At 56.6% G+C, this 69,000-nt stretch overlaps 2 protein-coding genes across 5 annotated transcripts in view; one reads left to right on the top strand and one right to left on the bottom strand.

Moving 5' to 3' along the window:
- The window catches only part of RFT1 (RFT1 homolog), a 46,591-nt gene extending 43,831 nt beyond the window's left edge, over nucleotides 1–2,760 (bottom strand). Inside the window, exon 1 of the mRNA XM_032411468.1 lies at nucleotides 2,655–2,760. Coding sequence (XP_032267359.1) covers nucleotides 2,655–2,717 — 63 coding nt within the window. The 5' untranslated portion in view covers nucleotides 2,718–2,760. The remainder of the gene's footprint in view (nucleotides 1–2,654) is intronic.
- Nucleotides 2,761–31,329: 28,569 nt separating this feature from the next.
- PRKCD (protein kinase C delta) lies at nucleotides 31,330–59,994 on the top strand. 4 transcript variants are annotated; one of them, XM_032411470.1, is made up of 19 exons: nucleotides 31,330–31,410; nucleotides 34,685–34,793; nucleotides 46,919–47,052; nucleotides 48,115–48,314; nucleotides 49,987–50,047; nucleotides 50,218–50,380; nucleotides 50,471–50,502; nucleotides 51,580–51,665; nucleotides 51,919–52,048; nucleotides 52,759–52,859; nucleotides 53,289–53,376; nucleotides 53,597–53,694; nucleotides 53,854–54,027; nucleotides 54,229–54,320; nucleotides 54,891–54,953; nucleotides 55,983–56,121; nucleotides 56,278–56,466; nucleotides 57,071–57,199; nucleotides 59,278–59,994. In XM_032411470.1, exons 3-19 carry the CDS (start codon nucleotides 46,938–46,940, stop codon nucleotides 59,434–59,436), a joined length of 2,019 nt encoding a protein of 672 aa, XP_032267361.1. In that variant the 5' UTR covers nucleotides 31,330–31,410; nucleotides 34,685–34,793; nucleotides 46,919–46,937; the 3' UTR covers nucleotides 59,437–59,994. The 4 variants fall into 4 exon arrangements, with proteins under 4 accessions (XP_032267361.1, XP_032267363.1, XP_032267362.1 ...); XM_032411472.1 differs by lacking the exon at nucleotides 31,330–31,410 and adding an exon at nucleotides 31,542–31,603; XM_032411471.1 differs by lacking the exon at nucleotides 31,330–31,410 and adding an exon at nucleotides 32,124–32,189.
- The last annotated feature ends 9,006 nt before the right edge of the window (nucleotides 59,995–69,000 follow it).

Raw genomic sequence — 69,000 nt, forward strand, 5'->3', positions numbered from 1 at the left:
CCTGATGAAAGCTCTGTAGCTCTCCTTGGAAACATGCAGATACATACATACCAAATTCTTGACTCAATTTTAGACGTTTGAAGCCAATTCATGGAGCCCTGAATGGAAAAAGCGCTCAGCTGAGTCTCAAATCACCATTTAGCTGTTAAACCCATCATCTCCTAACTCCTATAAGCCTCAATTTCCTTCTGTCAAATGAGGCTACCTATCGCATAGGGTTGAGAACAAGGATCAAACAAGATTGTGAAGGTGAAAGCATTTTTGAAAAATACATACAAATGAAAGACCTTAATACTTTCACTATGGCCAGCTCAGAATTAAGACAGAGAATAAGCTTTCAAATTCTTGCAGAATACAATGTAATTGCAAACCTATCTTAAGTGTCTGCATTGTAATTTGAGAAGGCCTAGAAGATTAAACATACACGGATTAAAACACTCAGGAAGCCTAGATTATGGCTATATTTTTAAAACAATGTACACCTATTTATGCTAACTTGAAAGTCAAAGTTATCATTGTCTAAGAAAATGTCTCGGGCTATATCCCTATCTCCTAATTGGTTTGAAGAAAGGGTTGAGTTAATGATGCTCTGAAGTTGTTCATGCTACCCAGTATTTGCTCCATATAGTGGCCGTTATTAGCAACACAATCTTCATTTAACTTTGTAAAGGACTTTACGGTTTATTTTTTATATTAAAAATGAGGGATTTATTACATGCGTTGTATATATATTGTGGGTTTTTTTTTAAATTTTAGTTAACAGACAGTGCCCAATATTGGTTTCTGGAGTAGAATTCAGTGATTCATCCGGTACACACAACACCCAGTGCTCATCATAAGTGCCCTCTTTAATACCCATCACCCATCTAGCCCATCCCCCACCCACCTCCCTCAAGGGCTTTACAGTTTTAGAAACAGCTCTTTCACATCCGTTAATCATTTGATCCTTCAAAGCAACTGGGTAAACCCACAGGAAGCAAGACTCAGAGCAGTGATTTGCCCAATGTCACACAATAATCATATGACCCAGCTTCACTTTATAGGTAGGCCACCTGACTCCCAGTCCATTGTATTTTCTGCTAAGATGTGGTCTGTTTCTTTTTTTATGAATCTAATCTGGGTGGTAAGGTATCATCAAAGCCTTAACAATCAGCATTGTGGATAAAGCACTGAACTCAGTTATTTATGTTGTGGAATAGAAGAAAAAAGACTTGGTAAATTCATAGTTCACCTACTTTAGGGTTAGGTGAATGTTTATTAAACACGTATCTTGTGCAAGGAACTCTTCTACATGCTTTACGTGATTATTTAATTTCATCCCTATAATGACCATTTTAAAAATCCTTATTACCATAATAAAAACTAACATTTACGGGGCGCCTGGGTGGCTCAGTTGGTTAAGCGACTGCCTTCGGCTCAGGTCATGATCCTGGAGTCCCGGGATCGAGTCCCGCATCGGGCTCCCTGCTCAGCGGGGAGTCTGCTTCTCCCTCTGACCCTCCTCCCTCTCATGCTCTCTGTCTCTCATTCTCTCTCTCTCAAATAAATAAATAAAATCTTTAAAAAAAAAAAAAAAAAAAACTAACATTTACTAAGTACTTATAATGAGCTAGGCACTTAACAGTCATGCCATCTAATCTTGCTAATGACCCTAGGAGGTTGCATTATTGTTCTCATTTAAGATAAGGAAAACTGATGCTCAAAGTAAAGTGATTTTTCACAAGGGCAGGGATCTGCCAAGTAACAAGGACTAAATGAGCGCAAGTGTGCCGGGTTCTCGTAATATCCAATTGAAACACTGCCTCTAAAATAAGGGGGAGGGTGGATTCAGGACTTCTCTGAGTAAGGGCTGAATGGCTTAAGAGTGTAACACAGAAAAACTGAGCCACTCAGAATGACCAGCTCCTAGGGTTAATACAATCTTTAGAGACCATTTGGACCAATTGGCATGTACCTTATCTGAAAGATGATGAAAATTAAGGCCAAGAAGGGGAAGTAACTTATCCAAGGTCACACAGCCAGAAGGAAAATGCAGCCAATATTTACTAAGTGCATACTAAGAGTCAGGTACAGCATTAAGTACAATTATCTGAATGACTCCAGTCAAGCCTCATAGCAACTTTATGAGCTAGGAACTATTATGACCCCAATTTTCCGATGAGGAGCTGAGGCATAACAGAAGTCCTCTGTCCTGGGTCATGGAGCAAGCACAAGGTAGAACCAGGATTCCTACACCCAGATATCTTTTTCTTAGTTATGCCATACTGTCTCTCTAAACTCAGTGGGAGTCAGAAGGTTTGAAAAAGGTGTTTGAGGGTCAGCGATGGGGCATGGAGAAAGTGAACCCCTTCCCTTAAAAGCATGAGATTCTAGAGCACCAAAGGCAGCCCTGTCACCTGACCTGTCTCCTACTACCATATGGGAGATACAACGCTCAGAACCAAAGTGACTTGTTTGCAGTCTCCCAGCTAGGGCTCTGCGCTCCAGGCCCAGGCGCCCCTTCTCCGCCGCCACTGCCTCCTGTCCAACCCCTCTGTAAGTGGGGTCCACGCCGGGACTGGGTGTGCCCCGGGGCGCGCACTCAAGGGCCCCAGGGCCGCCTCCCCGCGCATCCCAGCTGCGGGTCAGGCTGGGGCCGGCCGGGCAGAGAGTACCTGCAGGAGCAGACCGGAGGAGGCCAGGCGGGCCGCTTGACCCAGCACCTCCCGGCTGCCCATAGCTTCGGTGCCCGGCTTCGCGCACCGGGAAACGCCACCACCAACCGGCCTCGTCGCAAGAGGATAGCGTCACGGAGCTCCTCGCTCTCTGATTGGTGATCTTGGGGCAGCGGAGGCGGAGCACGAGAGGTCCTGGTCCATTAAGCGGCGGCTTGAGTGACGTCAGTGTGCCTGCGCCGCATCGCTCCTCTCGTTTGGGTTGAGCTTGTGAGCTTTCTGTCCCTGTCCCTCCCCGTCCCAAGTAAGTTAAGAGAAGCTGTTAAAGTAGCCCAAATCCCTTCCCTGAGGCTCTCAGCCTACCAACCAAGAAACACTAACTTCTCCGGCCTCCTTCATAAGATTCTTGCCTTTTGGCCTGGGTTTACAAGGTTGCGCCACAGCCCCCAGAATTAGGACGGGAATTGTCAGCATTTTACACAGAAAGGACTGAAGGACCGGAAGTTAAATCCGCATTTTCACGTGTGTGGTTTTGTGTAATCCTTTCTAAAGAGCTGAGAATTGGACCCTGTTGTCAGACGAGTAAGATGAGATGTGGAGATGTGAGGTGACCTGTTCAAATCTAAACAACTTGTGCCTGAGTGGAGCCGACCCTGGGCTTCAGATCCTAAACTTTTGCTTACATGCTACCAGTTGTGAGGACACAGCAGAGGAATGGCCGGGAAATGCTTTATAAAACGTAAAGCACCCAACACACAGCATCAGCTGCTCTGCCATTGTTCTTATCTTCTATGCAGTCGTAGGAAGCCCGCTTGCCCAGTTTCTTTTAGGCCTTCCCTGATCTGACCCCAGTCTACCTTCTGAACCATCTTTCACACCACCACTGCCCTTTTCCAATGCTCGCCAGGCCTAGCCATTACGAACCCTTACCATTCCTCGAACAGCCCTATCTCCTTGGCCTTCATTCCCGGTTGCCCTCTGCCCAAAGTGCCTTCCCTGATGGCATCCCCCACCAACCACTCTCCCAGACCCCATTGTCCTGACTTTCCTGAGTACTACAGTCAGCACCTGCTATGGACTGAAGGTTGGTGTCCTCCCAAAATTTATGTTGAAGCCCTAATCCCCAGTGTGATGGTACTTGGGGGTGGGGCCTTTGGGAGGTAATGGGTCATGAGCGTGGTACCCTCATGAATGAGGCTAGTGCCCTTATAAGAAGAGACGAGAGAGGGGAATGCTCTCTCTCTGCCATATGAGGATACAGCAAGAAGGCAGCCATCTACAAACCAGCCAGGACTTTATCTTCGACTTTGCAGCTTCCAGAACTGCAATAAATAAATGCCTGTTATTTAAGCCACCTAGTCCTTGGTATGTTGTTATAGCAGCCTAAGCACCTGGAAAGCACTTTGTGACCTTTATAGCTTCTAGCCCAGTCTGCTTTGCAGTGAAGAGGCTAGAATATGTGTCTCTGCCTAAACAGCACATGAGCTTTAAGAAGGCAAGAGTGAAGCCCACCTGGCTTGGCCTCCTGCAGCAGTGCGGGAGAAGGCTCCTAGGAGTTCCATAAATGCTTCCTGCCGTGTGACAGCTGCTGTTGCTGTTGCAAACAGACCACAGGGCTCAAGGCCTATGCCCTCTCCTCCCCAACTCCATCTTGCCACAGTCATCAAACTGTGTCTAATGGTAGAGGTTCAGAATGTGTTTGACTATGAAACAGACCTGGCCCTGAATCCTCATTCCATTACTCACTACCCTGATAACCTCAGTATGCTCATATTATAGATAGATAGATATTATCTATCTGTTCTGTGAGGGTAATCATAAGAATGAAAGCAGACAAAAGTCTGGCCCTTCAGGAACCTAGAATCTAGTGGAAGGGAGACTGACTGAAACAGTCCTAATAATAACATTTCACATAGTGATAAGTGCCATGAAAAAAATGAAACCAGATAAGGTAAGAGAGGCTTTTGGAGGGGGAGGGGGCATGCTGTTCTGGAAGGCAGGGTAAATCAGGCAACCACCTGGGAGAGGCGTGTGCCTAGAGAGGAGGGCAAAGTGCTAGAGGGTCAGCCTAATGTATTTGGCCTAATGGCTGAGATGCCCAAGGGCTTGACCTGGGCAGCTTGCCCATCCCCATGGACCTTGAGCTGGCAGGCGAGGTAGGCTTCTGCACCCTTTATTCCCAGCCAAGCAGCCGCCTCCTCCATGGCTCGTCCCTGAAGCAGAACCAACCAAGAGCTCTTCATGTCCACATACTCCTAACCCTGGGCATCCTGGTGGGCTGGTCTAGGAGGGACGAGGAGATCATTTTGCTGGGGGCAAAGAAGCCAAAAGGGAAATGCTCCAAGCTAAGTCCAAAGAGCAAAGCCTCAGGGGAGTCCAGGATACAGACTCTGAGGGGTTCCTGGGCACAGAGTTGAGGGCCTTTTTCTCTTATTCTGGAGGTTAGGACTTAGTAAGGAGAGACTGAGCATGCACTTTGTGCTCAGAGCCATACTGGATGCTGGGGTGGGTGGGGAAAGGAGCCGCGCTAAGGGTCAATGAGCACGGACCACCAACTCCATGGTAGGCACTCGTGTGTGCATTGCACATGCATGTTTCAACTTCTTTATCCCCTTCAACAACTCTTGGGGTGGGTATTACAGATGAGGATAATGAAGCACAGAGATGTTAGTGACTCACCCAAGGTCATTCACCTAGGGAGCAGTCAAGCTGGTATTTGAACCCAGATGCTTTCTGACTCTAAATGCTTGAAGATGTTCCTGCCCTCAAAAAGCTTCAGGTCCCAAAGGAGACCTAAGAGTCCCCATATCTAAATCACAGAGAACATGTGTGGCATCAAGGGGATAGACTCTGGGAGGACTGCAGTGGTCGAGTGGCAGTGGGCTTGCGGCTTCCCTCACCTCCGTGCTGAGCCTCCCCAAAGGCCTTGTCTCTCCTAAGAGCACTGGCACCCACAGGGCGTGGCACAATCCACAGGTTTTGTGTAGAGGGCTAAGCTCAGGGCCGGTGAACTGTTGCCTGTTTTGTACAGCCTACAAACTAAGAACGGGTTTTACATTTTCAAATGGTTGTGGGAAAAATCAAAAGAAGAATATTTGATGACACATGAGAAGTATATGAAATTCAAATTCCAGTGTCCACAAGTAAAGTGGTATTGGAGCACAGCCACATCCACCCACTTGTCTGCATACTGTCTGCAGCTACTGTTGTGCTACAAGAGCAGAATAGTGTGTCCCCCAAAGCTGAAAACATTTACTGTCTGGCCTTTTACAGAAAACGTTTGTCGATCCTGGTGATGACTGTCGAGCCCCAGCGCCTGACATGCAGTAGACATTTGGATATTGAATGAATGAATGCATGGATAAATGAATGGTGAAGCACTAGGAAAAAAGGGAAGATGAGAAGGGTTCTTCCCCAGGGGTCACCTGGTTTGGAGAACCAGTGATCCCTGGAGAACACCAGACTATAATTGGTGGTCACTGAAGGAGCTGTTTCCCCAGGCTGCCCCCCTCCATCTTGCCCTCTGTGCCAGGTGGCCTCCCTGCCAAGGAAAGCTGACCCAAGCAGTCTATTTTATTACAAAGCTAGAGGGAGTGCCAGGGCTGACACCAAGCCAGCTAGGCTCCCCAGGCAGCAGGGCAGGGAGGGGGGACTGCCAGCGGGCAGCGCGGTAGCGGGGAAGCTAGGGCTAATTGTGCCTTGGGCCTCAGGGGAGTGGAGGAGGCTGAGCTGGGCTCCATCCCAGGCACCAGCCAGTAGGTGGCGGGCGTCTTGGGTGAGGGCCCTGCCCTCCCAAGGCTTCCTGCTGCCCCAAGAACCTCCCCCAGGGCCCCTCCCAGAAGGAGAACCTCAAGGCTCTGCCCCTCCCTCAGAAATCCCCAGGCGTGAGAACATGGCTGTATAACTACTAGTCCACATTTGCTGAGCCCATGTAGGCACGGTGTCAGGCACTTCGCTTTCATGATCTCATTTTACTCCCACAGCAGCCCCACAAGGTAGGCACCCTTATTATCCCCATTTTACAGACCAGGAAACTGAGGCTCAACGAGGTTAAGGGACTTGCCCAAGGGCTAGGAAATGGGGGTGCTGGAATTTGCCTCCGGCATTGTGGCTCTCAGACCCCAAACCAGGACTGAACCAGAGTGTTCATTGTTAATGCTGATTCCTGGGCTCCACCTCAGCAGTTCTAACTCAAGAGGCTGGGATGGGCCTGGGAATTTGCATTAACGAGCACCCTGGGTGGTTCTGATACAGTGGACCAGGCTCTGAGAAGTACTGCCTAAGGGCACTTCTTCAGGCACCCTGCAGAAGCTGCCTCCTTTTGGGCGCCTGGGTGGCTCAGTCCATTAAGCGTCTGCCTTGGGCTCAGGTCATGATCCCAAGGTCCGGGGATCAAGCCCCGCATCGGGCTCCCTGCTCACAGGGACCCTGCTTCTCCCTCTCCTCCCCGCTTATGCTTTCTCTCCCTACCTCTTTCTCTTTCAAATAAATAAATAAAATCTTAAAAAAAAAAAAAAAGAAAAGAAAAAACAGAAAACTGCCTCCTTTGATGAACTGAAAGAGTCTGTCTGCTTAAAGCTGGCAAAGCAAGTCCTGAGATCTGCCCCCAGGCTTGTCCAGCCTGCAAGGGGTCTTGCTGTCAGGACTGGGCTGTGGGTCAGTGGTCAGGGCAGCAGGGACTGGAGGAAGTGCCTGGGTGAGGGCCTTGGGGAAATTCCTTGCCAGGAAGGGTGTACGGTGCAGCCCTGGGGTCCCAGGGTCTGCCCATGCGTTAAGGGTGAGCAGCCATAGGCCCATGGTTCTGCTGGCTCCTCTGGGCATGGACTTGTGCGGAGACAGGAGAGTGACCTGTCATGCACGCAGTGTGGTGCAGTTCAATGCAGCCTCGATTTCGGAGCCACCACCCTGTGCTGTGCTTTGGGAGGGGGCACAAGGGTGAATGAGCCACAATCACTGCGCTCTCAGAGCCCGGGGTCCCTCTCCAGGAGAACGCAAGAGTGATACCAGGCAGGCTGAGGTGGAAAAAACGGGCCAGGAGAATTCAGGGGGAGGACTCAGATCTTTCCGGCTGGGGCATCAGTGAAGCTTTCCTGCAGAGGCTGTTTTTGAGCTGTGCCCGAACGGGCAGGAGGGCTTGGTCAAACAGAGGGCCATGCTGGGCCGAGAGAGCAGTAGCAGTGAGGGCTCATAGGAGGGAACTGGCCGAGCCCATTGGAAGACCCAGGCATTGGCTTCGACTGCCCTGGAGTTCGGAGCTCTGCGACTGGTCTGGGCCCTGGTGCTGGGCTGGTGGCTCCCAGAACAAGTTCACGGGTGTGGGCATGCATGTGTGAATGAATACAAATTCAGCTACATGTGTTCCTATGCATGGCGGGGAGGGGAGCGTGCATTTGCATGTGTGAGCTTGCCAGGGTCTGCCTTCAGATATATAAAGTCTGCATGAGGCTGTGTGTGCACGTGTGCACGAATGGACACACGTTTGTGAGCTCCTATGTGAGTGTAGACACGAGAGAGTGTGGTATGGTCACGTGCAGAGCATGCGACGTGTGAGGACATGAAGGTGTGGATGCGTGCAAGTATACAAATACGTGTGCTGCTCTGGGAGCCCGCCCTCGGGCTTTCTGATTCGGGGTCCATAGCCCCCATAAGTGTAATAATGGTTAATGTAGAGTCAGGCCCCCACTTGCCACCCAACACCTCAGTTCATCCTCTCCTCAGTCGTATGAGGTGGGCTTATACTAGTTATGTCATAATCTTATTTGTTATTACCCCCGTTTTACAGATGAAGAAACTGAGGCTCAGGAAAGTAAAGTGATTTGCTTAGGGTTACTCAGCCAGCAGGTAGCAGAGCCAAGACTAGGCCCAAGCTGCGGGACCTCAGGGCGCCCCTCTTACCATTTCCTACAAAAGCTGCTGCTAAGCGCTTCGTGAAGCTCCCGGTGAGGAGATGCCCTGGCATACGGCGGACCTGGGATTGGCACAGACACCCAGGGCTACTCATGGGCTAAGTGGGAAGGGACTGTCCCTGGGGCCTGGCTCTTGGGGCCCAGGGCTACACACGTAGAAAGGTCACACAGAGGTGAAATGGAGCAGCCCTTATTTCTCCAAAACCCCAAAGAATTTGGCCTGGAGCCAGCAGAGGCCCCTAGCCAGAGCAATGTTGTGTGTCCTGCTCTTTGGACCAGCAGCCCAGCATGGAGAGTTGCCCCAGACTCTACTATGCTGGTTTCTTGGAGGCTGCTTAGAAGCACCTGCCCCTGCAGAAGGGCCAGGATCCCAAACTGGGGACCAGTGTCCCCTCCCTGGGCCCTAACAGCCTATTGGCTGCAGCAGCACCACCCCCTTGCATTCCTATCTTTCTTCTTGTGTTCACGGTGCTGGTTGCCATGATAAAAAACAAAACAGACAACAAAGGGTCTCCCAGAGTCATTTTCCCTACCATTTGGAGATGGACTGATCTAAGTCAAATGCCCTTTGGGCAAGTCATTTCACTTCTCTGAGTCTCCCTTCCTCATCTGTAAAATGGGGTTAACAAGCATCCTGCCACGTGGGTCGTGGCGAGAATGAAATGAGATAACGCATGCCGAGGCCTCCACACTGCTGGGCACACGGAATGAGCGTGCCTGACACACAGGGGCTGTCAGCAACATTTCCATTGGATTCGCAATGACAGGGCTGACCTCAGTTCTCCCTGTGACCCTGGCAAAGCATTGCATCTTCCTGGACCTCCGTCCCCCACCCCCATAGACATTCTTTTGACTTTTTGTTGTTGTTGTTAGGCTTATTTAAATATTTTTAAATATAATTTATTTTCATAATTCTGTACCATAAAATTCACCCCTTCTAAAGCGTACAAGTCAGTGGGTGTTAGTATATGCCCAGAGTTGTGCAACTGTCAACCAGGATCTCATTCAGAGCATTTTCATCATTCCCGAAAGAAACCCCATACTCATTAGCAGGCACTCCCCTTTCTCGCTTCTCCTCAGCTCCTGGATACCAAGAATCGACTTTGTGTCTCTTTGAATTTGCCAATTCTGGGCAATTCATATAAATGGAATCGTACAGAACGAGGTCTTTTGCACCTGGATTCTTTCCCTTAACATAGTGTTTTTTAAGAACGATCCATGTTGTGCAATGTATCAGCACTTCACCCGTTTTTATGGCTGAACGCTGTTCTACCGTATAGCTAGACCACATTCTGTTTATGCACTCAGCCGCTGGTGGAGATTTGGGTTGTTTCCACTTTTTGGCTGGTATGGATACTGTTGCTATGAACATCTGCATAAAGATTTTTGTGTGGACATATATGTTTTCAATTCTCTTGGGTAGGTACCTAGGTGTGAGGTTGGGCTAACTCTGTGTTAATCTGATTTCCACAGTGACTGCACTATTTTATGTCCCCACCAGGATTAGAGAAGGGCTCCGATGTCTCTCCATCCTCACCAATACTTACTATTGTCCATGTTTTTGTTTTTTGTTTTTTTTTAAGATTTTATTTATTTATTTGACAGAGAGACACAGCGAGAGAGGGAACACAAGCAGGAGGAGTGGGAAAGAGAGAAGCAGACTCCCTGCTGAGCAGGGAGCCCCATGAGGGGTTAGGGTTAGGGCCCAGGCCTCCAGGATCATGACCTGAGCCAAAGGCAGATGCTTAAGGACTGAGCCACCCAGGCGCCCCCCTATTGTCCATATTTTAATCACAGTCACGCTAGCAGGTATGAAACGGTATGTCGTTGTTTTGATTTGCATTTCCCTAATGACTAATGTTGTTGAGCATGTTTTCATGTGCTTATTGACCATTTGCATGTCTTTTTTTGGAGACACATCTGTTCAAATCCTTTGCCCATTTTAAAATTCTTTTTATTTTAGCCAATAGTGACTGAGCACCTACTATGTGTTGACATACTTAAGGTCTCTGCTTGGGGCATGAAAGCTCGCCCTGCCCTGCCTCCCAGGGCTGTCACATTGGAGCATGTGTGTGGGGGAAGGGACGCAGCTCCAACAAGGGGAGAAGGCGCAGATTGGACAAGGGCGTCAGGTTTCAGAGGCTCTGTCAGTGTGATGCACCCTCCCAGGGGCTACCCTGCCCATTGGCTGCCCTGACACCCCTCCCACCAGTGTGATCAATATCATGCAGCCGGAGCTGACTGGGAGTGGCAGGGACCCCCTGAGTACGCTCCCTCAGGGATTCTCAATTTAAACCTACTCCTACCCAACCAGGGCCAGCCACGTAGCCCCTGATCATCCACGCAGCTCTGCGGGTTGAGTGCTGGCTGTGGGCTCCACTGAGGCCTGAGCAATAGGAAGACAGGAGGACCCTGCTCTGCGCCCGCTGCTGTGTGCCCTCTGCATGTTCCTTGACCTCCCTGAGCCTCAGTTTTCTTTTTTAAGATTTTTTTTTTTTTTTGAGAGAGAGAGAGAGAGGGCATGAGCAGGAGGGACAGGCAGAGGGAGAGGGAGAGAATCTCAAGCAGACCCCCCACTGAACACGGAGCCCGCTCACCACCCTGAGATCATGACCTGAGCCGAAATCAAGAGTCGGATGCTCAACCGACTGAGCCACCCAGGCACCCGAGTCTCAGTTTTCCTCTCTGTGAAATAGGAGAATACTAGCACAATCTCTCAAGGTGGTTATAAGGCTGAGATGAAATGATGTACATAAAGGGCTTTACACAGGTTGGGGAAGAGGAAATGTTCTCTAAATATAACTCATGTTCTTTGTTTTGTCATCTGAAAACTGTGAGGGACAAGATGATCTCTGAAGGCCTGACTCCTTTAGAGAAAGGAAAGGTTGACGAGGCGCCTGGGTGGCTCAGTTGGTTAAGGGTCTGACTTCAGTTCAGGTCATGATCTCAGGGTCCTGGGATCAAGCCCCACATTGAGCTCTGCCCTGAGCATGGAGTCTGCTTGAGATTCTCTCCCTCTGCCCCTCCCCCCACACATGCTCTGTCTCTGTCTCTCAAATAAATAAATAAATAAAATCTTTAAAAAAAAGGAAAGGCGAGGTTGATAAGGAGCGAGGGACAACCCTAGGTCAGATGGAAGCAAAGAGGGGTGCCAGACTCCCCCAGCCACAGTCCCCTCTGTGGGGCGCAGCTGCCCTGAGTTCAGAGTTACCCAAAAAGAACTTCAGAGATGGAGCCCCAGCATGGGCAGTAAGACCATCCCAAGAAGCCCTCCGGCCTCTGTGGCTCTCTGGTCTCCATCCTGGCTTTGCCTCAGCCCTCCTGGCCCATACCATGGCAGCTGGAGCCTTCTCACTGATCTGCAGAGCTCATGGCCGAGGGGAAACAGGTTTCCAGATAGGGTGAAAATAGATCCTTCTCCAAATAGCTCATCATGACTAAGGAAATAAAGAGAACCAAGAGGGAAAATAGGAGGGAGCAGCCACCAGACGAGGCCAGGCCTGTGTGGGTCTAGAAGGACAAGCTGCCAGACAGCTGGGGGTTGGGCTTGTCCAACAGAGGGTATGCGTGATTATGTATGAGTGTGTGCATGTGTGTGTGACTGAATGAGTTTGTACATGACTGCATGAGTAAGCGTGTGTGATGGTAAATGTGAGCGTGTGCGTGTAAGTGTGCAGGTAGGAGTAGGTATGTGTGAATGTGTGAGTAAGCATCTCTGCATGTGTATGTGTGAGTGTGAATGCGTCTGAGTAAGGATGTACAGAGTACATATGTGGGCGAGTGTTCACCGTGTTGTGTGGTGTACGCGTCTGAGCAGGTGTCCGTGAGTGTGTATATGCAGGTGTAAGAGTTGTGCATACAGAGTGCGTGAGTGCGTGTGTGCACGTGTGTGTGCTCCTGTGTGTGTGGGGGGGTGCCCCAAGTCACGTGCTATGGAAGGCAGCCCCGAGGAAAGGGAGAATTCTTTGGGCTTAGTCACTCATGGCTCAGACATAGCCAATCCAAGAACATATTTCAAAACAGACCTGGCTGCATTTGTCATCGGACTTCCTGTTACCCAGTGGCAGAGGAGGCTTCCCCAAGTTGCAGCTTGGCAGGGACCCCTTGGGGGCATAAATGTTGGAACCTGAAAGGATCTCTGATCTCTTCTCCCCAAAGACTTCATGGTATGCATGGGGACCCTGAGGCCCAGGGTCACCCAGCTGGGGAGGAGCAAGCCTGGGAACTCAGGCCTTCTCGTCTCCATCCGAGGTTCTTGTGCCTCCCACCAAGATACACCTTCTGCGTCCCTGGTCATCCCTCCTTTGTGCATTCAGCAAATGTCTATCAAGTACCTATTAAGTGCCACACACCAAACTGGGAGCTAAGGTACAGATAAGACTCTGTCTCAAGGAGCATTCATCCCAGGGTGGAGAGGTAGACCGCAAGTGGATAACCAAGGTGATGAGATAATTCTAGATCCCGGAAGGCAGGGTGATAGGATCGGAGGCCTGCTTCAGTGGGGTGGTCAGGGAGGGCCTCTGCAGAGTGACATGAGTGCTGAGGCCAGGGCAGGGGAGCCAGCTACTCACGGTGGGGTATCCAGACCCATTTCCTGCTCAACCTCGTTGGGGTGCATGAAACTGTCAGAAGTGCCACCGGTCAGGGGGCATCGGCCACTCCCCTACCCAAGTCTGTTGGGAAGTGATGGGAAACCAGAGGAACGTTCCCTCAGAGAAGGCCAAAGCTGAGAAGCAAGTGGGCCTCAGGCTCCAGGAAAAGCCGCTGGAGCCATGGAGGACCATCAGCCTCTACTCAGGCCCCCGAGCTCCTGTCTGGCCGCCATGAACATGCTAGTAACCACGGATGCTGGATAACAGTGACTACGGACCTAGCTAAGCACTTAGCCTACGCCAGGCACGTACCAGGCACTTCACCTGCCCCACATACCTTAGAAAATGGGTGTTGATGATACCTCCAGCTTATAGAAGAAAGTGAGGCCCCATTAAAGTCATGTGCACACAGTCATACCACCAGGAAGGCGCAGAGCTGCCATTTGCACCCGGGCATCTTGGGATCCCAATGGCCAGAGCCCCTGAGCACATACCTCAGCCCCTCCTGCCTGTCTGTCCTTCACATTTCACTTGTATGGACCCTCCTCACTGCCCTCGCCTCCTAGAATCACCCTGCCTGCCTTTGGAGCTCCCTCTGACTCAGGCCTCAAGGCCTGCCATGTAGCCATGAATATTTATGGGTCCACCATTTGCAAGGCCACAATCAACATCACTGTCCTCACAGCCCCTACCATGTGCCGGGAGCATCGGGACCTTTACATATGTGATCATAGTCTTCACAAGAACCCATCAAGGTCAGGATTATGTATCTCATCTTACAACTGAGGAGATAAAGGGTAGGCTACTGTAGTGGGGTAAAACCAAGGTGACATAACGATGCCTGGCTCACAGTAGGCGCTCAATAAATACTTATGGGTCCACTGGTTGATGAGCATTGGCCTCAAGATCCCGAGGGGCTGGTGCTGTTTGGAGTTTAGACGGTGGGATGGAGATTTCAACTTTCTGGGTTTCCAGGGCCCTGCTCAGAGGGCCTCAGTCTTCAGCCCTCTCCCCAGGTTCCTGGCATTTCGGCCCAGCAGGCACCCTGCTTTCCCTCTGGATGCTGTAGGGGTGATGCACAGGTCCCAACCTCTCCAGTTCCAAACAAGCTGGGCAGAAGAAGCAGCCATTCTCTAGAGAGCTGTGTGCCCTAGGAGCTGCAGCCGAGGGGGGGAAGTGTCTGCAAAATGGGGAAGTTGCTGCCACAAACACCCTGGTTGAGAAACATACGGGGAAAATCCAACAGGCTGCTGAACTCTGAGGAGGGGATCTCCGGGGGTAGCACATGCATGCCACCCCCCACCCGTTGTCCCTTTAGCCTGGGGATGGTGGTGGCTTCCTGCCGGTGCTACTCTCTGGGCTGCCTTTCCATTGCCTGTATAACATCTCCACCCTTCCATTACCTCTGTCACGGATTCCCTGCATTTAATTCCATCTATTTGAAATACATAGAGTGGCTTCTCTTTTCCTGCTGGCCCCTGAAGTCCGGAGAGGTGAGGGCACTTGTCCAGGATGAAAGGGCTTGCCTGTGGCAGCCCACTCTCTGCTTCCTCAGCCCCCTCTCCGTTTGGAGATCTGCTTTCCTCACCCTAGCTCTGTGCCAGCTTCTCTGCTTTATGGAGGTGTCTGGGAATGCAGTGAACTGAAGGAACCCATCAGCTGATTCTCACTAAAGTATTCCTGACTGATACCCGTGTCATCCGGAGGAAACTAAAACCTCATTGGCTCTGTCCAGGGGGATCTGAGGCTGTGGAGAAGATGCAGCCACAGCTGGAGACGAGCCTAACGTGTCTCTCTTCTCGTCTCTGTCCACTTTCCCCCGTGGTACCCCCACAGGCTAAACCAAGCCACGCAGAAGTGCAGGGAATGCAGCCTGAAGAGACTGGCCCCCTCCCACAGACAAAGATCAGAGCTGGGGAAGGCAAACCAGGATAGGCACTTTCCTCTTTTGTGCACTGTGACCCGGGGTCAGACCACGTGGTCCCTGAGGACCTTTGCTCTCTGAAAGTCCACAGATCTGTGACTCTTAGAACAAGGGTGTGATATCCCTGGGTTCCAGTCCCAATTCTGACCTGATGTGGCCTTCTGATCCCTTCTCTCTGACCTTAGTGTACCTGACTGCTCAATGGAGAGGTTGATCAGGCAGGTCCAGGAGGGCCCTGGAAGGAGACCCTGGCCCACATCCACGACCGGACCACGAGTCTCCAGGAGCCTCTCTCAGGAATCTGCTGACCTCAGCATCTCTGCTCAGCTCCTGCCCTGTCCATTCTGCTGTCCCAGGTTGGAGCCCACCTGATCATGTGCCCACTTTTCCCAGTAGCCTGATCTGTGGGAGCCTGAGATCCCATCCTCCATGGCCTAGACCTCCCACCCACAGGGCCAGGAGCCATTCCAGCTTTTGGGGGCTCTGTCTTCTGTCTGAGGGGTTGCTTCTCCTTGGAGAAAGAGGAGACCAACCTGGCCTGGACAGAGGTCCACCAGAGCCCCTTACCCCACTACCCTCCCACTGTCTGGGGCTCTTTCTTTCTTCCTTTCCAGAAATGAACAGGAAACTGGGCCACTCTCTAGAAAGACTCCAAGAGAGGTGCTGAGCAAAGGAGGCTGGTCTCCCTCCCATGCAAACTGAGGTCAGGCCCCTCTAAGGTTTCTGCAGCCTCAGCTCTCAACTCAAGCAGGTTACAACGTACCCAGTTCCCACATAAAACACTTTTGAATCACTTTGTAAGAGTTGAGGTGTGCTACATTTGACAAGTTATCCTAATATTACCCTTTGCGACACTTAATGAAACATGTAGGAATTTCAAGCTTCTTGTCACTGAGCTCACATCCTGTGCCATGTGATCTCAATGTCCTCAAAACACTGCACTACTATTTACCCCATTTTACAGGGGGAGAAAACAGGGGGAGAAAGGTCCAGCACCTTGTCTAAGACCACACAGCCAGTGAGCACTGGGCCATTGTCTGGGCCTGTCTCTCCTCGCAGCCTGGACCTCTGTCACCCTGGATTCCTGGCTCTGCCCTGGGGACTCGGGTGAGAGCTTCAGGCCTGTGGGGCTCACACTTCATTAGAACTCAGAGCTGCTGAACAGCTTGGCTGGCGGGACCAGAGCCCTCCTCCTGGCCCAGTTGGGGGCTTGGCACCAGCGCCTCAGGACTCTTCCCAGGGTGAGCCCTAGGGCACGTGGTTTACCTGCCAGGAGCCCGGAGGTAGGAAAGCAAACACCATAAATCATCAGGAAGCCCATGTAAATATTTTATAGCTGGGACAGTAAATAATGCAGCTCCCTGGACACACCCGACCCAGTTCATCTGTCCCACATCCAGCACCTAGGACACCCTGTCTGGGCCCTTCTCCTGCCTTGTATTTTTTTCAACAAATGTCGAAGCCCACTGCCAGGCACTTTCCCGTGCACCATCTTCACTACTTAGCCTTTGCCCAGACTGCTCTCTCTGCCTGGAACACCTTTCTCCCTAAGCCTGGCTATTCATTCTCCTCCCTCAGGATTTGCCTCCTCCAGGAAGCCTTCTTTGATTTTCTGGGTGGGGTTAGGGGTTCTTCTGGCTCTCCCAGTGCCTAGGCTTCCCCTATCTGGGTTCTGCTCACTCTGTCTGGTCTTTTCCTGGTGATTTGTCTGCTCTCCCTCCTTCTGTCAGCTCTAAGAGAGCAATCACATCCCTTGAGTTGAATGCAAAGCTTGGCATATAGTAAGCGCTCAACAAATAGTGTTGAAAGATGGAATAAATTATCTTGTTTAATCCTTAAATAAGTCTGTGTGGCAGGTGTTACCAGACACCTTTAATCCTCATGTTACAGACAAGAAAACTGAGGCCCGAGTGGCAGTGCTGGGACTGACCTCCCACCTGTCTGATCCTGAGTCTAATGCTTTCTCAATAACCCATCTGGGAACACACCTCTTTCCCCTGCAGACCTCAAGCCCTTGAGTCAGGGACCTTCTATTTCCACTCAGGGAGGCCCCTGACCCCTGCTACAGGCTCTGGCATTCAGTAGGTGTTAATTCATGTGCTTGAATGACTACAAAAAGCAAGTCTGTGGTCAGGATCTTGTCCTTAACCTGGGAGGGAATGCACAGTGAGGGCCTGGGGGCAGGAAGCCAGGCAAGCGGACTGTGGTCTCTGGGCCCCAGGGCAGCTCTGAGAAGACGTATGTCTGGGGAGGGTCTCAGGTTCCCAGATGGAGGCAGCCGTGGAAGGTGCTGGGATGCAGCAGCCCAGATGCCTTCGGTCTAAAGGCACTGCACCACTTTGGGGCCAAGTCCCTAACCAGGCCATCACTGCCTCACAGGAACCTGAGATGCAATGACAGACGATCCTGTCTGCCCTCTCTCCATCCTGTGTTAGGCGTCAGAACGAGGACAGGAAATCAGGGCACAGGCAGTGCAAGGTGAGACAGGACAAGGATAGCTTGGCACAGGAGCCCTGGCCCGACCCTGGCCTCAATCCTCGGCAGGAGGTGGGCTGCAGAAGGGAAGGTCAATGGGTTTCGACTTGTGTGTCAGTTCCGGCTGGTTGCTGATGGCTCCCTGAAACTGTATTAGGAAGGATTTGGAGCTGTATCCCTCCGGGCTCAGCCAGGAGGGCTGTGATCAGTTAGCAAGACCTGCCGCCAGCACCAAGTGGGGCACACTAGCCCACGGCAGAATTGCCCCCTCCTCTTTTCACCTCTCCTCGGCTCTCTGCACAGAGTTGGACTAAATAAAGGGTTGCGGGTTCCTTGTTGATTACTAACAACAAGGTCAGTTTGTAGTTACCATTTGTGGAGAAGGAAATATGAATGCATGGCCTCTTTCCCAGTGTACCTGCAAGAGCCAGAAGGAGAGTAGGGAGAAGAGAATGGGAAAGAATAACAGAGAGCAAGTGGCAAGTCAGATTCCCATCAGGATTTCCCCGCAGTGTGCATGAGACCCTGAGCTCAGGGACAAGGGCAGGCCTGGCTCTGCCCTCACCAGTCAGCAGGAACCAAGAGTTTTCCAAGGCAAATTCCAGAGATAAAATCCAGGCAAGGGCCCAGGCGGCGGGGCCTTGTGCTGCGGGGGCTGGGGGGCTGGGGGGGGGTGGGGGTGGGGGGAGGGGGCGGGCCCTTTCCTCCTCCGTCGGGCGGCCCCGGGCACCCCCTCGGGGCCTGGGGCGGGGGGGGGGGGGGTGGTGCGAGGGGCACACGGGGCCGGGTGCCCTCACATAGCTTCCCAAATTGTGGGGGAAGAATCTTGTGGGATTAGAGCAGGCAGGGCTGGGCAGGATGGCCCCTCTGGGCAGGCCCCGCGGGAGGTGGCAGGACCCAGAGGGCCCGGTGCGAGGTCCCCAGACCAGTGTGCTGCCCTTGTTCCCCCAGCTTCCCGCTGTCCCTTGGACAGCCGCCCCATGAGGCCACATAGGCAGGGCCTGCACCAGTCTCTGCAGCTGGGGAAGAAGCCTCTGGAGGGGGAGCTCCGTCCTTCCCTGGCCAGCTGCCAGGGCCTCTACACCATCTCTTGTCTGGCTCTACCCGGGCCGGGGGCCAACTGTCCCACCCTCGCTCCTCTGGCTTTAGGGCAGCCTGGCCTAGTGGCTGTGAACTCTGGCCTGGATTTCGGAGCAGTGCGGGGTGTGAGGCTCAGCTTGGCTGTGTCCTGCGCATGTCACTCAGCCTCCCCGGCCCTCCCTTTCCCCTCCTGTGAAATGGGGCTACTGATGGCGCCCACATCGTAAGGGCTTTGTGAGAGGCTTGTCACTTAAAGAACATGGAGTGTTAGCTCAGGGCCTGGTAGGTCGCGAGCACTTGATATGCGGGGGCTGGAATGACTGTTATTATTTTTCTAATCTGAGACCACGTTCACGTGCTGCACATCTTCTGCAGAGTCGAGTCTACCCAGACTCCCAGGGGACCCCTTCCAAGACTGGTAGGCATGTAGGCTGGTGGCCCTGGAGCTGGGGACTTGGGATGCCCGGAACCTGAAGGCCAGGGGCCCTGCAAGATGGGGTAAGCAGGGGTTCCTTGCAGCCCTGTGGCTCCTAGGCCTGCCAAGCTCTGCGTTGCAGACAGAGTCAGCTATCCTGGGCCACTTGTAAGTCTCTCCTGGCACAGCCTGGGGCACTGGGCAGGGGCAACTACCGTCACGTCCTATTCTGATGCCCAGACAGTGTCTTGGGCAGCCCCACACCAGCAGGCCATGGCCTAGTATGGTTAAATGTTGACTTCTTTAGGGGGAAGGTCCTTCCAAAGAAATTGACCTCTGAATGCAGGGTGCAAATGGGTCAGGAGCTCATGGTCTCTCCAGACCCACCTCTGCTCTGGGGAGCCCGGGCAGCTGGGGAAGCCAATGGGGAGCACAGAGGGCACTCTTGGACATGGTATGAAGCCATAGTATGGAGAGGGCTGGGGAGCCGGGGACCCACAGTGGATTTTGTCCTTGTCCTCCTCCCTTCTGTCCCCCCTTCCCCCTCCCCTCAGCCACCCAGGCCTTGGTCTTATGCAGGAAGATGTTGGCGTGACTTGCACTGGCGTGGCTAGGAGTAAAGGTGCCTCCAGGGCAGACCCTGAGCTGGGGAAGCCGAGACATGTGTGGAGGACAAACACTTCTGAGCACGGTCTCTGGGCTCAGGGCTGCCACCATGGGGAAGCCAGTGTTCGCTAAGTGCCTACAGTGTACTTGGCCCTCACGAGGGATGCCACATGGGTGGTAGCATTGGGAGTGACCAGGAGAAGCGGACATGGCCCTTAAGGGAGTGACCCTGCATCTAGGGAAGGAACAAAGACATACACAGTCTAAGTCTCAACCCTACCAGCCCCAAGAAGGTCACATGCCAGAATGGTGGTACCAGGGAGTCCGAGACCGTGGGCAAAGGTTCCAGAATCAAGAAGGAGAGGAAGGGTGTTCGAGGTGGCCCAGGAGCCCCCTACACACACCCACACCCCTCCCCATGAGCTGCTGGTCAGGTTCCCAGCAGCCCATTGTTGAGGGCTGAGCCGCCAAGCTCCCAGAGCAAAGGTCGGAAGGGCAAAGATTAGCGAAGGCTCCCTGGACCCACACCCACTCGTGCCTGCTCATGTGGCCAGACCTTGTGCTCAGGGAGCAGGCTGTCGTCAGCCTCAGGCACTGCCTCGGGGGAGGGAAGCTGGGCCTGTGGGCCAGTGGAGTCCTCTCTGTGACTCACCCCTCACTCACTCCATTACCAGCACGGAGCAGGGCACTCTGGTCACTGCCCTGTTGGCCCCAGGAAAGCCAGGCAGCATGAATATGATCAATAAAGGCCATGCCTTCATTTAGCCATTCATTTAAAGGTGCTTATTGCCGCCACTCCTACTTCTAGGCTTTCCCTTTTGCTGTGTCCTCTGCTAGAACACTATTCTCCTGATCTGCTCTCTCATGCCTGCCTGGAAAACCCCTTCCCCAAGGCTTCATTTCCCACTGTCTTCAGCACAGGCCTACATGCAGGTGCAGGCCTCTGCATGGAGCCCAAGGCACTGAGAATGAGAGCCCCTCACTGCCCCTTGGGGTACCCTGTACAAGCCCCACAGGCCTCCCTCACTGTTTCCTGGAATTGGCCTTGGATGTCATGAGTTCATTAGCTGGGAGTCTTTGCTCTGGCTGTTCCTTCTGCCTGGAGTGCCTTCTCTGCTTCCCACCACCCACCCTGGAAGGAATTCGTCCTTGTCCTTCTGGGCCCGGGCCGAGGGCACCTTTGCTGTGGAGCCTTCCTGGCTTCCTCAGCACCAGTTCAAGGCCCAGCACACAGTAGGTGCTTTTGTGAAATGATCACAGAAGGAAAGAACAATGAATTATGTTCTATTCTGGACTCTGTTGAAGTCTGTTGCTGGTAACCTGGGCAAGTCGCTTTGCTTATTGGGACCTTAGTCTCCCACGACACAGTGTTAGATGAGTTAGATGAAATGGCTTGCATTAAGCTTCTAAAAACCTTAGATTCTATGCAGAGGGCTTCAGGCTATGGAAACTTCCCTGTCCTATCCCCCAATACACCCTGGTAATAACAAAATTAAATCATATAACAGAAGTCGCAGTGATCTATGGAGGATGCATCTGATCCAGGCACTGTGCTGGACCCCCTCCCGAGTCTCTGAAGGGTCACAAAAAGCCCCATTTATAGATAAGAGAGTTGAAGCCAGGAGGAGAGGTGCCTTGCGCAAGGTCAGAGCTGAGTTGTTGAGCTCCCCGCGCAGAAGGCCAGCCGCCATCATCCCGGGGGACCCCTGACCTCCTACCAGGGCCCCCTGTGCTTAGACACTGCCCTCCAACAGAAGCTGTAAGGATAAGTCCTTTTACTAATGTTTGCTCCTGGTCTCAGGAGGCTCAGGCTCAGGGTCCCGGGCTGCCTTGTGAGCTGGGAACCCCACAGGCGTGTGGAAGGGAAGAGAGGTTTCTAGAAGGCAGTCATCCATGCATTCGGCCGCAGGGATCCTCCAGCTGAGCAGCCCTGCCAGCCGGAGGAAAACAGGTGTCTGGCCTAAATCATGCTAGACTCCATCCCCTCTTCTGGTGGAGACATGGGCCAAAGTCCAGGATGCCATCTGGGTCCGGCCCAAGCAGTCTTGTAAACCTCTGCCCTGTTCCAGTTTCTTGAGAAGCTGTCCTGGCCGTGGCCCTGTCAGAACCCAAGGCTGGGCAGGAGAGCCAGCCCCCACCTCAGCACCCATCCTTAGTCTAGGGAAGGGGCCAGGGACCCTCTGCAGCACAGGTGGCCAAGCCGGGCCCTGGGCTCCTGCCTCAGTCTCCTCCAGCAACTTGTATGGCCTAGAGCTAGGATTCACCTGAGCCTCAGTTTCCTCATCTGTGGGGTGGGATCAGAATGCCTGCTCTACCCAGGTGCAGGCAATTAGACAGCAATTGGGGGCTCTCTGTGGAAGTTGGGGGAGCAGAGTGTGGCTGGGCCAAAGGGCAGGACATGATTTCAATACCCCTTAGAACTGCACTCCCATGTCGGCCACCCCCCACCCCTGCAGACCCTCATGCATACCCAGGAAGGAGGGAGAGGTGGGATAAGGGAGGCAGAAATCCTCTTCCTCCTTCCCTCACTTGGTCAGTTAATCCTTGTGACCATGGAGACCTAGGTCTCTCATGAGCACTTCATTGCATTTCAGAGAAGCTGAACCACCTGCCTGAGGTCCCGCGGCCACTGAGGGCTGAGCAGGGAGGGAAACCCAGCTGCCTGGGACTCAGGCTTAACCATGAGGTGCCCCTGCCTCTAAAGCCACCAGGTTATCCTCCTGGAAACCTGGAGGTTGTAGCTTCACACAGACCTGGGGGCCTGGCCCTGTCCCCTGACCTGCCAAGCAGCCCCAGGCAGTGGCCTCCGCTGTAAGCTGGTGCTACCCTTACTTTGCAGGTTGCCCTAAGCATTCAACAAGAGGCTGTTTTGAATGGCTCAGCTTGTCCCTGGCAGGAGCCAGTATCATCCTAGTGGCAAAGTAATGCGTACCAATCTGTCACCTCCGTTGTACGGCTGGAGTCCTCAAGGCCCGGAGGGGCGGGCACCTGCCAGGATCCGGCAGCTGGTCAGAGTCAGAGGCATGGCAGGCAAGCCTCCAGCCTGTGGTGCTTGCCCAGGCACTTCCTCAAGCATGTCCACTGGGGGCCCGTGTCAGCCTCAGATCTGCCACCACCCCACCCCGACACAAACTCACTCACTTGGGTGCGCTTAGGCTCACCCCAGCCCAGTGGTTGGTTACTCTTTCTCCAGAAGATTTGCCTTGTGCCTACCTCCTATCAGACAAGACACAGGAGGCCAGGCCCGCCCTCAGCTCCTAGGGTTTCCTCTGAGCTGGGGCTCAGCTAGGGGACTACGATCAGTGGGGGAGCCTGAGGTCCAGGTAACCCATGACCTGGAAGTTCTGGAGAAGCAGACTCAGGGGACAGTTGGTGGTACCAGCAACTTGGTGAGGCCCCAAGGGGTAGGGGGGACAGGTTTCCAGGAGCCAGCCTAAAACCCCCTGCTTGTCCCCTGCCATCACGTCTTCCTGATACCCTCTTCTCTCTTCCTCAGAGACCTGGGGGCTGAAGCTGGGGCTTGGCAGCTGGACCATACCCCAAGCCCTGGGTGTGTGGTTCCCCAGGGATAGAAGGCACACTCTGTCCTGATGTCTGGGGTCTACCTAACCCGGTATAAGGGGTTAGGGAAGGCTTCCTGGAGGAGGTTAGTGAAGCTAGGACCTACTTGAAGACTAAGAAGGAGTTCGCTGGGCATGGTGTACCAAGCAAAGGGAACAGCACAGGCAAAGGCCTGAGGTAGGAAATTGCGGGATGTTGTCCAGTGGGAACTGAAAGAACTTCCTTTCACTGGAGCTGGGGGGCTAAGCCATGCTGGGCCTGGTGGTCATGTCTAGACTTTGTCCTTTGTCCTGCGAGATCCTTGGTCAGCTTCAGCGTGGGGAGTGTCCACTTCTTGGTATGTTAGGAGTATTGTGTGGTTGCTGTGAGGAGAAAAAGTTGTTGAGGGTGGGGTGGTGGAGTCCTGAGTAGACAAGACTGCAGATGGCCAGACAAGAGACCCCAGTGGGCCTGGCCAGGGTGGGCGACAGTGGGGACAAATGAATGGAGAAGTCAGAATGGGAGACTGAGGTACCAAGGGGACAAACACCTGTATGAGCTTCCACCATGACCTGGGGCCTGGCTGGGGTGGCAACCGCTGTGTGGGGGGGAGTTGAGCAGACTAAGTAACAGGGCAGAGGGCTGCCCAGTGCAGGCCCACTTCGATCCATCCCAGCCTCTGGGAATCCTTCCTCCCCTCCCCCTCTTCTGGAACAAAACTTCTGTCTCAGGGAAGACAAGTTCATATTTCTTCCTTTGTACCCTCGCTATGCCAGGCACACATACAGCACCCCCACAGGGGCTGAAGTTTGGCCACCACCTGCCTTCTCGAAAGCCTGGGGGGAAGTGGAGGCTTCCTTGGGGCCTTCTCCTCTAGATTCCAGAGGCTTCACGAGGGTGGTGTGGAAGGAGGGGCCTTGAGGAACAGGACAGAAGGCTGGGCATTTCTGCCACTCTCTTCCTTCCAACTACCAACACCCCCCCCCCACATGCATACATACCATCTGGCCCTTAGGTGCATACACAGGAACCCACAGTCAGATTCCACAGAACACTCCCACTGCAGCCCCTAAGGCCCAGCATTCAAGCCCACTCACGCTTTCCCTGAGTTCTTGTCTCAACCTCCCTCCTGGCTTGCCCTGGAGAGATGCCCGCAAGGCTAGGGGTGATGCCCACATGCGTGCATACACACGCGGGAGCTACCCTCCCACCCCAGAGGACACACCAGCATGGTGGCTTTGCAACACGACGGAACTAGAGCAGACATCAGCATGAACTTCTCAGGCTTCCAGGTTGTGAAACCCGAGGCCAAGTTGAAAGTCTAGTTCATCTTCTTTGCAAGGCCCCCAAGCATGATCCCAGATCTCCCCCACACCTGGCAGCTCCTGGGATTCTGGGCTTGGTACCCGAAGCTAAGACCTCAGTTCCAGTGCCCATCCTGGGGAAGCCTGGTGCAGCTGGACTCAGCTGGCCTGAGTCCTCACCCCACTGGCCTAGAGTGGGAGTGTAAAGGGCCCCACATAAAACCCACCTGAGGGCTTAGACTGTGTACCCCAGGGGCTTAGATTGTGTACCCCAGCCCTCGACCCAAGTGTCATCCATTATCCAGAAATTCCAGCCTTCTTCCTCCCCTTCCTCCACTGCTCTGGGATGAGTGCCCAGTGCTCACAGGCCTCAAGGGGCCAGCCTGGGAACTGGCTGTGTTTCTCGCCCTAAGGGCTCACCATTCCTGCTGCCCAGCAGCCTGGCTGCCTGCCTAGCTGCTGTGGCCAAGGTGGCCACAGGCTCTGCCCACAGAAGCCTGTGGGCAGAGGCAGGGCTCAGGCATGTGAAGGTGGTGGGGTGGGCAGTAGTCTGAGGGTGAGACTCTTCTCCCTGGGGAGGCTAGCCTCTGCCTCTGCCCCTTGCAGCCTGCTGGCCATTGGGGTGGAGGCGTGTCTCAACCAAGGGAGCTCACAGTCTGGGGGAGGTGGACATGGATAGCCCAGCGGCCTGTTTCTAGCCCTGGGCATAGGCTAGAGCAGCCCCAAGGGGTAAGGAGCCCCAAGGGAGCTGCTCAAGGTCACACAGCCAGTTAGTGTGGAGGCTGCATGCTAGCTCTTCCTACTCCAGAGCCTCGGCACCACGTGGCTGGTGCCTCAGGAGAGGCCCTGGACAGTCCGGGGTGGGGGGGGTAGACCTGAAGGGAGGGCTCATAGGAAGCAGAGGACCTCCTTGGTGAGGCGCAGGCATCTGGGAGGCTCCCTGGAGGAGGACTTTTTGTAGGGGGCCTTGTTAGAGGGTTAAGAGCTTGACGGAATGGCATTCCAGGGGCAAAGCACAGCTTGAGCAGAGGCAGAGATTTTGATGAGCAGCGTGCGGGGGGAAGGTGAGTGGGTTGGCAGGGGTATCCTGGTGCCCCGGGGCCTCTTATACCCCTGGAGGACCTGGGATGGAGGGTGCTGGCTATGCGAGTATGCAGGCACTTGCTCAAGCTCTGCTGGTCCAACTGGCCCAACCACTTCTCTTCGGGCACTGCCCACTGCCCCTGCTCACAATCCTGCTCAGAAGTATTGGCAAACCCTGGGTGAAATCTGGATCAGGAGCCCAGGATCCCGCCATCCTGGTCCCAGGGCAAAATTATTAAGGGGTCCTGAGCCCCAGAGCCCTCTGTCATCTCCTCTAGAAAGCCTGTCCTGATTGTGGCCTCCACCAGAACAATTTCTAAGATATAATCACAGTGTGGAGAGTAGGTCTGTCTGGGGAGATCAAATTATCCGAGCAATTATGGGAGACTTCTACTTTCCTCTGTAAGCTTGTCTTTATTTTCCTTATTTGCTGTTTTTCATCAGAACAGCCAATGTGTGTCATTACTTTTCTAGATTTCTGTGACTCTCCCTCCCCATCTCTCATCCCCCATCCAGACCCCTGTCCTCACGGTCTTCTCACAGGTTCCCAGCTAGGGGGCAGGCTGCGGTGCCTTGGACGACCCTCACTCCCAGGGCGTCGGTTGCGCCATCCATCAGATGGGCGTACTCAGGCCTCCCGGACTTTCCTGGACGGAGCCGGCAGCGGGGAAGGGCGAGGAGGCGAAGGCGCCGCTCGGTGCCGGGACCCAGGTGGCGGGGCCAGTCCAGCCTCCAGGTGGCAGCCCGACCCGGGAATAGAGCCGGCTCTTTTATAGCCGGGCTCGCGTCACAGGGCTGGGCGGGGCCTCCGGCGCGGCTCCGAGAGGCTTCCCAGGGGCGGGGCGGGGCGGGGCGGAGCGGGGCGGGGCCTGGGGCCAGTCGGTACCCGGGCACGGAGACGTGCCTGCGGGGGCGCGCGCGGCGGTCTGGGTGCGGATGGGGTGTGTGTGTCTCACGGTAGACGCCGGTGTGTCTGCGGTCCTTTCCCACCCTCCCCGCCGCGAGGGCCGCTCTCCCGCGCAGGGACTGTCCTCCGTTCCCCGCGGGCCAGGGCCAAGCTGGGCTCGGTGAGCGGCCCGCTTCCGGGGGGTGGGGGGGCGGGAAACTGAGGCATGGGCAGGCGAGGAGACGAGGGGGCTGGCGAGCCCGGGTGTCAGAGCCTAGTGTGAGACCTAGCAGATCGGAGCAGAGGGTGCTGTTGCTTGGGGCGGCGCCGGGGGGGGGCGGGGGAGAGGTGGAAGTGGTGATGGGGAAGAGCTGGGGGCTCCCTTGTGTCTCTTTGACAGGGAGAAGCTGTTGTTCTGTTTCTAACTGCGACAGCACTGATGTCCATTCAGTCCCCTTCCACACCCCTTTGGGGGGAGAGGGGCAGAAGAGCCAGAAGTGGGGACTCAGTGGGCAGGGGCTGTGCCATGGTCAATATAGGACTGGGGCAGGCCAGGGGCTGCATACTCTTGAGAGCCCCAGCAAAGCCCTGTGCCCCACGCTTTCGGAAAACACGTTTCCCCTTGCCTACCCCAAGTACTTCTCAAGTTTCACCCAAGCACGAATTTATGGAGGACAGAACTTGGGGACTGTTAGCTGGGCCTCACCAACTCTTTGGCAGTTAACACTGACATGGATTGAGTCTCACACCTAGTACCCCATGAGCTTGGTCTCTCTCATCCTCCCAACCACCCACCAGGCCAGTATTACCTTTATCATCTCCATTCCACAGGTGAGGAAGCTGAGGCATGATTAAGTCACAGGTCCAGGTCAGAGCCAGGATATGAACTTGACCCCTCTAGCCCTTGGCCTGGCATTCTCCTACCATGTGGCACTGTTCCCAAGGCCACCGCACTTACTTGCCCCCTACCCAGTGCCTGAGGCTGCAATCCCTGCTCATGACCATCTTGGTGGCCTGAGGTGTGGCCACAGGTTGGACAATGTATCCAGTGCCCTTTCAATTTGTACTACCGCCAACAGAACCCTCTTGGCTCTGCCATTCCCCAGCAATGGCCCACACACAACATCCCTGATGGTCTGGGCCTCCTGCTCTGAAATATGAGTGACTCTCCCATGCCAGGCTAGCACTCTGGGTGTGATGAGGATGGTGCCTGCAGTCAAAGCTTTAGGGACAGGGATGATGATACAGAGAAGCAGAAAGCGAGGGACAGAGAGGCCAGGACAAGGACCAACTTTGGGCAGGGATCAAGGAGTGGGGGGAGACCCTATCCTGCCCCTCAGCTAGGTGGGCACCAGGGACAGAGGAAGGTTCAGGCCTTTTCTAGGTGGCTTGCTGACTCCTGGACTTCCTGTGGAGGGGCCTGGGGGCCCCCAGGGTTCATGGCCTTTGGGTGGGGTAGGAGCTGCACTGGTCAAGCCAGCCCTCCTCTGGACAAACCCTCCAGGGAGCCCACAGAGGAATAGCCCTGGGTACGTGCCAGGAGTAGGAGTCAGAGTCTGGACACTGTCCACCACTATCCATGATGGGCCCGCTTCCTTGGCTGCAAACCCAGAGGAGGAAGAAGAGAAAGTACCACTTCTGGGTGGTTGCTAGGGGCCCATCCCTGCTTGGGGATTTACACCCGGTGTCATGAGAGGCCATCAAGTCTCTTCAAGGCTGACAGACTGTGACTCAGCAAAGTGACGGTACCTGTGCCCTGGCCAGTGTGAGCTGAGGCTCACCAGGTGTCCACCCTGGTTGAGGTTTCCCACACCTCATCTCACCTAACCCTGACTCAGCCCCTGACATGGGTCTGTCATGAGCAGAGGGGTGTGGCCGCCTGCCTAAGGTCATACAGTTAGCAGGTGATACAGCCGGGGCTTGCTCCCAGGCCTCAGTAGACCCTTCCAAGGTGAGGAGCAGGCAGGCTCTGGGGGCACAGAGGCAAGCTTGTATGGACTCTGCCCTGGCCTGCCCAGTGTGGCACTCAGGAACAGTTCACCACACACACAGTGGTTCCAGCTGAGCTTGGCCTGTTCTCCCTGGGGCCTCTGGTCGCAGGGCTTGTCTCTGGACGGAAGCCCACCTCCTGCATTCTTCCTCTGTCCTTGTCACACTGTGCCCACACAGCTACAGCCTCTCTGCCCCTCTTTAGGTGCATCACACTTCCCCTTGAAGTTTCCAGAAGAGAAAGATTGGCTGAGGCCAGTGTGTGCTCACAGCCTCTGAGATCATGTGTCTGCATAATCCTGAGGGCCCAGAAAGTACTTCCTGGTGTCTAATTTAAATCTTTCTGGCTCGCACAACATGCTACCAGCCCTGCTCTAAAGCCATGGTTCTCAAGAAGGTGTGATTTTGCTTCCTTGCCCCCCCCCCCCCCCCAGGACAGTGTCTGGAGACATTTTTATCTGTCACAACTTGAGGGAGTGCTATTGGCATCTAGTGGGTAGAGGGCAGGCGTGCTGCTAAACATCCTGCAAGGCACAGGACAGTCCTCACATCAAGGAATTATTTGGCCCAAAGGCCAAGAGTGTTGAGATTGAGAACCGCTGATACAAAGCATGGGCTTTGGAGCAGGGCAGCCTTTCGTTTGAATCCTGCCCCTGGCATTCACTAGCTGTGTACCCCTGGGCAAGTGGCCTCGCCTCTCTTTGAGATGTGGTTTGCTCTTCAGCCAAAGTGGCACTAATAGTGGCCCTTACCTTGTGGGGTCTTGAGGCCTGAGTGGATTGAACACGTCCAGTACTGGGCACAGGGCCTGGCACTGGGGAGGCTCCATCAGGGACAGCCATTATTCTTCCTTTTCATGTTCTAAGGTGAACCTCAGGGTGTGGGAGCAAAGGTCTGGTGGCTGGACCTGGAGATCCCAAAGGATCCAGCTTAGCACAAGGTGGGCCTATTGTTGATGCTGAGGGAGAGGATAAGTTGGCCACTGTGGACCTGGAGGAAGGAGCCAGAACAGAAACTTGATCCCAGGTGGGCAAAAGTCCCCAGAAGCTCACCTCGATCACCCTTCCCTCCAGCCCAACCCCAGGGAAGCCATGGGGTGGAGGGTGAGAGGACCAGGACACAAAACACTCTGATGAATACAGTCCCTTAGCTCAGGGAAGTGCTCTGGATTCACAGCTGGTATCAAGAAGAAGTGGTGTGTGAGTGGACACAACCAAGACAGGCAGAGACATGGGGTGGGTGGGAAATGGCATTTGGGCCTAGGACACAGCATGTGTGAAGGGTAAGACATAGGCTTATTTCCCAAATGATATTCCATGTGGCCGGAGGGGTCCAGGTTGGTGGAAAGAGCCTACCCCAATGGGGCATCAGGATTAGGAACCTGGACATACACCAGTTTTCAAAACAGGTCCCCCTTCCCAGGTATAGGGTACCAGGGCCCTCTTTTTTCTCTGTGGTAGGAAGAATCATAGTTTTACTCTTGCCAGCCCAGCACCCCCGCCCCCGCTCCCCCACCATCCCCCTCCCCCCCACTAAAACAGAGTTTTGGGATCCACATCTCTGCCAGGGCTCTCCATCCCTGGAGGTCTCACTAGACTCTTCCTCCTCCCCATCCACCCACAGTCCTGTGACCCACCTGGCCTGGTCCGTTCTCCCCACCCATCTTCCACAACCCAGGGTCTTCTCACTTGCACAACAGGCAGCCCCTCTGCCCCCATCCATTCTCTCAGGAGCCCACTCGATTGGAACAGCGGCCACCACCTGCTCCTTGAGACCAAAGTCCTAGCCATGACCTCTCTAGGCCATGAGCCCCTTGATCAACTCAGGCCTCCTCAGGAATTGCCCCCCATTTCCAACCATTAGGCTTTAGCTGGGAATAGCTGTCTCTCCATCCCTTCTAGGTGATCTCACAGAAGGCCTGGGATCTGGAACCCTCTTCTTTGCCTCTGGAAAAATGAAATTTCTTCGGACTATGGCCCCATCAGCTTTTCCCTTTTTGAGCTTTTGGGGCAAGTTCATGGGATCCCTGGGTTCCTCTCCATACCCAGACTTTGGGTCCAGAGGGTACCCAGTGAATGAATGAGTGAATGAATGAGTGAGTGAATGAATGAGTTATGCCTGACAACCCAGTTTCAAGTATGGAAAGGAAGCTCAGGCGCCTACTAGGGCCGGTGGGGAGCTCTGGAAAGTGGGGGCAGGAGAGAAGACTGGGGGATCAAGGTAGGGGCTGCTCCTAGAATCGCTGGACCAGCAGCCTCCCACCCTGGAGTCTTCCCGGCTCCTCTCAGGGGCCCGGCCGGGACCAGCCGGCCTGGCGGCGGGCACCGGGCCCGGCCGCGTCCGCACTCTAGCCAACAGGAAGAGAGAGAGGGAGGCCGGGCGCGGCGGGCCAGCTGGCCGGTGGGGAGTCCCGGGCGTGGGCGCTGGGAGCTGGGGAAGCCCCGCCGGCGCCTCCCCGGCTTCGCTGAGCGAGAGCACCCCCCTCCCGCGGGCCTCAGCGTCGCCCTCCGTAAAGTGGGGCCCCTTCTGAGGGGCTAGGGCGGGTGGGAGCCGAGGTGCGCCGGGGAGGGCAGAGAGCGACCGGCACCGGGAGCCGGAGGCCCGGACCCCCTTCCTCGCTGCGGCGGGGGCGGGGCCTTCGGGGGGGGGCTGGCCCTGGTGAAGGCGGGCCCTGAGCGGGGGCGGGGCCGGGGCCGGCACCTGGGTGAGGTCGCGCCGCCCGGCCCCCTTGCACTTCCGTGTGCAGCGGCGCGGGAGAGGGAGGCGGCGGCACCGGGATCCCCGGAGCGACCCCCGGCATCCGCCCGCCGCGCTGAGGCCCGGACGGGACTCACCGGCCTACGGGCCCGTCCCGGTCGGGCCCGCAGCGACCCCCCGTCCGCGCGCGCGCCCGGGGACGGCGCCCGGAGCTGGACCCCAGCCGCCGCGACCCCTGGCGCCTGGCGGTGCGCGGGAGGTGAGTGAGGGCCGGGCCCCGACGTGGGATCCGGGCTACCCTTAGGGCGCGCCGCCCCTCCCTTCCCCCTCCCCGATCCGGTTCCCGTTTCCGAAACTGAGAAACTGAGCCGCGGCCAGCCAAAGTCCCGTCGCGCTCTGAGACCCGCCGGTGCCTCCGTCCCCCGTCCGTCGGTCTGTCCCTCCGTTCAGCCGTAGGTCTGCTCCCGGCCCCTCCACCCGCGTGTGTGCCCTAGACCCTCGGAGCGTTCGCCCGTCCCTCGCGAATCCCCGGGGCCCTCGGTCGGTCCATCTGACCCCACCCCCTCTATGTTCCCGCGTCCGCGTCTTTCTAGTTCGGATCGGTCAGTCCGTAGCCCTCCGCGTGCCCCCCCCCCCCCGCCCCTCCCGCCGCCCCCTGGATCCTGTCCTCCCGGAGCCGCGCCCCCGGCCCACGCTCGTCGCCCCCTGCCGGTCCCGCCGCCTCTTCTTTTCTACTGCGGACGGGAGGCCGGGCCCCCCGCCCGGCCTCGCCTCCCGCCCCCCGCCCCTGGGTCCCTGCCGGGCCCAGCCCGCGCGGCGCCTCCTCCTAGCTCTCTCTCTTCTTTCAGTCTGGGTGTCTCTCTCTGCCTTTCTCCATCTGTCTCCGGCCTGGGCGTGGCTCCAGTCTCCACCATACCCCCTCTTACCGCCCCGCCCTTATGCCCCTCTGAGTCCCCTCCCCTGGTGGCCCCTTCCAGGTCCCATCGGTCCTGGCCCCTCCGCAATCCAGACGCCACCCCCGCGTGGGGGCCCGGCCAGGTGAGGGGAGAGGGTGGAGGAGAGCCGGGGTGAAGGGGCAGGAGGTGGACACCGTCAGAACTGGCACACTTCTCTGACTGTCCCATTTGTCCTCGCCTGGGTGGGTAGAACCCCACTGAGCCCCTCCACTTCCACCTGGTCAAAAGGATTTGGTGGGGTGGGGGGCGTCCCCTTCTCTGGTCCCTACCCTGTACGGTTGGACTTGACTCCTTGTGCTGAGTCGCCTGTATCTGAGCACGTAGGTATGTTATGTATCTGTGTCTCCATGTGTGTTCTTTGTCACTGTGTCTGTGGTCCTTTTCCACATGGTGTGACTTGCCTGTGTGTGCGTGTGTATGTCTGGGTGTCCTGAGGCTCTGTGTGCCCTTTGCAACTATGCATGTACTATGTCTTGGTGTGTTCTTTGTCACCAGACTCCGCTCTGTGTGTTGGTATGTGTGTGTGTCTTTGTGTGCCTGTGTGTCCCTTGTGTGTCTGGAGGGTCCTGTGTTGCACACTGGTTTGTGTCATGGTGACCCACTGGCCATATACATTTGAGCTGTTAATTTTGGGAGCCAGTGGTGTTGAAGTGTCAGCCCACCATGCTCTTGTGTGTGTCTGTATGAGTGTGGGTGTGAATGCACACTCACTTGTTCTTCCTCTCCCACTGCCACGGAGCTGCTGTGACCAGGCTGACCTGGTCACTGAGGGAGGGGACGGGTCCCTTGAGTTTCCTTGTTCCTGCTGTGGACTGAGTTGGGGTGTGGTGGACAGGCCGGTAGAGGGCAGCTCTGTGTGTGTGTGTGCGTGTGCGTGCGTGTGCGTGTGTGCGTGCGCACGCCATGTCGAGGTGTTTGGACAGCTGTACCTGCGATAGGGTGGTGTAAGGGATCTGGTGTGTTCCGAACTGTGGCTGGGATGAGACTGGCAGGGGTGAGTGTGTGACTGGTGGGAGACTCACAGTCTGACTGTGTGAAACTGCCCGTCTGGGTCCTAGGGAGCCGCTGTGATTGTGGGGAACCGGGAGTGTGGTGCCTGCACCCCGGGGTGACACTGCTGGGGGGGACGGTGAGAGCCCCAGTGTGTGAGAGCATGTGGGAGGCTGTGAGGGTGTTGGTGCACGCGGCTCCGCAAGCCCAGCCCTAGTTCCTGGGGAGGCTGGGGAAGGCCCCCATCTCTCACTCCCCCAAGCTGAGGGATACCGCAGGGCAAGTCTTTGGGTTTGCAGTGTTGTGACCAAGACCCAGGGCTCTGGACCCAGGAAAGATGTGGGCTCAAATACTCGCTGTGCCTCTTATGGGCAAGGGACTGGAGCTAGGCTTCTCTAAGGCTGCGTCTCCTTATCTGCAGAACAGAAGAAGTTGCTGTGAGGACTCAAGGTCCTATGTCAGTGGGCCTCTAGCACGGGCTTGGCCCACAGGCAGAGCTTAGCACATGCTAAGTCTTACTTGGTGACCACTCACTCCCGCCCCCAACTGTATGGTCCCCATTCTCTGTGGAGCTGAGCTAATAAAAGCCCAGATAGTCCCCAACCCAGTTTCCTGGCTGTGATGTGTCTGTTGCCCATCCCGTGCCCTTGACCAGACTGCTTGCAGGAGGGCAGATGGCTGGCAGAGACCCCGTGAACCCTGTTCAGCCCACTTGACGCCTGCCCAGTCTCAGCAGCACTGATCAGGGAGATAGGGCTGGGGGGTGATTTGGAGCTTGGCTGCAGGCTACTGACACCGTTTAGCTGCCACAGCTAATTGGAGTTTAAATTAAAATTAGGAATAATGTACAGACAGGCCTGAGGGTGCCTCATTCCCCAGGGAGTGGTGATGGGGGTCTCCAGCTGGAGGAGGAGCTCCCATCTGGGGAGGGGAATCTTTTGTGGAGGCCTGGCCTGGCCTGCAGGAAAAGTGCTCAGGTCTTTCAGCCAGGAGACCCGGGATACCTTGCTGCCTTTGCCATTCCTTCCTTCTAGGATCTCTCTGAGCCTCAGTTTTTTCAGCTATATAACGGGCCCAATATTAATGGGAGAATCACCTGGACTAGGAGGTGCAAAACAAGGAATAAGAAAGTGTCCCTGTTCATTCGGTACTCCCAATGTGAGTCCAGCAAAGGGGCTGTCAGGCCACGTCACTGGGGCCTCAGAATTACCTGGGGAGATGTAGTCTCCTCATTTTGAAGATACGACAAACAGAGGCTCAGAGAAATTGCCCTAGACCACAGAGCAGTGGCCCCCACTGCCACGAGGTCTCCTAAGTCACAGGGCGACCTCTTGCAGACAGAGATTAGGAAGAGCTTCTTGGTACATCTGTAGTCTGGAAATGCTCCGGGGGCTGAGACACAGTGATCCAACCCCTAGCATGGAGAGGACACATAGCCGGTGCCTTGGAAAAGTTGGGCCCAACACCCCATTTCACAGAAGAGAAAGCCGAGTCCAAAGAGGCCGAGGTCTCTGAGCCAGACCGGGCCAGCTGATGGGGAGAGCCTGTTCGGGCTCCCACCTCAGCTGCTTCCTCTCGTTCCTGCAGGTCTGCCTGGAACTGGCCCAGGTGAGGGCTGCAGGCCTACTTCCGGTGGTGGCTGTGTGGCCTGCGGCCGGCTCCAGGACTGAGGGCAAGGGGGAGCCAGGAGCCCCAGGTAAGACGGGATCCTCCTGGACAGATGGACATATGGACAGCGTGCATGGGGCGGCCCTCCTCTTTGGGCTCCTCCCCTTCTGCTGGGGGTAGGGGCTGGGTTGGGCGGGGGGAGGGTCCCACGAAGTCCTCGGGCTGGGTGTGGGGCCTGGGTGCCCGGAGGGGGCAGCACTTTGCCTGGCCTATGAGGGCTCCCTGCCTTGGAGCTCAGAGGCCTGGGCCCTCCAGCAGTTTGGGGTGAGGAGTGGTGCCACTTGGCTGGTTAGTTAAAAAGACGGTGGTGTATGTGCCAAGGGTTGAGGGGGGATACATCAGCTTTTCTGGGGCCCCTTGGCTTGGCCTCAGGCTGTCTCCATCATCATCACACAGGGGACGTGATGGTTGCCCTGAGCAAACTGAGAATGGAAAGAGGTTTCCTGCAGTCTCTTCCACACCCCAGTTCCCTCATTTCCCCAGCCTCTCTGGGGCAGAGGAGAGACTCAAAAATCCCCCTCCCCAACCCCCAGATTCTGGGTGAGTTGGAATACTAGGGAAGGCTGTACTCTCTCAGGCCCCTTATAAAACTAGAGATTCCTTCCTTTGGGGCCAGACTTGCCTCCTTCAGCCCTCGTTGCAGTGAAAACAGTCCTGTGAGTTATCCATTGAGTGTCCAAAGTCCAGTGGACAAGATTCTGGGGGTGTGATGGCGTTGCTGAGGGCACCTGGAACCTAGGGAGTGACAGTGGGGAGGGATGGCCAAGGTGGTCTTTCCTCCAGGAGGCCTCCCTGATCAGCCCCCACTCCCCTCCCTACTGGCTGTTGGGCACCTACAGATTTGGGGAGGGGTATGAATGGACCAGTGGGGGCTGGGCTCTCAGATCTTAAGTCTGGGGGGAGGGGGAGCAGGAGGTCAGGGTCCTGGCTTCTGGGATGGGAGTGGGGGCTGAACAAGGGCAGGGTCATCACTGGGTCTGCTGGTTATTCAACTTACCATCAAACCTAGAGGGCAGGAGGTAACATGTCCTTGGCTGGCTGGGGGCCTCTGCTCCCTGAGGTCAGGGGGCCACCCTCTCCCAGCACAGAGCCTCATTCCCTAAGAAGTTCAACCAGTTAGTCTTGGAGTCAGCCCACTTTCAAAGCTCAGACATCACTTACCTTGCCCGCGCAGACCTAGGTATGCTCACACGAGGACATAGAACCTGAGCTGCATTCGGCGCCCATGCCCGCAAAGCCTCGAGTGCCCACACACACACCGCACATGCACACACACGTCCGCAGCTTTTCACATGCACTCACCCACAGGCACGCTCAAACACGCACACAGATGCTCACCCAGTCATCCTTGTACACAGAAGCCTGCCCACACACACCACACTGCCCATTCCGGGTCAGGAAGTGGGGGGTCCTAGGTCAGGGTCACAACCCAGCCTGCGTCTGGCACTGAGGGTGAGGTTTGAGGTGTGGCGGTGACCACGGGTGCTGCAGGGGGCTGGGCCATGCTGGGAGGCGGGCTCTGCCCAGGCATTCACCGGCCATCCTGCTCACCCGGGCCAGACCCCAGGCTGACCAGGACTCGGGGTGGAGGAGTTGGGGATGAGGGGGAGGGACCATGTGAGCTGTGCCGACACTGTTTGTGGCCGCCGCCGCAGAGGAGGAAGTGGACTGCCTGTGGTCATGGGGCCAAGGTGCTCGCAGGTAGATGGGGGTCCAGTCAGCCCCTCTGTCCCCCGTAGCATCCATGCCTGGCAGAAGCGGAGTTGCTGGGCTCTGGCAACCGGGAGGCAAGCAGGATGCTTCTCCCAGAGCGGTGTGTGCATTTTCCAAGGCCTGGGCCCAAGGAGAGGCCTGTCCATCCGAGGTGTTTCCGGAGGCTCACTTCCCCTGGGCTGCCCAGGAAGTGGTTTCAGAGTGGGACTGACCAGCCCTCTGTCTGTGGCCTGCCCCGCCCTGGCCTTGCCTGTGAGGGGAGCAGCGCCTGGCCAGTGGGTTAGGCTGACTGACCAGGCTTCCCACTGCCAGGGCTGACTAGGCCTTGACAGAGGCCCAAGGAGAGGGCTCGGGGGCTAAGCCATGACCTCCCCTGTAGCCCCCAGGACCCCAGCTCCGCCTTCCCTCCGAGCTCTACCCTGAGGCTCAGAGCACTGACTCTGGCAGGCGCAGCCGCCTTGTGTGAATTGGCATCCGCTGGGTTGCGTCTCTGGCATCAGGCAGCTCCGAGCAGCCATATGAATGAACCTGGGCAAGTGGCTTTGGGGCCTGGTGCCTCATTTTTCTTCTCTGACAGACGAGACAACGATAGCATCCATCTTCATGGGCTGGTGCCGGAAACTACAGATAATGTATGCAAAGCAGCTAGCTTCGTGCCTGGCACTTTATTAGTGTTTAAAGAGTAGAAACTATAGTTATGTAAAGCACTTAGCACTCGGTTTGTGGTAACTATCCCCAAAAAACAGCAAGTGGTCTTGATTATGGGGTTATTACTGTCTGAAGACCTGGACACCTGCCCAGTGTCACAGGGCCAGGTGGCCGCACAGCCCGGCTAAGAAGCCAGGTCTCAGGCTCCCTCATTCCCCCTTGCGTCCGCCTCCCAGGGGCAGTCCTGCAGGGCGGGGAGTGTTCTATCCATGTCCTCTGAGGAGAGGAGCTCTGGGGTGGAGCAGCTGTGCCCACTCAGCAGCCCAGCCCCCTCGCTCCCTTTCAAAGGGAGAAAAATAGATCTCATGACAAATGGTTGCAGGGAAGAGAAAGGCAGCTGCCTGCTGCCCCCTCAGGCCTCCCCGGGCCCCTTCCCCCACCATGGTCCCCCGCAGGACGCTGGGCTTGGAGAAGCTGAGGCTGGCGGTGAGGGGTGGATGGTGAGCCCTCCTGCCAGCCTGCCTACCCTTCGGACCCCTGGAGTCCGCCTGTGAACTGGGAAGGGGGTGGATATCCGGGGCTAGAAATTTCCCCTGCACACATATCCCTACATACATCCTTGACACCTGGCAGCTGGTGGCAGGGACCTGCCTTCCTGGGGACATGCAGAGGGTCAGTCCAGGGAGGGGAAGGCCCTTTGCTATCCAGGGCCAAGAGGCTGGGGGCCTCGGGTGTTGGTGTGATAATGATGGTGGTAGAGTAGGTAAGGGCCAGGAGACTGGAGGGAGGGAGAGGGGCAGGGGCCTGGGCTAGAAGTGTGAGTGAGGGCATGCTGGAGATTGAGGAGCAAGACCTCTGCGGGCATCAGACAGACCTGGGTTCGAATTCTCACTTGATATTTACTGGCTGTGTACCCTTGAGCCAGCGACTGGACTGTTTTGAGCCTCTGTGGCCTCATCTGTGCAATGGGCATATCAGGGAGTTTCCATTTGAGACCTGAATGATAAGGAGCCAGGCTGTGTTTCAGGGGAGGGGGCAGGAAGACGGAACAGCAAGTGCAGAGGCTCCTAAGCAGGAAGGAACCCGGCTGCTCAGGGAACTGAAAGGGGTCACTGTGGCTGGGGCAGAGGAGTGAGGGGAAGGCAGTGGCCGAGGAGGTCAGGGAGGTAATGGGAGCAGCTTGGGTGGGTCAGCCCCAGGAGAGGCGTCTGGGCTTACTGGAAAGGGAGTGACGAGATCTGCTTTAGTCCCTGGGGCAGCAGGGCTATGGGGCCGGATCAGAGGAAGGAAAGCAGGTGGGTGCAGATCCTGCGGAGGATGATGGGGACAGGATGGGGGCAATGGTGGAGAGAAGAGAAGAGACAACTTTAGGACAGAACTGAGAGTGGTACCCCGTGGGGAGGAAGCGTCCTACCCTCCCCCCACCTCCACAGTGTCTGGCCCCTCTAGGAGATGAGGTGGCACTTGCTTGGGGAACACCAGGAGGCCTGCTTCACATGTGTTTGAGTGGCTCTCGAGCCTGATGAGGCTGGGGAGGCAGAGGGGGCCCACAGGCAGGCCTGGAGTTGGGGGGCCTGGGCCGAAAGCGGAGACCCGAGAGTCAAGAGGTAGCAGGCAAACCTGGGCTGGGGAGGACGGGGTTCGGTGGGTGTTTGGTAGGGAAGTTCGAGAGGCCCTGGACACAGGGCTGGGATGGTTGTCCCTCGAAGGTCCCTGCCAAGGTGTCCAGGAGGGCAGGCTTGTGGTGGCTGAGCCACTGTTTTCACAACAGCGCCGGAAGCTTTGGGTCATGTCACCGGCCTGTTGGGTAAACAGGCACAGCGGAGCGGCTGGATCAGCTGTCTGCTTGATGTGGGGCCAGGGCAGGGGTGGGGGGAGATAACAGGATTGCAGGGGCTTCCAGTACCGGGGCTGGAGAAAGCTTTGGGTTCTCCATTATTAAGACAGGGAGACTGAGGCCCTGAGAGAGACGGCAGCCAGCCCACGGCCGGCCGGGGGTCTCGAGCTGCCTTTGCCCAGCCCGGTCTCTTCCCAGAGCAGCATTCCAGAGCAGGGCGCTGCAGGGTGGGAGGCTTGAGAGAGCCCCTTTACCCACTGATCCAAGGAAGTTTGGGGGTACCTGTGGTGACAGGATGACTGGAAATGGGCAGTGGGGCAGGTGGGGAGAGGGCCAGGTAAGAGGATGGCGGTGGCAATAAGGATGATGGTCATGCACTCAGCCCAGCCTCCTAGGCAGGGCAAGATCATTCCCTTTTACAGCCGAGGACGCCAGAGCACCTTGGCCAAGCTCGCAGGGCACCGAAGGCAGATCGGGTCTGAACGAGGCCTGTCCAGCCCACACCCAGACCCCCACTCCTAGGTTCCCATGTTCACTGCCTGCCGTGGGATGGCACACCCGGGCAGTGCCTCTCTCCCAGCTTCTCCCCGTCCCTAGAGTGGGGAGGTGTGATCTGGGTCCTGCTCACCTTGTGGGGACGGGCGGCAGAAGCCTTCGGTGGCCATCTCACCTTTTCCCAAGCAAAGATTGTCAACCATGGGGAGAACCACGGGTACAGAGGGACAGGGTGGAGGAGCAGACTTGGGGCTGCCCTCTGTGGAGGCTGGCGGAGAAGCCATTCCCATGCCCAAGCACACACCATTGCCCTCACCCCACAGGAGGCAGGTGGCCAGTTCCAGGTTTAGAACTGGAGGGTCCCTCTGTGCCTCCCCCTGGGGCTGCCCCATCGGCTTTGTGATTTTGGGTGAATTGCTCCATCTCTCTTTGTTACGTTCTGCCCAGTGAGTCTGGAGCTCAATGGAGGTCATGTGTGGGGTGCCTGGCATGGCCGTCCTACCCGAAACAGGTGTACGCCCTCCCCTTCTCCGGCGTACCAGGCCTGTGACCGCCACTTGTGACCCCTAGCCTTGTCCTCGGCCTCCGCCGTCCCCTCAGACAGGTGGGTGGGGAGGCCTGCCCAGCTATGTGCCTGACTGGCCCACTCCTTCCCGTGTGCACTTTGGACTTTGCTCTGGGCCAGGAGGGACTCTCTCTGCCTCCCTCAGCGGGGACGCCCAGCCGGTGTCACCGGCTGCCCTTCCCTCCTTAGTCATTACTCCCAAGGGCTGTGCTAGAAAAAGCTCCATCTGGACCTCCCTGGTACCAGCGCCTAGTCAGATGCGTGTGGGTCCTTCCAGGCTGGTGCGCTTGTGCCCGCGTCAGCCTGGAGCATCTGCCCGTGTGTACCTTGTGCTCGTTGGTGTGCCGTGTGCAGCTGGGGCTCCCTGTGGTGGGGAACGCGTGAGGGTGTCAGAGTCCTGGGTGGCCTGCGTGGGCCCGGATGTCTGTCAACATGTGGGGGGGGGCAGTGTTTCTTAGTGTGTGTCACTGAGTCATCGTGCCTGTGGTTACGACCGTGCGCGCGCGTCCAGCTGCAAGCAGGGTTCCCCATGTGTGACTGTGTTTGGGCTGGTGGGTGTGCCCGTGTGTGCGCACATGTGTGGTTATTCTGGGAGAGGCCCCCGTGTACCCCCCACCCCAGCTCCTCACAGAGGCCCCCTTGTCCTCAGTCCTACCACGAAGGGGCCTTCGTTCCTCCCTCGGGGGTACCTGGAGCCCTCCCTGTGGCTGACCCCGGGGCTTCCCCAGTCCTAGGACTAGCTGAGTGACTCAAGGCCTGGGCCTGGTGTGGACTCTGCCCCCAAGAGGGCCTGTCCTCCCCGCGCCCCCTACCGCGTGCTGGCAGGAGTGAGTGTGAGCCCGTGACAGCTGGTCCCAAGTCCTGCCCTCGGACCCTTCCAGCCCCTCAGGCCAGGTGGGCCAGCCGCACCCCTGCATGCCTGTCAGATTGAAGCCCATGCTGATCCCCACTGCACCCCAGCTCCTCTCACTCCCTTCCTTGTACTTACTGCCTGAGCAGCACTCACATCGCTCTCTAGGTACACGTTTATGTGACTGTTCCCCACTGAGCTGTGAGTCCCATGGCCCCGTGCATCTTGTCACTGGTGCCTGCCGGCGGGGCCTTCGGAACTTACGGCCCCCCAGCCCATCGTGTGCGGAGTTATGTCGCCACCAGCGCATGTTTTCCTCGGAAGAGGGCCCGAGTCCTTCACTGGTTCTCAGAGTGTCGCCCCCCCTTTTGTGAGTGCAAAGGCTTCATTTGCGCTGCCCAGGCCTCACCTGTGATTCCCACTGGATCCCAGTGGGCTGGGCCAGCCCAGCAGTAGGATTTTTGAATGTCTCGTCAGGGCATTCAGATGTGTGGCCAGGGCTGAGAAGCCTGAGCCGGGGACAGAGACCGTGCCCAGAGAACAGACCCGGGTCCTCAGCATGAGCTTCCCAGGCAACTGCACAGGGTACCTGGCGGGGGGGGGGGGGGCAGGGGGGGGGGGGGCAGTCGGCTTCCTGGGGGAGGGAGGAACAATTCCCCAGGGATGGCCTTTAGAACTGTCTGGAAGGATATATAGGAATTATGGAGGACATGCTGGCTGAGGGAATAGCATATGCAAAAAGAGGGGGCTTGAAAGAGACCGGAGTTCACAGAGCAGCCAGAGGTGAGGTCCGAGGTGGAGAACAGGCCAGGGCCAGACTGAGGTCTGGGCTTTCTCCAAGGGCAGTGGGAGCCCAGGAGATTCCATGGGTTGGGGAGGGACGAGGAGTGGTAGCAACTGGGAGGGGTCACTGGGGAAAAGGAGGAGAGTTCACTGCAGTGGGCTGGTCTGTGTGGTTTGAGGGCGGGGGCAAGAAGGAGCACCGCAAGGGGATGAGGGGCTAGTCCTGGGGAGGAGCAGGTGTCGGGAGCATCCCCTGCTCTGGGACTTGGCCATGACCTGAGACCATAGTTGGGCCTCCTCCCAGGACAGGGCTGGGCATATGGAGGCTGGAGCACAGGCCCCGGTGGAAGGGCATTAGAAGGGCCTTGCTAGCCCTTCCCCTCCCCCACCTCCTGCTCTTCTTGCTGAGCCCATTTCCTGGGTTGTGAAACCCCTGTGGCCTCCTTGACTTGCTTCTGTCTGGGAAGGCCATCTGGGGAGGCCAGCCTCCCTGTCAAGCCAGGCCCCCTTGCCCTGTTGCAGCTCTGCCCGAGCCAGCCCGGCTCCCTCCTACTGATCACAATTCCTCTCGCTCTCCTTCCCTCCCACTCTCCGGGCCTCATGTGTCCTCCCTCCTTCATTCATCCTTCAAGGCCCATGTGGGCTGGACATTGAACTCCCCCCGGTGATGCTGCCCTCACCAGCCAGCCTTGACAGGCAGCAGATGGTGCCTTCCACGGGCAGGCGGCAAGGGCTGGCCCCAAGGTTGGGCAGGTATGTGTGAGGAAAGGTTGCATGGGAGGGGTGCATCTTTCACCCCCAGGGGTCTGTTCATGGACGAGCAGACCCAGCAGGTGCCTCAGCTTTGCTGGCTGGCTTGCTTTGCTTGACCTCAGCCTGCCCCAGCAGACTTTCTAAGAGAGCCTCCCTCCACATTTGCACACACTCCCCGAGAGCCTGGCCAGGTGTGTCTTCTCAGGGCCCCACTTTGCTCCTCTGTCCCACCCTGTGGCCTGTGAGGCAGAATCCCATGCCAGGGAAGGGCTGGGGTCAAGGGGACCAGGTTGGATCTGGGGGCCTGGGGACTCTCCCCGAAGGACCTTGCCCTTGGTTTCCACCTCCCTACGAAGAGGAGATGTGCATGTTAGTCTCTAAAGGCCCATCTCTTGGATACATTTTGACTTTTGGGTTTTATTTTTCACCATTTATAAAACTATTATCAAACAAGTTACACGTGATTTCTGTAGAAAAATTGGGAAATACATTTCTGTTCCTGATGGCACCCCTCAGGCCACGTCTCCCACCCCACCCCCTTTGCTGGAACACACTCACGTGCATATATGTGGAGACGTGCAACATGCACACTTGTCCTCTGCACGCTGGGAGCTCCAACCATCAGGGTCACTCTGGCCACTTCATGGTTGGCCGTGTCCAACTTGCCCTAAGCTGGCTGGGAACAGGTTTCCATTGCCCTGGAGGAGGCGACCTGCCTGCTCTGGTCCGGCCCAGCACTACCTTTCCTTACCTCTGGGTGGCTCGTCTAGGGTGGGGAGGGGCGGGAGGGGGCAGAGTCCGTGGGCCCTCATGCCCTGGGACTGGAATCTAGACCAGCCAAGCCTTCGCCAGGTTTTAAGCAGTAGAGGCTGGCCCAGGGGGCCGGGACAGGAGGGAAGGGAGCAGTTCAGGGGTTAGTATCATCCTCGTACAGAGAAGGAGGAGGTCCTCAAGGTCAGGCCTAGGACCAGCCCACAGGGGGCTGGGTGAACAGACTCTCGTTGAGCACCAGGAGACCGGTGCCCTTACCCCTCTCCATGGTTCCTCTGTCCTGTGTTTGTGTGTGTTGCTCCTGGCATGTCTCTCTGTCTCTACCTTTGCTCCCTCTTTCCCTTCATCAATTCTTCCTGGCATGGCATACTGGAAAGAACATTGGCTGCAACATCAGGCAGGCCTGGATTCTAATCCTTCTACCACTTCCTGGCTGTGTGACCTTGGGCAAGTCACTTAGCCTCTCTGCACCTGTTTACTCATCAGTAAAATACCCACTTCCAGAACCAGCACGGGATGGAGTGAGCTAATGCCGTGATGAGGTTAATCTGGTATGTGTTGGCCTCAGGGAAGGATGATCCTTCTTGTAAGTGGGGGTGCTGAGACTCACCCCCAGATCCTCTGACTCTGGCTGGTCCTCCCTGCTTCGTAGAGCTGCCTCTGGAGAAGCAGAACGGTAGAGATCCAGAGCCCACTGATGGCTGGGAAAGGGCTGGCTGGCCTCAGCTGGTCCCCATGGAGGCCCGTGGGAGGTGTGCCCTTGCCCCCTCCGTGGCCCTGCAGAACAGCATGAGGCTGAGCCAGTGGCCTCCCTTTGGGGCCTGTGGGCCTGGGCCTATTTGCATGGGGGCTATAAATAATCGGTGCACCTTGCTTTTGTGCCGTTTCTTCACTCCCTGGTTTCCCCACCACTGTTCAGGCTCTCTGCGAGGTAGATGGGCAACGCAGGCTCCGCTGTGAAGGGGGGGCACTCGGTGCGCAGGGCCCGAGACCTCTCCCAGGGTCACGTGGTGATGGAAGAAGACACCGGCACGCGGTGTCTGTCTCCCTCCTGGGGTCTGGGCAGGGCAGTTGGGCAGAGGTTTAGTCTAGGAAGTTGGGGCCGGGTGACCTAACCCGAGGGTCACTGCCAAGTAGCCCCAGGGCAGCCCAGGGAACACCTGGGTCCCCCTCCTCATGGCACTGTGGCCTGGCTGTACGGGTTTGGGGCCAGAGTTGGGGCTTGCCATGGTTGTGGTTTCCTTCCAGTGGCTTCTGACTGAGCAGCAGCTGCTCTGCTCACCGAGAGCTGGAGGGCAGGTCTGACTGGCAGCCTGCGGGGCTGGGCTCTGCCTCCCATTCCCGGGGCTTCTCTGATTCCGTCTCCTCCATGCAGCCCCGGGGCGGTCCTCACAGACAGCTCTTGCTGGGCGACCTAGAGGTGGGAGGGGTCATGGAGTCCGAGGACCACCTGGACTGGGCCCCAGGGGGAGGCCTTGGGGAGGCAGCTTGACCACTTGGCCAAAATGACTAGGTCATTTTGCCGCCTGGGCTACCCTGACCCCCTCTCTCCCAGGAGCTCAGGTCTCCTGCACATGACTATTGCTCCTTTTTCCCTGCCTGCCCCCTCAGCCCTCATCCTCTGAGACATTCAGAGAGCCCATTAGTGCCCCACCCGGGTCTCAAGGTTATCCTGTTGGGAAGCACAAGGCCCAGCCATGTCTGCTGCGGTCAGACCCTGGGATTGTGGATGCAAACTTGTGGCATGTGTGTGTTGTGCAGCGGCCCTGCTGATCATTCTGGAACCCCCAGGGAGAACTCCGCACCTTGGAACCCCAGGCCCAGCAGGGTGGCAGGAGGGGCACGGTGTCCTTTTTGGCCTGAGAGTTTGGGACACTCACCCGGACTCCTATACCCAGCCAGCCAGGCCCGTGCAGCTTGCCCTTGTCTTCCACGTTAGCTCAGTGCCCCCCATGTGCCACTCACACGTCCTCGCAGGCCCACGCCCGCACACCTTCCTACACACCATCTCATGCACTCCACGTGCTCGAGCCCAGGGAGGGGCTAGCAGCCGCCCACAGCCCGCTCCTCCCCGCTGCCGACCAAGAGGTCATGGTAGCTGGCTTGGCTGGTCTTAGGCTGAAGGCTTTGGGACCTGGGCTCCCATGTGAGCTTACACACCCCCTGTCGCTCCCGCTGAGGCGGAGCCAGGCCTGGACACGGTGGGTCTGCCTCGCCCGGCCCCTCCCCTGTCCTCTGGCTGCTGGCCGCGGAGGGCTGGTGGGGCCCCTGGGCTGGGCTGCAGGCTGAGGTCAGGGTTTCCTGTGAGCTCATCTAGGCTGGGAACAGCAGAGCCCGCTGTTCCTCTGGCTGCCTTGTGGAGGAGCTGGGGGAGCCATCCCAGGGGCTGGGGGGCTGCTGCGTGTGCACATTTGTGTGTGGGGGGCTGGGGATGCGTGTGTGAGACTGCCGCCGTGCTGGCTTCTGCTCGGGAAGGAGTGAGTACACACCCGTGTGCGTGTGCGTGTGCGTTCGTCCAACCACACTTATGGAGCGTCCTCGTGTGTGCGGCCCAGAGCCAGTGTGCATGTGCACCTGTGGGCTTGCTCGTGTGACCATCCTCCGGGAAGGACAACCCAGAAGACCCTCAGGGTCGCCTCCTCTAGTGAGCCTTGATCTGAGGAACAGCGAGGAATAGGGGAACGCGGGGCTGACCTGTGCAGTCTAAAAAACAAAGTCAGTGTACGTTCAACTTTAAAATAGTTTTATGTTTGGAAAAAATTAGTTTGAGAGTGCAGGCAGTCTCTGTAGGTGAGAGGCACCTGCCCCCAAGGGGCTCAGGTTCAGAAGGTGAGGGGTGTGGCTGGGCCCTTTCACTGCCCTGCTCCCTGAATGGAGTGGGTGCTTTGGTTTTTTTGTTTGTTTGGTTTTGTTTTTTGTTTTTTTTAAGATTTTATTTATTTATTTGACAGAGAGAGACACAGCGAGAGAGGGAACACAAGCAGGGGGAGTGGGAGAGGGAGAAGCAGGCTTCCCGCTGAGCAGGGAGCCCGATGTGGGGCTCGATCCCAGGACCCCGGGATCATGACCTGAGCTGAAGGCACACGCTTAACGACTGAGCCACCCAGGCGCCCCTGGAGTGGGTGCTTTGTGAGTGGAATCTCGGCTTTAGGCTTTGGCTCAGCCTCGGGCTTTCAGTTTCTCATTCTGAAAAGTGGGGATGGTCATCTTGGCCCTGTCGGTCTGCCTGAGTAGTTATGAGCAAACTTTGAACCCAAGAAGGGCTGCAAGGAGCAGGGTGCAGGGAGGTAGGGTTACTGTCCTGCCCGTCTTGGCCGGCACATGCTGGGTACCTGGGCCGGGGTAGTGCACCACAGTGGGGTATTAAAGGAGGCCTTAAATGACCCCCCAAATAAATGACCTGGGGTCACAGACTCCCACCTCCAGGGCCCAGGAAGGGTTTGGAGAGGAGTGAAAAGGGGGCCCTGGCCTGGAGTAGACTGGCAGGTACTTAACAAAGGGGGCCGTACCAGGCAGCTTCTGCCCAGTGGGCTTGACGTCACATTCAGCAGTCTTACCAGGGATGCCACAGATCCAGACTTCTAGAAAACTTCTCAGGTTTCCCAATGGCAACTAGAACTAGTGTCTTGTCAGCACACCATGGGGGCCAAACTCAATGCGGTGAGAACCCCTGGGGGCACCCGAGCACTTCCCAGGGCCGTCCCTCACTGCCCGGCCTCACCCCTTCTGTCTTGGCAGCCCCACTGCAGGCCCCTACATGGCACCGTTCCTGCGCATCGCCTTCACCTCCTATGAGTTGGGCTCCCTGCAGCCCACCGATGAGGCCAGCCAGCCCTTCTGTGCCGTGAAGATGAAAGAGGCGCTCAGCACAGGTAGGACTGGGAATTGGGGCCCAGTAAGGAGGCCCTGGAGGGCCTGTGCTTTGTTCCCCTAGAACTTCTGAGGGATCCTTCTCTTCCTCATGCTCCTCTCCCTGCCCAGCTCTGCTATGGATGCAGGACCATAGGTAGAGGCCACCGAGTGCCCATAGAGCCCCCAGCACTGGCTCCCTCCCCACACTGGTGGTTTCACCCAACAATTTCCTCATGTCCATCTGTGTCAGACTCTGTGCTGGGCCCTGAGGACACTGCCATGCTCCAGGGCTGACTTGGCCCTGCCCTCATGGGGCTCACGTTCAGGTGGGCAGGTGTGGGAGCCAGACACTGAGTCCTGTGATAGGGAAGCCCAGAGCTGGGGTCAGGGAGGTCTTCTTGAAAGAGGTAAATATCTCCCACCATTCCTTCTGGCTTTTGCCCTCACCTGCTGAACCCCTGACTCATCCCTTAGGTCATAGCTGAGCTGTCCTTTCCTCCAGGAAGAATTCCCTGACCCTTAGGCTGGGGCACACCAGCTGACCATGACCCAGACCAGGTCTAGAACCCTGGCCCTGCCTTCTTCAGTCTCATCCCAGCTGTGATTTAATGTTTACTTGAGGGATTAATGGGCTCGTGTCTCTGTCCTGGACTGGGCTCTCGGGGGACGGGCACTGGTTTTAACTTCTCTTTCTGCCGTGTTCCTCACCTCCAGTGCCGTGGCTGGCATGAGGGGCCTCGGTGTGTGTTCACTGAGTGAGTGCACGAGGGGAGGTTACAGCTAAGTGGGGCCAAAGGACGAGGGTCACAGGACCAGGGAGCAGCAGGACCTAGGTGGGACCTAGCGGGACATCCTAGAGGAGCTGCTGACAATTCCGTGTTCTGGAGTGTTAGCGATGACGTGAGGCTGGAGAGGTGAGCAGAGCGCAGTTGTGAAGGCTGAGGAGTGGAAATAGCCTCAGGAGGGCCCTCGGGGGGTGGGGGGGGGGAGCCAGGCCGACTCTCCGGGCTGAAGGCTGTAGGGAGTCGGGGGAGGGTGGGACAGAGGGGCCCCAGCCGGACCTTTGCCTGGCCGTGTTGCAGAGCGCGGGAAGACGCTGGTGCAGAAGAAGCCCACCATGTACCCCGAGTGGAAGTCCACATTCGACGCCCACATCTACGAGGGCCGTGTCATCCAGATCGTGCTGATGCGGGCAGCTGAAGAGCCGGTGTCCGAGGTGACGGTGGGCGTGTCGGTGCTGGCCGAGCGCTGTAAGAAGAACAATGGCAAGGCCGAGTTCTGGGTGAGGGCGCGCGGGCTGCAGCAGCGCACGCATGTGTGTGGGGTGTGGGTGCACGGGCTGCAGCGGCGAACACACGTGTGTGTGGCGTGTGGGCGCACGGGCTGCAATGGCGCAGGTGTGTGTGTGGGGTGTGGGCGCACGGGCTGCAATGGCGCAGGTGTGTGTGTGGGGTGTGGGCGCACGGGCTGTAATGGCGCAGGTGTGTGTGTGGGGTGTGGGCGCACGGGCTGTAATGGCGCAGGTGTGTGTGTGGGGTGTGGGCGCGCGGGCCACAGTGGTGCACGCACGTGTGCACGGGGCGTGGGTGAGGGCGCGCGGGCCGCAGTGGTGCGCACGCACGTGTGCACAGGGCGTGGGTGAGGGCGCGCGGGCCGCAGTGGCGCACGCACACGTGTGCACGGGGCGTGGGTGAGGGCGCGCGGGCCGCAGTGGTGCACGCACGTGTGCGGGCCCTGTCTGGCCTCCTGAGCGGCTGTGCAGCTGATACCAGCCCTGCGATTGATGGGTCCCAGCCCCTCTGAGCCTGTGTGCGAACCCGTAAGGGAAGCCAGGAAAAGACCCTACCTCAGGGTCAGTTGTTCAGGGGAAATGAGCCCCTGGATGCCAAGGGCTTACTGGAACGCTGGGCACGTGGTAGGTGCTGAAGAGAGCCACCCTCGCCACGGCGACTACTTTTTTCCCTTTTAGTTTCGTAGAAGCAGGATAGGCTCATGGTAAGACATTGCAAAATGTACGTAGGGGGGATTCCTGCCCCCCCCTCCCCCAGGCGCCAGGCCCCTCTCAGAGGCACCCATTGTTGCGAGTTCTGTTTGGAACCTTCACCGATATTCCAGGTGCAGGCAGGAGGCAGCAGTTACGTGTCTTGGGCAGTGAGAAGGCGGGCGGAGGGGAAGGCCGAGGGCCACCACTCCCCTGGCGGAGCCTGGCCTCCACGCGCGCACGTGGCCCGTGTCCCTCATGGCCACAGGATGTCCGCACTGCCAGGGCGTCTCTTGCCCCCTGGGGTTACATGTGGGCTCCTGCAGCCAAGATGTTCCCATGGGAAAAGATCCTAGACCCTCAGGGACTCTGGTCAGCCTCCAGGGAGGCATGAAGGGACCAGGCCAGGAGAGAAATTGACCCAGGGCTGTACCAACCCTTGGCGGGTCAGGCAGAGATACTTGCTGTGCTCTCTGTCCACTCCACCGAGGAACAACGTCAGGCACCAGGCGGGGGTCCTGGGCGCGGTGAAGGTCCTGCCTTCAGAACTGTGTAAGGAGACTGGGCGTGCAGAGCCCCCGCCACAGAGAGCACCGGCACGGGGGTGTCAGCATGCATGTGTCCGTGTCTCTGCATCTGCAGGGGCTGGGGGCGGGGGGCTCTATTCTAAGATCCTTGGGCAGCCAGGGGAGGGGGTGGGGAGTTTCCCTTCCCACTCTGTTCCTGGGCCATGTGGCCGGGCTGGGTGTGGGCTGGATCCTTTCACTTCCCCAAATGTAATAATACCCCTGGGGTGGGGGTGGGGGCGGGGCTCAAGGGTAGGGCTATGCCCACACTGGGCAGACAGGTGTCTGGCTAGGCTGCCAGGACTCCCGTGGGCTTGGGGGACCAACCATGGGGGCGGGTTCTGAGTCCAGCTTGGCTGGAGCCCGCCCTCATTGATGCCCCCCTCCCCCAACCCTCACCCCTGCAGCTGGACCTGCAACCCCAGGCCAAGGTGTTGATGTCTGTGCAGTATTTCCTGGAAGATGTAGGTAAGACCCTCCCTGGGCTGGGGACGTAGGTTCAGAGGCTAGAGCCAGGGCGGAAGCTTAGAGAAGCAGTCCCTATCAACAGTCTACACGGAGCCACCCTGGGAGGGACTCCAGGAATGCTGTCCTTCCCGGGGGCTGGGACTGACCTCTCGTGCCTCCACGGTCCCCAGATTGCAAACAGTCTATGCGTGGTGAAGACGAGGCCAAGTTCCCAACAATGAACCGCCGTGGAGCCATCAAACAGGCCAAAATCCACTACATCAAGAACCATGAGTTTATTGCCACCTTCTTCAGACAGCCCACCTTCTGTTCTGTGTGCAAAGACTTTGTTTGGTGAGGGCTGGCTGTGCCTGCTGAGGGTGGGGTGGGGGTAGGGAGGGCCCCATAGCCAGCCCTGACCCCGCCTGGGGATTTGTCTTTCAGGGGTCTCAACAAGCAAGGCTACAAATGCAGGCGTAAGTGTCTCCTCGGCCCGGTTTGCACGCCCGCGTGCCTGCCAGCGCCCTGTGTCCCTGTGTTAGGACTGTGTGCCTGGACGGGGGCACCCTGTGTGCTTGAGGGTGTGCGTGGAGATTCCCACGTCTGAGCGTCCATACGAGAGCCACGTCCCGCGGGCGCACGGGTGGGCTTTGCTCTGCTCTCGGAAGCCAGTTCCCTGTGTCGCTTCCCCACCCCTCACGTTCGGGAGCGTCACCCTGGTAGCCTGAGATGGGCCTTGGTGTCGTACGTACACAGAAATCCACCAGTGCCACCCATCGCGGCTCTTTTCCCCCAGATAGGCTGTTCGACCTTTTCCAGTACACCCCTGGCTGTGCGCGTGCTTCTCTGGGGGTACGTGTGTGTCCGGGTACACACGTACACCCCACGGCGGTGGCTCTGAACGTGGGCTTTGGAGCCAGATGGCCTGGGTTCGAATCCCAGTTCTGCTACTTCCTACCTGGAGGGCCTTAGGCAGAATGACTTAACCTCTCTGTGCCTCAGTAAAATAGGGATAGTAACCATTATGAAGATCAAATGGGATAAAACATATAAAGCTGCATTTTAGGTGACAGGCACATAGTAACAATTCTATACAGAGAGCCCACTGTCATTATTATGCATCAGTACGTATGTCCCAGGGTCTTTGGGTTGGGTGTGTGTGTGTTGGGGGTGTGTGTGTGTGCAGGAGCATGAGAGAGAGCTTGGGACCCGTTTGCTGTCCTGCCTGTGGTCCTCTTGCGGCGACACTCCATGCCCCTCACTGCTGCCCCCCAGCTGCCCACTAGGCCCCCTCGAGCCTTCCCTAATCTCTGAGATCCTCCGGATTGGCCTGTCCTCCCTGCCACTACTCTTCCCAGGCCCGTCCTGCCAGGGCAGGCAGGAGGAGAGAAAAAGCAAGCTGTGGGCCCCAGGCCTGTGTGGGGTGAGGGGGTGGGCGGTCAGGGAGAACAGTGGCTTTGTAGAGGAGGGCTGGACTGGCCCAGTGGCGCCAGCTCACAGCCCTGCCCCTCCTGCTGCCTTCCCATCCCCCTCCCGGCCTGTGCCTCCTCAAGAATGCAACGCGGCCATCCACAAGAAATGCATCGACAAGATCATCGGCCGGTGCACGGGCACTGCAGCCAACAGCCGGGACACCATAGTGAGGCCGGGCCCGGGGGGGGGCCGGGGGGGGCGCTTGGCCACCTGGGAGGGATTCTCCCCAGCCTTTCCCCGTGGAGCTCACCCTTCGCCCCATTTTTCCTGGTCCGTCCTGAGACTTCCGGATTGCCCAGTCCCCGGTGGAGCCCTTTTGGGTATCTTGCCATGCATGGGGCTGGGGGAGAGCTAGGGGTTGAGGAAGGAGCTGACGCTGGCCTGTGACCCTCAACCTGTGACCACCCCCGCTCCCCCAGTTCCAGAAAGAACGTTTCAACATTGACATGCCGCACCGATTCAAGGTTTACAACTACATGAGCCCCACCTTCTGTGACCACTGTGGCAGCCTGCTCTGGGGGCTGGTGAAGCAGGGATTAAAATGTGAAGGTGCGTGCTCCCCGGCTCTGGGGGCTCAGACAGGGCAGGAGGGCCCTCCCCGCTGGCGCCGACCCACCCAGACCTCGTAAACTCCGACTAACTAATGTAGCCGTGGCTCCGTGGCTGGAGGAGGGGGGCTCGGTGGCCCCTCTCCACTGGCCCCACCACCTCTGCCTCTCCCGGTTACCTGCTGTGTGACCAGGCGGCCCCACCCCTCCGAGCTCAGTGTCCTCATGGGTAAGGTAGGGTCAGAGTTGAGTGGGGCCCAGAGAGCCGTGAGGGGCAAGCAGACAGGTGTTCAGCCGAGGCCTGACGCACACTAGCAGGTGCTCAGCAAACGTGCCTCACAGACCCCGCCCCCTCCCCAGGCTGTAGCGAGGCGGAAACAGGAGACCCCCTAGAGGGAAAGTGACTTGTCTAGGTTGTCCTAGACATTCTTTAAAGGGTTTAGAATTAGACCTCATAGCTTCTGCTTTTGCTTTTTCTTCTTTAAATAATGAAAAATTTGAAGTGCTCATGGTGCTTCAGATGCATTTTTTTCTAAAGACAGGAAACCCAGCAGACCCCACCAAAGGTCTGCTTCCTCCTACTTTCTCCTCCCCTCCTCCCTGCCCTTGGCTGAGCCTGGGGGAAGGGGGACAGTTCTTCCGGAGCCTGCTGGTGGCCTGCCTGGTCCTGCCCAGGCAGGGGCCCTGATGGCCCTGTCTGCTTCCCCCCAGACTGCGGCATGAATGTACACCATAAGTGCCAGAAGAAGGTAGCCAACCTCTGCGGCATTAACCAGAAGCTCCTGGCTGAGGCGTTGAACCAAGTGAGCCAGGTGGGCAGGCACTGTGGGAACCCTGGCTGGGGGGGGCGCGTGGGGGTGTTTATAGAGGTGTGGGTGGGGCTTGAGGAATGCCATAAAACTTCAAGGTAAAATTCTAGAATCAATTACAAGCGAAGGCAACACAAATAACAATCTATTGAGTAAGTGGTTGGGAGGGTGGGGCTCAGTGTACAAAACTTTTGTTTGTAATCGGTGCCTTCCAGACCATCAAGGTGTCCCTGTGCCACAGGAAGTGTGCATGTGTGTGTGTGTGCGTGCACGTGCACGTGCACCACCTGGAGGTCCTGGGCTTTGCCCCTGCTGGCCCCCATTGGTTTTGAGAGTAGAGTTATGGATTGTGGGGGTCCTCCCTCTGGGCTGGGAGTTCTGATGATGGTATGACTGACTGTCTGGCTCCCCAACCTCTATCCCGTCCTCCAGAGACCCGCCCGGAAATCAGAAACGGAGGCTGTTGGAATCTACCAGAATTTTGAGAGGAAGCCAGGAGTCTCTGGAGATATTGTCCCAGGTGAAGCTGGGCCCATTTCCCCCAGGAAAGCCCCCACTCCCCACTAGGACTCGAGATGGGGGCCTGACCTCCCTCCGTGGCCAAGACCTGAGAGGAGGCACCACCTCTGGAGAGGGAGCCCCTTCTTCTCTGAGGCCCCTCACCCCACCCCACCCCTTGGCCCCAAGGGAGGGGACTCGGCAGATAGAGACCTGAGTCTAAAGCACCATCTCTTGGGCAGACAGCGGGACCTACGGCAAGATCTGGGAGGGCAGCACCAGGTGCAACATTGAGAACTTCACCTTCCACAAGGTCCTGGGCAAAGGCAGCTTTGGAAAGGTAAGGGGCCGTTGGGCCTTGGGGCAGCTCAGGGGACCTGGGCCCAGCAAGGGCACCTGTATCCCCACCCTACCTGGCTTCTTCCTGATGCGGTGGGGTTGTGGTGCCCTGGCCCTTTGGCCTGGCTTTCTCCTGCTCAGCATCCTGCCTACCCAACAGGTGCTGCTCGCAGAGTTGAAGAGCAAAAAGGAGTTCTTTGCTATCAAGGCCCTCAAGAAGGACGTGGTTCTGATCGACGATGATGTGGAGTGCACCATGGTGGAGAAGCGGGTGCTGGCACTCGCCTGGGAGAATCCCTTTCTCACCCACCTCTTCTGCACGTTCCAGACCAAGGTGCCCGGCTCTCCCGCTGTTATTGCCTCTGGAGCCACAGCCCCTCCCTCGGCCCCTTGGGGCAGGGCCACGCCCCCCTGCCCCCGGGTCCTCCAGGGCAGAGGTGTCCCCTACTTCCTGTTGGGTCTTGCCCTCGGTGGCCCTCAGTAGAGAACCTTCTGCCCTTTGCTGTGCCCCTGTTCACCCCTCTTCCGACCGCAGGACCACCTGTTCTTTGTGATGGAGTTCCTCAATGGGGGGGACCTGATGTACCACATCCAGGACAAAGGCCGCTTCGAGCTCTACCGTGCCACGTACGTGAGGGCCCTGTTGCGGGGGGGAGCGCACTGCTGGTCTACCATTTGTTCCTTCTTCCCTCTCCCCATAGAAGTCAGCCTGGGCTAGAGCTGGGGATGGGGAGACTTGGGGTAGCTGGGACTGTCCCCAGCATATGGGAAGCCATGGATGGTGAGTGAGTGGCTGGTGTCACAGCACAGACGTGCCAGGGTCCTGTCCCCTCCCTGAGCCTGGGCCTGGGCAGCCTTGCAGATGGTCATGCTGTACAACACAGGACCCTGGTGTGTGGCCCCCAGACGGGCATGTACCCCCCAACTGTGTGTGTGTGTGCACGTATGTATCTGCATAAAGGTATACACTCTTAGGACGGAGCATTGTCTCATTTGGAGCTTTTCCTTCATCATTTTCTTTTTAGTCTTGTTTGCCAGCCCGTTCCTGCCTGATACAAGATGTGCTTAATCAGGCCCAGGTTGTCCATGGAGTTATTTGCAGCAGTTCCTGACCCTGGGGGCGGGGATGGGGGCCCAGGGAGAAGCAGGAACTGGTCATAGAAATCCCAGAACACTTTGTCTCTCTCTGTCCTCCAGGTTTTATGCAGCCGAGATAGTCTGTGGACTACAGTTTCTGCACAGCAAAGGGATCATTTACAGGTGCGGGGGTGGGGGGGGCGGGTATTGGGGGGGTTTTAGGAGGGAAAGCTCCAACCCCATCATATCCCCCAAAATGCGCTGCGTGAGGCCCAGCCCGGCCATGGCCCCATCTCCACTCGGAGTCAGGCTTTAGTTGGGTATTTGCCTAAGCCTCCTGCTCCATTGCTCGGATTCCTGTGGCCCCTCTGCGGAGGCTGGCCCAGCGCCAGGGACTGGGAGCTCGTTGCCCATACTTGGCGCCATTGGCGGGAGCGCGGAACTGCCTGCGACGCCGTCTCCCTTCCCGGGAGCGATCAGTCTTGCTCCCAAGCCCCATCTGAGCTGTCAGTAGGGCCGGCTTCCATCAATTCTCGCCCAATAAATGACAGTCCCATCCTGCAGTGAATGAGTAGGGACCCCATCAATAAGGCTGATGCTGAGCTCTGGGCACTGATGTGGGACAAAGCCAAGATGCCTTGTCAAGGGGAAATGGAACCCACGGGACAGCGTGGATCAAATGTTGGCGCTCGGGTTTGAGAAGGTGCTGGGGGGAGCCGCACACTGTAGTGTACTTGCCCGTGCCGAGGACCGCTCTGGGGCGGGCCTGGTTACCGAGGTTAGTGAAGATGGACTTCTGCTGTTTGCCCTTTTCTAGTACTCCATGTGCATCAATTATCTACTGAAACCACAAACTGTGTAAAACAGACCTGCTCCCTGCCCTTGTGGAGTCAGGCAAACCTGAGCCCAGGGCCACGTCCGCGGCTGACCGCTAGCTAGGTGACCCTGAGCGAGTGACGTCGCCTCTCTGATCTTCAGTGTGGGCTTTAGGAAGTCAGGTGGTGTGTATTCAGCACGTGGCACACCAGCAGGTGTTTTGCAGGAAACACCTGTTTTTAGCACCCCTTTCTCCTTCGGCTTCCTTTTCTCTTCCTCATTCCCTTGTCCCCTGGGGGAGGTCCTAGGCTTACAGGGTTGGAAATGGAGACACTGGGGCTGGGAGGAGAGGAGGGGAATTGGCCCCCAGTGACTCCCTTTCCTGCCCCCTCTCAGGGACCTCAAGCTGGACAACGTGATGCTGGACCAGGATGGCCACATCAAGATTGCCGACTTTGGGATGTGCAAGGAGAACATATTTGGGGACAAACAGGCTAGCACCTTCTGTGGCACTCCTGATTACATCGCCCCTGAGGTGAGTGGGCATCCTCCCGGCCACCAGCCCGCTCAGATACCTTGTCCCAAGAGGGTGGGAGACAGTCCCGAGCCACAGGTGGGAGGATGAGGAAGCCTGGCCAGGCCTCCTGCTCGGGGGCTCCTCTCAGCTCTGGCCCCCCTTCTCCTGCCCCAGATCCTGCAGGGCCTGAAGTACTCATTCTCCGTGGACTGGTGGTCCTTTGGAGTCCTTCTCTACGAGATGCTCATTGGTCAGTCCCCCTTCCATGGTGATGATGAGGACGAACTCTTTGAGTCCATCCGTGTGGACACACCGCATTATCCCCGCTGGATCACCAAGGAGTCCAAGGACATCCTGGAGAAGGTGGGAGACTCTGGGCCAGGCTGGCTGGGGCAGGGCCCAGCAGACATGCGGGTCATAGGTAGGCCAGGAGCCCCTCGTCTCTGGAATGGCAGCCTCACTGATGCTCTGGTCCTAACACACTGGGGGTATTGCTCGCTCTCCACGTTCCCAGGAGCTCCTGAGTCCACCGCGCCAAATCAGCCTGGTACAGTGATTATGAGCTTAGGGTCAGGAGACAGACCTGAAGCTAAACTCTGAGTCTGTCTCCTTATCTGCCAAATGGAGGCTGTGGGAGAACCTGCCTCGCAGAGTTTTGGGGAAGGGAACATAAACGTATGGTACTCGGGTCTGTGCTAGGCAGATCGTGAACACCCGGTAAACACCACTGCTTTTGCTCACAGGCCCACGGCAGAAAGTACCGGCAGGCCTCCTGCATGGCCTATTATATCTGGGGGACCCAGGAGGGTAGCAGGCCAGAGAGGACCCTCTCAGGTCCAGAGGCCCTGGGCTGGGCTACAGGGCTGGGCTAGGCCCGCCTGGACACCCCTGGGCCTGCTTGGGGTTCGCTGAGGCTCTGGATTTCCCGACGTCCTCGGGGCTAACCAGGGCCCCTGCTGGATTGCAGCTGCTTGAAAGGGATACAACCAAGAGGCTGGGAGTGAACGGGAACATCAAAATCCACCCCTTCTTCAAGACCATCAACTGGACTCTGCTGGAGAAACGGGCCGTGGAGCCGCCCTTCAAGCCCAAAGTGGTAGGTGATCCCACTCCTGTGGGGGCCACCCTCTTGCTGTTGCCCTCCACTGCCTTCCAGGCCCTGCCTCTCCTCTTGCTTCGTTTGCATGTTTTCCTCCTCTCCATTCTTCCAGCAAGCCTGCTTCCCTGGCAGCCCCGGCACCTTCTGTCTCTGCCTCTACCATTGTGTTCTCACCGCACAACCCCCCTCAGTCAGTAAGTCAACAAACAGTGGGAACTGTAGATCCAGCCACCCGTCAGTAGACCTTCTTTAACGCCGCCATCTGCAGGGTACTATGCTTTGGGAATCAGAGTTAAGGCCTCTCCCTCCCTCCATCCACCCAATCCACCTTCCAGTACATCTTCGAAATGCTGAGTGTTGGGTGCAAAGCACAGAGCAGGAGGCCCAGAGCCAGAGGAGCTCCAGCTCCTTGGAGAGATAAGAAGCTTGCGCACTGATGATCGTTTATGATATAAGACAACAATGCAAGAACTGTCGCAAGACCACACATGATCAGTTGTCACCGGGGGAGTCTGTCAGCAGGAGCCCAGATGCAAAGAACGGAGTGGGTCTGAGAAGAAGTGGGATCTGGGCGGGGCGGGGAGGGCAGCCGGGGGGCGTACCAGATGGAGGAGGGATGTTCCCACAGAGGCCTGGAATCTACAGAGGAGCCAGCAGGAGAGGAGAGGCAGGTTGGGGCCAGAATTCTCAGATAAGGAGTTGGACTCCGTGGCCCTTCTCTGACCGCAGCTCTTCCCTCTGGCTTTCTCTCTGTCAGGACCCCCTGGCAGCTTGTGTAATGTGCCCCGAATTGTCCCTTGAGGCCGGAGAGCTTCCCCAGCTCCAGGGAGCTGAAATTCGGGGGCCTCCTGGGCCGGGCACCTTATTACTGGGCCAGGCTGGCTGGAGGAAAATCACACAGTCTGCTCGCAGTCTCTTGCTTTTGATAGAAAGAGGGGTAGATTTCTTTCTCTGCACCAAGAAGCACAGGGCAGGTGTGTGGGTCCATGGGAAATGGTCAGGGGCCTAGGGCGAGCTGTCCGAGGGGACCTCCACACCAGGAGTGCACACGCCGGGCAACGGGCCCAAGGCTGCCAGTTTTCAAAAGAAGCCAGAAATCTGGATTTTTACGTCAAATTGCCCAATTTTAAAGTAACTGGCTCAAATCTCATTAAAACCCAGTGCCAGTCAAAATGATTGTACCTGCCTGCTTAGTTCGGCCTAAAGGCCACCGGCCTGAGATCTCTTCTATTCCCATTTCATTGTATCCTCAGAAGCAGAGAGTTGGCAAACTTTTCCTGGAACAGTCTGATGGTACATATTTCAGGCTTTGCAGGCCAGACGGTCTCAATAAAGCAGCCATAGAAAATATGTCAATGAATGGGTATAGTTTTGCATGAATAAAACTTCACTTACAGACACTGGAATTTGGGTTTCATCTCATGTTTACATGTCATAAAATATTAATCTCCTTTTTGATTTTTTTCCCTAAGCACTAAAAGTGTGAAATCTGTTCTTACAGCTCTTGGGGCCTCTAAAAACAGGTGGTGGGTGGGGTTTGCTCATGGGCTGTGGTTTGCTGGAGTCCTGTTCAGGATGATGCCACCTCTCCTTATCCAGGCCCAGGGCTCTTTGTTGGCTTCCTTCATCCCCTTGGGGGGATGATCCACTGTCCAGCTGGGCTCCTCTTAGGCTGTTAGGAGAGACTCCTTTTCTGTACTCGCCCTCTCTCTTTTTTTTTTTTTTAATTCAAGTTAGTTAACATATAGCGTATTATTAGTTTTAGGGTAGAGTTTAGTGATTCATCAGCTGCGTATAACACCCAGTGCTCCTCACATCACGAGCCCTCCTTCATGCCCATCACCCCGTTACTCCATGCCCCCCACCAGCCTCCCCTCCGGCAACCTTCAGTTTGTTCCCTAGAGTTAAGAGTCTCTTACGGTTTGTCTCTCTTTCTGTTCTTAATAAGGCCAGCTCTGGCCTGGCCCAGCACCACAGGGATTTTGAGGTGTGTGGGAGGCAGTCTCGGGAACTTGGGGACCTTTGGAGGGCCGCCCCTTGGGTCCCGTTCATGTGCCACTTCCCTCTGCCCGCAGAAGTCCCCTGGAGACTACAGCAACTTCGACCAGGAGTTCCTGAACGAGAAGGCACGTCTCTCCTACACTGACAAGAACCTCATCGACTCCATGGACCAAACAGCATTCGCTGGCTTCTCCTTTGTGAACCCCAAATTTGAGAGATTCCTGGAAAAGTGAGGTTTCCAGACATGCCCCCCAGCCCAGCCCAGCCGGGGAGCCTGGGTCAGCCAGCGTGACCACAGCCTGGGCAGAGCAGGCCGGGCGGCGTCCCCCTTCATCGGCACCTGCCCGCCTCCCACAGTTAGCAACAGTGTGATTGTCTGGTTCCTGCTGCTGCCGCCGCTTGGCCCCCAAGAGGGGCCTCAGCTCCTGTCTGACTGGGCTCTTACGGTACTTCTGTGAACTGTGTGTGAATTTGCTTTTCCTCTGCCATCAGAGGGAAATTGTAAATCCTGTGTTTCATTACTTGAATGTAGTTATCTATTGAAAAAATATATTATATATATATATACACACACACATATATATATATAATAGGCTGTATATATTGCTCAGTAGAGAAGAAACGTATGGGGGACTGGTGATGTGTTGATTTTTTAAAATATATATATATATACACACACACATATACACACACACACACATGTATATATAGGAACAAAAAAACGAAAAAGGATCACAAACTGTTTGAACCGCCAGGTTCTTTTATCTGTGTGTCTAAATAAACACCGAATGGCACTGACCTGGCTGTCGGGACACGGCTGTCCCAGGAAGCTGCTCCCACCTCTGGCAGCTCTGTCCTGGAAGCTGAGTGAGCTGTGAGCGACAGACACAGACCCCTGGGTTTTCATGCAAATGTGTTTGTATTTATGGGTTTCCTGTGGCTCCGGGGCCCTGGGCCTGAAGAAGAAGGCTTTTCTGGGTGGCTGAAGGGATCCCTGAGTGTGTCTGTGGGGCGATGGATGGGAGGAGGTGGGCCCAGATGCAGACAATGTGTCAGGAGAGTGCGGGCAGAGAGGCGTGAGCAGAGGCTCGGAGGCTGGCCCAGACTGGGGAAGAGGACAGGGAAGAGGAAGGAAATAGAGCTCAGGCCTCAGGCCCATCTGGATTCAAATCCCAGAGTAGCCAAAAGACGTGGGCATGTCAGTCGTCTTAAGCCTCAGCTTCCTCATCTGTAAAATGGGGACAAGGCAAGGTGATGCTAGATGGAACTCCACATCTCATTGTTCTGTATCCCTGTCCCTGCCACAGAAGAGCCTGTGTTAGAGTTCTAGAATCTACTTCTCAAGAGTCCTTGCTACCTGGGGAAGGGGAGGGGAGCAGGGAGGGAGAAGAGGATGAGAAAATGCTGAGTGGCTGTGTCGGGGCTGAGGGCCATGCTCCAGTGTGCCCGCGGTGCAGTGAGGACAGGGGCTCCAGGAGTCAGGGGTGGCGGCCCTGACCCCTGAGCCTGGGCAGCTCTCCCTTCCCACCACCTCAGGGTCTCCCACTCTCTGGCTCCCCCTCCCTCTGTTCCCCTGCTCTCCAGGGTCCAGCCCCTCTGGGCCAGCCCCTGGCCCTCCAGCCCTAGAGGTGGGCCAAGTGCCCCAGCACCTGATTGGCTGGCCCTGACAGCCAGCAGCAGACTTCCAGCAAGTTCATTTTTCTGGGCTGAGGTACAAGTTTCCAAGGCTGGAGAGAGGTGGGACGAGGTGGGGCTGGTGCTGGCCAGGGGAGGGGGCTGTGGGGATGGGCGGGGCAGACTCCCTAGACAGGCTAAAGTCCGCCTCCCCTCTCCATCCACCAGCCATCCTCTTCAGGAAACACTCTCATCGAATCCCTGCTCTGCTCTACGGCAGGGAAAAGCCCAGAAGTGAGGCTTGGTCCCTTGGGCTCACAGTCAGGTGGGGGAGCCGGCAGGGCATGGGCTGTGCTGGGGCACCCCTGTCCCCGACACAGGCGCTAAGAGCTCCCCTGGGGCTGTCCAGAGTGGGTTTAGAACAAAAATACGGTTGGTTGGTGTTTGAATTCCAAGGCTCTCCCCATTGTCCATCAGCTCCAAAGCAGAGCCTTGCCCCGAGAACCCCAGCTTCCTCCTGTGTGGAGAGGGGTAAGTGGAGGGCGGCAGGGAGAACGTGGTGCCCAGAGTCAGGAGCCTGGCGTTTGAGTTTCCACTCTGCCATCCACAAGTTTTTTCATTGGGACTCAATTCCCTCATCTATAAAATGAGACAATCCTGCTGCTTTGAGGAGCTCCTGGTCTGGGGATCCCCTTAAGGACGGATGCTGGTCCCCCATGGTGCCAGGCAAAGCCCAAGAAAGGGCAGGGGCTGGGCCTGTGAGGCCCACCTCAAGCAGCCGGGGGACGGCGACGGGGAAGCAGCCGCCGGGATGCCGCCCAGCTGCCTGGGAGGCTGGAGGCTGAGTGCCTCCGGGCCTGTTCTCAGAGCTGGGGAGGTGCCAGGCCTGACCCAACGGCCTCAGGAAATGCCTCTCGTGGCTGGGCCCCGAGCCACATTTTCCCTGGAATCTGGGGGTCCTCTAGAAGCAGGCAGGCTCCTCCCCTCCACCTACCAAGCAGGTGTGCAAACAGCAGAGCCCTCGGCCCCCACGGCCAGGGCCAGGTGGAGCGCTGGGCTCACTGCACGCCAGGCCCCGCCGTCAGAGCTGGGCAGGGTAACACGGATGCAGGAGGGCTGGGGGGGCAGGAGCATGGGCTCTGCTGTCAGATGGTTCTGGGTTCAAATCCCTAGTGTCCCTAGTTGGTGACCTCAGTGAGTGCCAACCTCCCAGAGCTTCAGCTTCCTTTTCTGTCAAATGGGGATAACCATGCCGCTGTGTGTGGGAGAGGATGAGGTCTGTAAGTGTACCCCATGGACACACAAATATGCTCCGTAATCAGCAGCCACTGTGACTCCATCCCCTCAACGGGTTGGAACATGCTCAGGACGGAGGGCCTGCCAGCCGGGCTTCTCACCGGACTACGGGGGGGGGACCACTTGGCAGTTTGGATGAAAACCTACGAGGCACCCGCCCCGTGTCCCAGCCATCCCCCTTCTTAGGCAGAGCTGTGCAGAGGACCCTCACCCACAGGCCCCAGGAGGCTGGCCCAGGATGCCTGCCATCGCATAGATTAATTGGAAAGTAAGCAGAAAGCCCAGCAGTGGGGGAGGCTGACTGGATACCAGCAAGGTCGAGGGACCAAAACGAGCAAGTTAGAGAGAAAGGTTCAGAATGATTCCACCCTGTAGTTCCATGTGCCAGCTTAGGAAGGCACCAGAGGTCTGAAAGCAAAGGGCGGGGCTACAGAGAGGGGTGAATGAGTGAATGAGTGAATGAATGACCGCGCAAGTCCCAATAAGGCAGTGGCTCCCAAATCCGGTGTACTTCGCGTACCGATGAGACATGGCCACCATGCCAAGTTCCAAGCAGCAGGTCTCAGTGCTGGCGGCGCGTTGGAACCCCCATGCCTGGGCTGCCTCTGGTCTAATAAAAAGGTGATCTCCGGAGGTGGACCGGGCATCAGTATTTTCAGAGCTCCCCGGAGGGTCCAAGCTGCATCGGGATCGAGAGCCAGGAATCTGCATTTTGCCCGGTCATCCAAGTGAAGTCAGGAAACGCTGCGCTGAACAGGCCACACCCTGGAAGGCAAAGTCACCAGCCTGTACCTCCCAGACCCCGGTCCCAGAGGTTCCGGGAGAGAAGGCCCTGGACTGGCTGGGCTACAGCGCCCTCTGGTGGTCATCCGGCTGGCGGGCGCTGCTGCTGGCTCAGGCCAGGGAGGACCCGCTCTCACCACATACTGTGTTGTGTTCTTAACCCACCTCTGGGGAAAAGTTAGTCCCTGGGGAAAAGTTCCAGCAAGCAGGTGTTGGAGGACAATTTTGCAGAGGCTCAGGGATGCGAAGGTTATACATCTAGATATCTACCCTGACCTTTAACAGGGTCCCGGGGCTAGTCCATATCTCCAATCCAGTCTCTGGCATTCATCCCAACATTTCGGTCACATTTCCTCAATTTATTCCTTATTAAGGTGTGCAGAGCTGATATGAGCTGGGAGGTTTATCGCAGGTTTTAATAGCAGGAAATAAGGAGGTGTGTCGCATTTGCCAAGGCGGGAGGGGCTAGTGGGCTCCAGGACTTCCCTCTGATGCTCTTGGTCAGCAGGCTGGGGGTTTGCCCCTCTGCAACCCACCATGCACCTGCCTCCTCCTTGGCCCCTCCAAGCTGGCTGGGACCTGACTCTCTCCTGCACCCCGACGGTACCCAGCAGGTGACCTCAGGCTGCCCTGTGTGAGGCTAGAGGCTGGAAATCCAGTTTTGTTTCCTCCGAGTCCTGACCACCCTCCCAGGCACCTCCTTATCTCCTTGATGCTGGTGAAGGGGAGAGGCACGCAACTGAACAACGGAACCTGGGAGCAAAGAAGGGGCAAAGGAAGACCCCCCCAAAGGTGGGAGCCAGGCCTGAGTCAGTACGGCCCAGGTGAGGCCAGACCTGTGAGGTTTGGGGCACTGGGCTACTCCCTGGGTCTCTCAGATGATCGAATCCAACCCTCGCCAGCTGTAGCCTCAGTGATTTGAACCTTTGGAACTTTAATACCAGTCCCCAAATCAGGCATCTTCAGCGGCCTTAGAAGAACCCCCAGTTTCTTCTCTTTCCCTGCCGAGAAATACATACTCCGAAAGCCCTGCCATTAGCCGCTCAGCCCACGTTAAGCAGCATGCAAAGCTCAACGCCCTCTGGGGAAGGTATTTTCCTTACTCATCTTCTGAGAGGGGCAGGTTAGCTTTCTGTTGATGGCACCTGTGATGGTGGACGCACGCACTGGGGGTGGGGTGGCGGTTTGGGCTCTGTTCCCAAATTCATGCATGCCCTCATAGAACAGGCGCCTACTCTGTGCCAGGAGCTCAACAGGCATCATTTGGAGCTGTCACTCAACAGGGCTCATCTAGCACCCACTGTGTGTGTCTCGAGAGCTCATGAAGGTGACACTCTGGGTCCAGCACTGCACTTGACACTTTCCCTGCATCATCAAAGGCAATGAATCCTCACAACAGCCCCATGAGGAAATAACAGTCTGTTGTGAGGATTCACATCCACAAACTGAGGCTCTGAGAGGTTAAGGACAACTTGCCCAACGGCTCCGGGCTGAGGCTCTGCTGTGATGTTTTCCACAGACACAAGCATTCTCCCAGGCTGGCTCAGGAGCTATCAGGGAGAGTGCTCGGGTCCCTTGTCCCGGTCCTCAGAGGCCCCAGGAAGAGGGAAGGTGAGCCCAGTGACAGGCAGAGACAGTGGAGGGCAGCTAGAATGGGGCATAGGCAGGCTGCCTTCGAGCTGGAAGGACCCTCAGGGATCATGGATCGTCAGTGGGGGTCTCCATGGATTCACGATAGAACACTGAGGTAGAGAAGAAAAGGGGCTGGGCCAGGTCACACGGGGAGGCAGAGGCTGGGACAAAGGCAGACCCTCAGAACAGCCAGGTGTGTCCCCAAACCTCCCCCTCCTGTAGGACAACAGCGTGGCTCCTCCTTTCTGCCTACTTCAGGCTCACCCTGAGCCTGGCACACGGCGGGCGGTCGGTAAACACTGATGAATGAGCATGGCGTCCACTGAGCCCTTGCTAGACCCCCAGCACCATCCTGCGCCTCCCTCTCTGCTCCCCTGGCCCTGCTCTGGTGTGGGGAGGGGCCCAGGGTGACGAGTAGGCACAAGCAGGGAAGGCTGCCAGTCCCGCCTTGTGGACTTAGCAGCGGCGGGTGACCAAAGTCCAGGGACCTCAGAAGACAATGTCCACCAGCTGGTGAGTGGCAGAGGCCCAAAGCCTCAGCTGAGGGTTGGGACCCCGTTCAAGAGCAAGGCAGCTGCGGCTGGCCAGAGTCCAGTACAAACCTGCCATCAATAATACTGGCCAGGCCTCTCCAAGCAGCTTCCTGGGTTTTAAATCATGAATTCAGAAACAATTAAGTGAATTAGGCGCACTTTGCGTCAATAACAAGTTAAAAATAACACACTTCACAAAAGGCTTGCATTGAATCGAAAACGGATTTTGTTAAGCTTAAATGTTCTCGAATGCTCCATTTGGAAACAACGTATGTTTCAAAAAAAAAAAAGATTGTCTTTACACCCTGGTTTAGGTTTGTCGATAGCTGGATATCCAATGCCGTTTTGATCAGGTGAGCAGCTGACAGTGCTGATGACCAACTCATAGGGTACAGGTATGGGGCCCCAGCTGGGTCTACACCTGCCTGCCCATCCCCAGCTGTTCCTCGGCCTCTCGGAGCCTCAGCGTTTCACCTGTAGCTTGTGCGTAACCTGCCCTCCACGCTGTGAAGCTGCTGCGTGGAAAACTCTTCGTGCAGCTCGGCACGCGGTGGCTACTCAGGAAATCTAAGCCCATTGTTCTTACTCTGAGCTCGTGAACATTTTACTCCTTACGTGTTTGTCTCCTAACAATGCTCTGAGTACAAGGCATGGCTGGGCCCTGGCTAATAGTGTCCAGGAATCGTGTAGAAAGGGAGGGGACAGAGTCTCCCTGGTTGGGAGCGAAGAGCTGCGGCCCGCGAGTGAGGAGTGGGCTCCAGACCCGGCAGCAGGGTCCTCGCTCCGCTCCTGCCCTCGCTGTGGGCTCTGGGCCAGGAGCCAGCTCGACAGCAGGAAAATGAGTGTCTAAGAATGGTATGAATGGCGAGTGGGTCTCGTGTAGATTTAAATTATGAAAAAGAAAATTTGAATGTCAAATGCCACCATTCTTGGCTCAAGTTAAAGCCAAATGATATGAAAGGCAGTAATTATCACTGTCGTGAAATTCTGTGGGATGTTAAGGCTGCCGCAGAAAGAACAGCCAGCGCCCAGAGACTTCGCTGCCCTGTCTTATTGGGTCTCACAGCCCACACTAAAGTCTCCCCTCAGCCCTCATGCCCCTCCCCAGCTTGTTCCAGAGGCAGAGCTGGAGACCCTGCTGGAGGCCCCCAAATGCATGTGCTGCGGGTGGCATCTGGGCTGCGGACAGGCTGGTTGCACTGATGTTTCTAGAGTATCTACTAAGGTCAGATCCTGCGCTGGGGGCTTTCCTGTACATTTGTGGTCCTGATCTGAGATGAAGGCTGGACTCGATTCATTCTGTGAGCATTCAGTAACTGCTGCTGCATCTTGGGGCCTGTGCAGGGAGCAAGGAACAGGCCTCATGGTCTCTTGGGGGAGGCAGGTGCGGAAGGAGACAATGACCGGGGCTTGGGGTGGGGCGCCCACTGGGCTGTGGGTACACAGAGGACATGCTGGCTCTTCCTGGGAGAGCAGCAGGGACCGGGAAAGGCCTTCTGGAGGAAGAGAGAGATATCTAATCTGGAGACCTATAGAACAAGTAGGTCCCTGCAACACCTATAGTCTGCTAATTGCTGAAATGCGAAGAAGCTGTGGGTACTTGTTAGCGAGGCTGGGGATGTACATTGGCCCCCTCCCCCTGGAAGGCAATTTGGCACTCTTTGGGAGTACTGAAGACCCAGAGTTTTCGTGCTGGCGAAAGTCGTGGTGGTGACATTGAGAGTCACGGGTGCAAGAATGTGCATTGGCTCGTAGTCTATGGAATACTGAGTTGGACGTAGCCCGAATGTCCTCAACAGGAGATGAGATCAGGAGCTGCAGGTGAATTCGGGCAGCAGAATACTGGCTCATCCACTTTCTCTGTGGGAAAAAGCCACCTGCGTCAATGCTGATAAAATCTCAAACCCCTATTGCAGGCAAAGCACAATGGGGAAGGACGAGTGTGCAGGGTGATGAAATCATGCAGCCCGAGCTCAGGCTGCACTTCTGTGTGAGGTACAAGTTCACAGAGCAGTGGTGGGAATGTTGGGCCAGGACCCTTGCCACCACTGGAGGGTAAGGAAGGGCTGGAGGGTACCCGAAGGGCTGTAATGTTTTGCCTCTTAAAGCAAATGTTTTATGTATGTAAGGAAAACCTTTAGAGGTTCATAGAACTCAGTGGAGGGTCTGTGGATGCTATTTTAATCTCTGTGCCTATCTTGACGTTCAAAACGTTTCATAATGTTTAAAGGTGTTTTCTAAAGATTATTTAGAGAGAGAGAGAGAGAGAGAGGGAGGAGGGGCAGAGGGAGAGAAGCATCCTCCCTGCTGAGCACGGGGCCTGCCCTGGGCTGATCTCAAGACCCTGAGATCTTGACCTGAGTGGAAATCAAGAGTCAGACGCTCAACCAACTGAGCCACTGAGGCAGCCCTAGAGGTGTTTTTTAAAGAACAGCTAGGCGTTCTGTCTCTTGACCTGACTGCTGGTGACCAGGTATCTCTTTAGAATGATTTGTTAACGCTGAAAATCTGTTCTATGTGCTTTTCTTGATGGAGGTGACATCTCAGTTTTTAAAAGTTAAAAAGAATGAGCAGGTGAGATGCTAGGTTCAGAGAAGCAGTCCCAGGCAGAGGGATGGAAGAGAGCAGAGGCCTGGGAGCTGGGCAGAGCCCTGTATATGCAGGGCCCAGGGCTACTTGGTCTTCTGAGTGGCAGCCCTGCTCCCAGCCCCCGCCTACCTGTGGTGGGGCCCTCTGCTCCCCAGCTGCCAAAAGGGCCAGGCCTGATTCAGCCCCAAGCCTGCACAGGGCTGGCTGGAAGGTGAGCTCTCCGAGAGGGATACCCGCTGGAGGTAAGGGGATGGCTTCGAGAAGTGGTTCAACCAGCATCTGCTGGGTGTGTGGCCTGCAGGTGGGGGTTACTTGGGAGCCTGGCATTTCTTGGAGTGGGGGGTGGGGTGTGGCTGTGCTAATGGGGAAGGGCAGGCAGGAGAGGGCAGAGCGGCCCTGGGGGAGGCGCAGAGGAACACTCCACACGGTTCCACTGGTGGCTGTCTTTAGGAGCTCGGTAGGTTTCCCGGACTTTCGGAAGGTTGGGGGAGACCCAGCACGTGCAAGGGTGATTGCAAAATTGCATTACTCTGGAGGAAGCAAAAAACAAGCTTCAAGCGGCAAAGGTTGGGTTCTTAAACTTTTGGTGTTCTTTCTGCGTCCGTGACGGGACGTCAGAGCCTGGGCGCGGGGCGGGGACAGCACAGGGGGCAGGTGCACCTGACTGACGTCAGCCGGATGTGCCATGATTGATCTGACAAGTAATCCTATTAAGAAAATTCTCAGACATAGAGGAAAGTATAGAGGATTCTGCCCCAGACCCCCCCTCAGACCTCCCTCCCTAGCCCACAGCCTCTTCCTTTTGTCTGTGTTCTTCTGGAGGGACCAGAACCTGCTTTCAGAGTGAGGAGCACTTCTCTGCGTCCCTGAACATAGTCTGGGGAGTTGTTTTTAAGCTTCATATGAACAGTATCTGTGTACTGAGGATCCTTCTGCCCCTGGATATCCCCTTGGCATGATTTCAAAATTGATTTTTGCCAAGTCCTGTAGCTCAGGTGCATTTTTTCTTTCTGTGAGCGCTTTGAAATTCACATACCATACAATCCACCCACTTAAGGTGTACAATTTAGTGGTTTTCAGTGTGTTCATGGAGTTGTGTGACCATCACCACAATCCCGGTTAGAACCATTTCATCACCCAAAAAGATTCCCCATACCCTTTAACCACTACCCCCAATTCTCCCGTACCCCAACTCTAGACAGCTACTAATCTACTTTCTGACAATTGATTTGCCTATTCAGGACATTTAAAATCAGTAGAATCATGCAATATATAATCTTCTGGTTAAAGCATTCCTTTTCGTGGTTGTATATTCCATCATACAAACTTACCACCATTCATTTATCCAAA

The sequence above is a fragment of the Phoca vitulina genome, unplaced genomic scaffold (genome assembly GCF_004348235.1).
Source record: "Phoca vitulina isolate PV1807 unplaced genomic scaffold, GSC_HSeal_1.0 scaffold13, whole genome shotgun sequence".
Classification (NCBI taxonomy): Eukaryota; Metazoa; Chordata; class Mammalia; order Carnivora; family Phocidae; genus Phoca; species Phoca vitulina.

Bases quoted from the DNA above. Each gene is read 5' to 3' on its own strand.
- PRKCD (XM_032411470.1), top strand. From the start codon at position 46,938: ATGGCACCGTTCCTGCGCATCGCCTTCACCTCCTATGAGTTGGGCTCC. The intron at 47,053-48,114 runs GTAGGACTGGGA...GCCGTGTTGCAG, and splicing joins GAAAGAGGCGCTCAGCACAG to AGCGCGGGAAGACGCTGGTG. The intron at 56,467-57,070 runs GTGGGAGACTCT...GCTGGATTGCAG, and splicing joins CCAAGGACATCCTGGAGAAG to CTGCTTGAAAGGGATACAAC.